Here is a 72089-nt window from a genome sequence, read left to right as displayed (position 1 = left end):
ATCACAACATGACCAAAAACCAGACTAATAAAATAATAATAGTGTTAATAGGTACAGTAGCTGACATGTGATGACGTTTAACAACAATATGGTCCAGTATGGTATAATTGTCACATCGCTCTAATAGTAAAAGAAACGGGAAGATGGGCAATAGGAGGCAAGGAGGTTAGAGAAAGAAAAAATACAGGAGAGTAAATCCTTGGATAAAGACGAGGAGAGTTTAAAAAAGGGGAAGCAGGTGTATGAAGACAGGATCAGATGAGAGTTTCCTCATGTTGACGAAAGCCACTTAGATCCAAATGTCAAATGATGTTACTACCCAGATCTTATTCCATACCTCAAACACACCCACAGGTTTGTAGGCTTCAGGACCCAGTGAGGACATAATGCATCACTTTGCCCCTAACCATAACTTAAACCCCCAGATCTACAGTACTGATGTTGTGTTAGACCACCAAATACCAAGGCTATTCCCAAATAAAATATACAATGACTTCTGACATGTTCAGCACTGAATTGGTGAAGAAACTGCAACAGATTTGATTTAAAATTTTGGAGATGCCCTGCAGTTTCTCAGTTGCTGTTATAAGCATAAATATGTAGGCTATGCATACAACAACAATATACACCAATTTCTTTCACATCTTAAACGGCACTTTAAAACAGTAATGGACCCATTGGAGTGCCCTTTGCATCGCTCATCACAACAAATAACTAAGTTGCCCTTCACACATCCTGATTATTGCTCTTATAACCAGCTGATCACAGTAATACTGATTTAAAGGCCTGGGGTCAGGTAGGTGTTTCTGGATGGTGCCATGCCATTGGTCCCACAGTCCATTATTCTAAAACCCCAATAGTTCATGAACATGTTGATGATTGTTTACCATTTTCCTCTTAGTTTAGCATGTTAGCAAGCTTACATTTGCTAATAGCACTTAACACAAAGTATATCTAACAAATAGTATAGGCTGATGGAAATTAGTTTAGCAGAGATTCCTGTCAAAAATCAAACCAACCTTAACTAAGCACTTATTTTAACCAAGCGGCAACCTCCTGTGCTGAAAAATAAAGCCAACATGGAAGTGGTACTTGAATGATTACTTGAGGCTGGCTCCGGTCAATCCCCATGGACCCCTAAGTTAACTTGTCCAAACTTACAGCAGAATTAAACATGTTTACAGCCTTGTACAAAAAACTATTTTGGTTTCTATAGCTAATTTCCTTCTTCATGACAACTGTTTGAGGGGGTGAATGTTTTTTACAACTCAGCCGTTTAAATTATGGCTTAAAGGAGATGCATAATTAAGGGCGTGCCACTTTGAGTGACAGATGGCTGACCTCACAGGAGACTGTAGACTTCATTCGGCCCGCCTCAGCTCCATTCACACTCACCATTTTTGGATTAGCTGGGAGTTAGCTTCTGTGCTACTTTGAGCTTCATTTTGGCTCTTCAGAAACCTATGGGTGCCTAACAAAACCAAACCGTCACAAGATTTATTTCCCAACGGTGATTTGTAATGGTTTAGGAGGGCACAGACAAATGATGTTGTGCTGCCGATGTGGCATCAGATCAGAAAACACAAATGTGTGTCATTCTAGAGGACTTGTTTTCTAGAAACCATTAATGTCTATCCAAACATTGTGGCAATCCATCAAGCAGATGTTGAGATATATTTTACAGCTTAAGTAAAAACCTTGACTTTCTGGTGGCGCGAGAGGAAAAGTTATGGGTCTCACCAAAGTTATTACTCTTTATCCTCTGGGGACCATAAAAGTTTGTACCGAATTTCATGGCATTCCATCACATAGTTGTTAAGATATTTCAGTCCAGACTAAAGTTGTGGACTGACATTTCCATCCCCAGGAGCCATGCCAATAGGGTGGCAAAAAAAAGAAGCCAAGCAATCTGAGGGATCAAATATGTAAAGTATAAAGCATTGCTAGTTATTTTTCACAATTTCTTCCAATTTTTGTTTTGAGTTTATAAACACATTTTACTCTGACTTATTAGTTTGTATACATGCATTAAAAACTGTTGTAAAAAAAGGCCATAATGTGTAGAAGGCTTGTCTGTACTGTGAATATGGATTTGATGCGTCAAGTGGCGGTGAAGCATAACCAAAATGTTACAGCTGTAATCAAACATGTAGCAAGTCTGGAAATGATGGGACTTTTAATTTCTCAGCATCTGCAAAGAAAACTACTCCCACATCTTAGCAGAGTTATATGAAACACGATATACCGTAAGATATATAGATTTCACTTATTTTTTGTAAGTAATCTTACAAAGTGATCATCAGAGAAGGAGATGCAGGTCAGTTCACCCCATTAGAAAGATTTATTTGATAAAAGTGTCTGATATCACACAGATGTGGTTCTACTAAGGCTGTATGTTTTCATATATTACATCTATTGTTACAAATGATAATTTGTGGAAGACCAGAATGATAATGCAAAGAAGAAACACACAGAAGGTAAAGAAGAAAGGCTGTGTCTTTTGATAATTGCTTTAGGTGTTTAATCCTTTGAAAAAAGTTTCCTACAAACTCTGGCTGCCTTCGCCCTACTGTGGCACGCTCTGTGATTACACACAAAACATTAGTGGAGAGAAGGTGAGCGAGGAGAAGTGAGAACAGAATTTAACACAACAGAAGAGCAATAGAAAAATACGAAATATGAATAGGTCCTTGATAATATTCCCACTCTATCTGCCTGTCAGTGGGACATCATTGATATTCTGGGGAGAGCTCCCCTTCTAGCAGCACATATCAAAAGGCAGTGTTATGATCAATAAATATGCCATGGGAATCAAAGCTTTTTTTTTTTGATAGCATTGGTCATTTGCCCAGAAATGTTTGGAAGTGGGAGCCAGCTTTGAACGCAGTCTGGTATGAGTCACTGGTTACATTTACAAGAGAGCAGAAAATCAGATTTTTAACCTTTTGTGGGTCAGCTGATCCTCTTGACACTGTCTCAACGGGGGATATTAAGAGGCTAGGCGGCTCGTCCCAGCTTAGACAGCCTTGAAAAGAACAGTCGTAAAAAAGAAAGTTGGGATTGATTGTAAAAAATGTCTATAAACAGCTTGAACCTTTCGACATTTTGATTGATAATACTGCAGTAATAACAGATTGTGTGACATTTCTGAGTTAACCTGTGGGTTTAGGATTGATTGAATTTTTGGAGCAGCATGAAAATGGTGTATATAAAATCTCTGAGGAAAGACTGAGCGGTGGAAATATTTGCTGGACCAGTGATGTAAAGACCATATATCAGCAAAAATAACCTACTAAGTATTTTTAACAATGCAGTTGTGCACACAGACTGCTTTGAATTATATTATTTGGTAGAGCATTTAAGGAAGAAGCTGACATCACCATTTAAGAGTTGACAGCCAAATAGCATTAATCAATAATTGCATTCACCAAGTTTGTCGTCAAAAAATCTAATCTGGGAGTCAGAAATGGAAAACTCCATCTGCTGAGGAAGATTGCATGATACGATTCAAAGCTCTACCCAAACTAACAAAAGTCAAACAAACCAAATTGGGAATGTATACACACTGATGTTTTAGAGTTCTACTGAAATGATTGAAAGCAAATGGCTACCTCCAAGTTCAACACGTGTGCTTTGGGATTTTTTTTGTTTTTCTTGTAGCTTATACATGATTCATAGTTAATGGGCTAAAAGATACAAAATCACAGGAATCATCCTCCATTCCATCTTTTCGTCTTTTAACCTGATCTGACTCAATGTGGCAGCAGGCCAAGCAAAGTAGCTCAGATGTCCCTCTACCCAGCCACATCCTGCAGCTCCTCCAGAGGCATCCTGAGAGGTTCCCAGGGGTCCCATGGGATACATAATCCTGCAGGGTACTTTTGGTCGAGCCCAGAATTTTCTTGCCAGACACAATAGGGGCCATCCTGCTTAGATGCCCAATCTACAGGATATAAACTGTGTCTTTTCAGTTGTTCTACCCTTAGTCCCTCACCGTGTCTGGTGACCCCAGCCTACGGGCGAAGCTCATTTGGGCAGTATGGTCCTTTAAAACCAAAAAATAGAATAGCAAAAGTGAAATAGCTGTTGAACAGTGTTGTTTGCAACTTCATGGGTGATTCATTTTGAGATTATACACTCTTCCTAAATCAGCTTTTGATTCTATCTTAAAGAAATACTCTTATGCATTAGACATAGACCCTCTCCCTTTATACATTATTATGTCTTCTTGGAAGCCCCTTGCCCTCTTCCACCTTTTCCTTACAGATGAGCTTTCATCGCAAATAAGATCAAAACTGCATTTACTTGTTTTTTTTGTTTGTTTTTAAACGCACTGCTGAGTCGTATTAAAGGTCTGCTGATGTCCATTTCTGAAGAGGCGATCAGTCCCAACGGCTGCCCGGCTGCTCATCACACTTCTATTAGCACTGGAGCCAATTGCGCCTGCAATTACTATCACTGTCATAGCGGACACAAGTGGCACAATCCTGGTGATTAGAGACAAGCTTTGGCACACTTTCATGGAAATGCAGACAGAAACACACACACACACACACACACACACACACACACACACACACACACACACACACACACACACACACACACACACACACACACACACACACACACACACACACACACACACATAGTGCGTGTCACTATCTTTGTGGGGACCCGTCATTGACATAATGCATTCCCTAGCCCCTTACCCTAACCTTAACTATCACAACTAAATGCCTAACCTTAACCATTACCCTAACCATAACCTAATTCTAACCCTAATCCTAAAACCGAGTCTTAACCCTCAAACAACCTTTAAAGTTGTGGGGTCCAGCATTTTGGCCCCACAAAGCTGTCCGGACCCCACAAGTATACTGTATTCCCGGTTTTTGGACCCCACGAATATAGTTAAACAAGAATACACACACACACACACACACACACACACACACACACACACACACACACGCACACACATTTGGTAGTTGTAACTTGGCTAAGTGGATGCTCCATCGCTGTGCTAAACTCAGCCACCTGCTGCCGTCTCCGTACCTTCGCTTCAGGCAGGAACATAACAGTGCCTGAGACATTAGACATTAGTCATTAATTGAGCTTAATCTTCTCATTGTTTAATTGTCTGAGACCAACCCAATGATTATGCCAAACTCAAGTGCACTAAACACCTGGCTGCAATAAACTTGAAGCAATGAGTTTCTTAAGCTAAGGGTGAGGACTGGAAATGGGTCAAGGGCTCTCCTCTGCTCGGTCCAGGTGTGACGAGATCAGGTAACTTTTAATGAGCCCGGTACAAGGCTGAACTTGAATCCACGGCTTAAAACTTTATAAACACATATTCAGAGCTTATGGAAAGTCAGTGTTTATCACTATCCTATAAAACTATATATTATTTAACATAAACAACTCAAATTTTACACAGTTGATATTTCTGCAAATTCAAGTCTATTTTAGGTCCAATGTATGGTTAAAATAATCAGTATTGGCTTTTAGGAATAAAGACAGACACCGTTATTGTCCTCACATCCATAGTAAAACAAAAGTGTGTGTTTGTGCCTAGAGCAAAACTGCAATTACCACAACTATGACATAGTTGTTTGGCCGGACAGTGACTGTTGGCTAAAATCTCCAGGATTTATTGGATAAGTGTGTGCACTCACACACATACATTCACACATAACATGTAACTGAAGCAGCCATTGATGGTCAGATCGAATAGAGGGCCATTCGGATGGAGGGATGGAGTGTGGAGCGATAAGAGGAGGGATGCATGTGGTAGGGTGGTGGGGGTTTTCAGGGTTATTGGGTGGACGACTGCCCACCCTTTGTGCTCCAAATCCCGGGGGAATCTGCTGGCTATTGTGGTTCCCTGCTTGTTCACCAGCCAGAGAGCTGAGAGAGGGGATTTCAGCCCCACAGAGCCGATGACTAGAAGGTTTTTTTCAAAATCGTTCTCTCTGGGTTTCTCTCTTGCTCTTTTATCCTCTCTGTCTTTTCTCGCTGTCTCTCCGCTTTGTTCTGGATGCAGTGCACAGTCAGCCCCGGCCAGCTATAGTACAGTAATCTGTGGGTGACCGAGGTTAGTGATCCAGTTCTGGGGTCTGATTCAGGTTTCAGGGGTAGCACCAGTGTCTACTGAGAAACACGTGCTGCAGCTTATGATGAGTTTATGTGAAGCAGTTCAGTGATACGTTTTGTCTAGATCAACAAGTGAGGCAGAAATAGCTTTGGATTCATTCAGCCGAGTCTATTTTTGTTGAGTCAAAAGCTTATCCTGTTATTACCTGCACAGCACTGTTTCCCCCCAAATCATCAGCGTGGAGAAGCCTCTGAAACAGAGTCACACATCAAACAACTCTTAGCTGAAACCAATACTAATGAGATTATTTCAGGTGGGTTGGCTGTGTCTCAAGGAGGAGTGATGCACTGATGCCAGTGGACAAACCTATTTAATATCAGATTCAAATCTCCCAGAGATTCTGCAGTTTACAGTGATATTAATTTTCAAGAAAACATGGCTTTACTGTTTTGAGCCTCCTGTAGTTGCTATTGAATGGACTTGTTCTTGTTTCTGCTGTACTGTAGCAACACATGCAGACCTTTATGTATATATTACTAATGCAGGATACCACTGTAGTTTACATTATATAAGATATTAAGGAGACAACAACAATCTCTGGTGGCCACATTATACATTTTCAATGATAAGGAAACAGACAATGTAACACAAAGTTGGAAGCAAATGCTGAAAAAATATTGGAACAGCTAATCAGGGTATCCACCGCAGACTTAGAGGTTAAAATATTTCATGACATGGGAACCAAAGCATTTATTTAACTATATTTGAGCATGTTGGACATTTGTGAGCGAAGCAGAAAAGCATCTCTGTTGGCGACAAGTTAGAAAACAAATGGGGCTTCCTGGTGGTTTTGGTGTATCGGTGCAGTTGTGTTTGCGTGTGGATTTGGTTCCAGTCTCGTGCTGGGCTGTCGCGTCTCTCTGCTCCATTTCCTGTCTCTCTGCTCTGTGGGCTGTTGCAGGGCCTGGAGAAAGGGATAAAGAGGGAGGTGGGATGCCCGCTCTCCTTTAAAATGACAGAGACGTAACATGAATCAGTTGTTCATGATGAGGGGAGGGAGGGGTTAAATCACTCCAGTAATCGCAGGGACGACGGTCCAACAGCGTGTAGTTTTTCATTGGGGTTGTAACCTGTTGGCAAAATAAAATATAACCCTGAGAAGAACTGGCATTACATTATGAGTCTTTTGAAGTTTTCAGAGAGCAATGACAATATTTTGTTGGTGAAAGTAAGGCTAACGTCATCCTCTGAAGACCTCCTCGAAGCTGGGATTCATGCAGAGACTGCAAAAACACAGTAAAAACAAACTTGGTCAAATCAGATGTCTTTGATGAGAAGGACTACTGAAAGGAAAGAGGAGAGAAAGATGAAAAGAGAGACGGGAGAAGAAGGGAGGGGAGGAAAGAGGGAGCAAGAATGTAAAAGCAAATTGAGGGAAATAAAAAGTATAAAAAAAGAGCACTGTGTTGACATGTCGTGACGGATGGAGACAAAGAAAAAGAAAGGAAGTAGGTTGCAACCCAACAGTGGTAATACATTTAAGAGTGTCTTCGCAGTTATACTGCAGATAGGAGAGACGGAGGGGAGAAAAGTGACAATATAAACAATCTATCCAAGGAAAGAAGGAGGGGTGCTCCTGAAATCATGGGAAAAGTGTGAGAATAGTAGAGTAAAAAAAAGGCATTAATACAATAATAATAACTAACATAACACTAATAGTAATAATAACATACAATAATCGAAGCATACCGAGAAAGACTGAAACAATGAAATTCTATGAGCACGACAGGAAAGCGGGCTGAACTGAAAGCCTCAAACATCGAATCTGACAACAAAGTGAGATTAAGAATGAATTTAAAGAAAGAAACTGTGAACCAGCATGTGAAGTGGAACGAAAAAACGCATTGGAACAGCAAGATGAACCTGCAGGAGGAGAGACTGAGACAACAAGCAGTGATACATTAAACAGAGAACTTTTAACTGGAAACTGAAGGAACTGAAACAGCGCAATGTAAAGAAAAAACAAAAGAATGAAAGACACGAAACAGGAGAGGAGTAGCGTGCATGTATGTGTGTATGTATAAGTGTGTGTGTGTGTGTGTGTGTGTGTGTGTGTGTGTGTGTGTGTGTGTGTGTGTGTATGTGTTTGAGAGAGATCCTGTATGAGCCGTGTGGAGAGTGGACTGCATGGCTGAGCAATTCCTGTCCAGTTGGCTGGTTGGCTGTGAGTGTGTACGGTAGGGGGTCCCAGGAAGAGCTTTGATCATTACAGAGTGTGACAGAAGAGTTCTGACAGAGAGGTAACCCCCCAACCCAACACACACGTACCACTAACAACATCACCATGACCACTAATGTTACTCCTATACCCGGAGATGTAGCAGAAAGTGAACCTAAAGTCAGTTTACCTGCTTTTTAGGTTAGGACTATTTTTGCTTCATCTGACTTATTTCTCAAAGTAAATTTTTGCTTCATCTGACTTATTTCTCAAAGTAAATTAGGGCTCAAACTAACAAATGTTGCCACTGTAATTTACCTGCTAGTTACTTGTAATTAACTTATTTTGTCCAATTGGTTAAAAACCTCATCGATTTTCAATTTACAATGGGAGAAAGGGAGAAGGGCTAGCAAATGTTCACATCTAACAAGCCATTACAAGACCTTATCATTGACATCGCTGAACAAACTAACAAGTATTGCCATGTTCATTGTAATGAAATGAAGTCAAAATCAAAGTTATGAAGCTGCACAACAAGAGAATGCTGTGTAAACACACAGACTCTTTCTCACACATATACTTATGTCACACACATGTGATTCTACACAAAAACTCACACTCAGACATAAATACATTACATCCACAACTATTTATGTTGCAGACTTATGCACAATTTCTAATTTAAGTGCAAACACACGCACATCTACGGAGAAAACCACATTCAAGAACACAACTGTGGTCAGAAAAAAGGCATAATTATCTTTTAACATTAATAAAATCCTGAACAAATAAAGAATACGGGGACAAAAATTAACCTGAACAGCCTGAAGCAGCAGAAAATTCATTTACTTGTTGCCGTTTACATGCTAATTTAAAATTAAAGAAATCTTAGCCTCACAAACTCAGTCTGTATTTGACAATATGCAGTGCAATTGTATTATTATTCATAGATCAATATAACTGCCCCTGAAAAGGACCAAAAGTCACCTTAAAGGCGATCAAATCATCAGACCCTTTGAAAATAACAGCCCACACACATTCTCTGTCCAATAATAGAACATTAATTTCCCAATTTATTTTGTCTCTAGTTGCCAGCCTGCCAGTCCTTCAGGTGTTTTCATTGAGGTTCAGGTTTCTCAGACACTCCGTGAACTGGTAATTAGTTTCCCCTGGCTTTCTGTCTCATAGCCTCTGTGTGTGTGTGTGTGTGTGTGTGTGTGTGTGTGTGTGTGTGTGTGTGTGTGTGTGTGTGTGTGTGTGTGTGTGTGGGTGTCACATCCAGACAGAAATCAATTTCAGGCGGAGATCTATCAGCTTTTGTAGCCAGCGATCCAATCATCAAATAATGCATCTGATATCACGCTGTCGAGGTGGTCTGTTCAGGGAATGATTCACTCTCTCTCTTGTTCACTTTCTCATTCTCTCTCTCTCTGTCCAATTCTTGTCTCCACCACCCACACACCTGCAGTATCTCACACGTCAAACACACACACACACACACACACACACACACACACACACACACACACGCACACACACGCACACACACACACACACACACACACACACACACACACACACACACACACACACACACACAGACATGATGGATAGTATTTGGAAACACGTCTTTACCTCAATATCATCAGAGGAAAAACCCTCCTTCAGATTCTTTTACACTGTTAGATATCATCTGTCTAGGAGGTTCACAGCACGCCAGGAGACATTTTCAGATGAAGTGTTTATTTTTCACCTCTAATTCAGTTCCTACATTTTCTAAATTGCATTGACATTGCATCCAACTGCTTTAACAACAGGTGGAAAGAGCAACAGTGAGAGCGATAGTATAGTCTCCTCTCACTTCAAACACCCATGTGTTGCTGCTGCATTGGTTGCTGGTTCATTAAAGGAGCAATATGTAATATATTTACTGTATTAAATCAAAATATGACCACAATATCTCATTAGATATTAAGGAAACATGCTAGGTTGAAATACTATCTTCTCTGACAACAATGCTAAAGCCAGTATTTTTCTCCTTTGAAATTTCGGGACGGAATGTCTGTTCTTGTTTTGGCCTGTGTTTTTTGTCAACTGCCCATTTTGACACCTGGGTTGCCAGACATGAAAGTAAACAAGCAAAAACAATGTGCTGCAGTCATGATAGCAGCAACCAAACGAACTGGATTAACAGAGATAGATTCATTCTACCCAACCTTAATAAGAACTCTACATCTTTCTAAACATTTGCATGACCAGAGACATGGTAAAACACGAGTAAATATTGGAGATGCATTTAAATGATGCTTTGAGGCAAAAAAGGGTTGCAGAGTTGGCTAATTTCTTCCTGAACAGGTAAGCATCGAGCTTTATGCTAATTTATCATGACTACTAATAGGGATGGGCATTTTCAGTCATTTCAACATTCGTGTATTTGCATAATTTTTTTTATTAGTACTCAAGTTAGTTACTGGCAAATACAATTGAGACACAGCCGGTGAAGTGATCCCGACTGGTCCTGGCTAATGCCGCCATGCTAACACACACTAACTGCTAACGTTACCGGAGGACCGGACAAGCAAAACAACTGTGTAGCCTGAATTGTTGAATTGGGACACAGCTTATGTTCTCTACAGGTTGCTCTGCAATGTATGGTATGTTACGTTATGGAATATTCTTGTGGCTAACATTACCATCGCCAGCTTTAAGGTTATGAAAAATTCTTCCCCCGCTTCTGTTCAGCGGCCGTAGCTGACAAATGGTGACTGTGCCCTGGGTACAGACGACCATGAGGTCGCGGTCCTTTTAGCGGTTGTTAAAGAAGCGGCTTTTATGATTGTCAACATAGCCAGCATAGCTACTCCGCTGCGCTGTGGAGTAATGTCTGGAAATGCAAGACTAGCATCTAGCTAACATTGACATTGTGGGACATTGGGTTCAGCGTTCTCAACCTGGCAACCCCCGTGAACTTCGAGTCTCGGGAGGAGGGGCCGGGGGAGATGACTCTCTCCAGTATTTTCAATTTGTTCTGCAGTAACCATTTTAAATGCTAGCTGTCGGTATTACATATCGCACCTTTAAAGCAACACCACAGATTCTTTTGAACCTTAAAATAATGTTTCCAAAATCGTTTCAGTGGTTCATCAACTCGTAACAGTGTGAACGGCACTTCTGCATTCGCTTTGTGGCCCTCTATCGTCTATAACCGCACTATTCAAGTTTGCCAGATCAGGTAGCGGATCTGTAGTTTGAATGAGACTAATGGACACAATTCCGCTTCCAACCTGTAGAGGGACTGAAGAGAGAAAGTGCTGCTTGGTGTTGCTTTAATGGCCCTGACACACCAACCCGATAATCGGCCGTCAGACAGTCAGTGACTTGAGTCTGTTCGGTGTGTTCTGTGCCGTTATCCCTCGGAGGAGCTGTCAGCCTTTATTTTGGCTGACCTGACTTGCTGGGTCGGAGGGCGGGCAGTCAGACTCACTCCACCAATCGGATTGGTGCTAACCCGGAAATAACGAGCGGGATGAGTGACGAACGCCTCTCAAAATCTGATGAAAATCTGACCTTTGTCAGTCTGAAATGAAGACAGATTCAGCAACTGTATAGCCTATTTTTTGCTTAAAATGTTTTCAGAAACACGTTTCAGTGAACTATTTTTGTAAAATACGAGATCGTATTTCGAACAAACCGCCATTACTATCAGCTGGAGAAGCCAGACCCACGTGATGTGTTATCATTTCCGGGTTTTAATTTTTTGTATGATGTCTCGTGCATACGCAGAACGTACGCTCAAGACGGCGTCGCTTCGGTGTGTTCCTTTTTGGACCTCGGGGAGCCGACTGATCAGTCCGACTGCCTTTTCTGCCGACAGTCAGCCGTCGGGTTAGTGTGTCAGGGGCTTAAGGCAACTACTGGTGCAGAAAGTGTACATTTACCTCTTGCGGTGGATTTCTCATCCCCCTCATTCAGCATGTGATTGATGAGTGTTGTAGAGCTGCTAAAATCAATGGATTAATCGATTAGTTGTCATCTATTAAATTAATAGGCAACTATTTTGATAATCAATTAATCGGTTTGAATAATTTTTTTATGAAAAAAGTAAAAATTCTCTGATTCCAGCTTATTAAATGTGAATATTTTCTAGTTTCTTTACTCCTCTATGACAGTAAACTGAATATATTTGAGTTGTGGACAAACCAAGACATTTGAGGACGTCATATTGGGCTTTGGAAAAAACTGATTGACATTTTTCACAATTTTCTGACATTTTAAAGACCAAAAAACTAATTGATTAATCGACAATGGAAATAGTCGTTAGTTGCAGCCTTAGAGTGTTCCTACTGATCTAGAATGAAAACCTCACTGTTTGATTCTGTCGAACTGACATTAAAGGATCATTTCAGGTTATTGCAACTTGGATCTTATTTTCATAGTTTTGGTCATTATTTCTATCTAACAGAGACATGATCGCAAAGACAATAAGACAGGACGTAAACCAGCCCCCTGCCTGTTGCAGAGAATAGAAAATGATTATCTGAACTGTCTGGTCCAACTTTGACCGTCTACACTTTCTGTAGTTGTGCACAGCTTTCATTGATTGTTACCAACATTTTATATATTATATGTATAAAAGCCACATGATGGCTTGCCATGAAATTTATTATAGCGTTTTTCAACACTTTTGTCCATATAACAAGATCACCTAAAAACAGCCTGAATCCTCGTCAGCTGTACTTTGAGCTTAATACTTCTTACTTAACACATGCACTCACTCACTCACACACACACACACACACACACACACACACACACACACACGTCACCATCCATCCTAACAGACCATATATATGTACGCATCTCTGACAACACACAGACAATTATCTTTCTATCCTAGTAAATTATCATTCACTCATTTATGCACATCACTACCTCTCTTGTTTTGCTGCCCCCCTCTCTCTCTCCTTCAGAAAGGTCAGCTCTCACCAGGAGACCCCTGTCAGAGAGAGAAGGGGGAGGAATGATCATCTATACTGACATTTGAAATGAATGATCACAGAATGGGCTAGAGGTGGGTCTCCATAACTTTACAAGTACACAGGATAATGTCCCAAACGCTCTATTTTCCTTGTCCACACCAAAGCACATGGCTGTTGTATATTCACTCAGGAGACTCAGTTTTGGGTTGTAAAAACTGCCAGCTTAGTGTGGACGAAAGGTCAAATTTAGCTGGTGTGGTTGTGCTTACACAAAGTGTTGGCATGGCAACCAAACCAAGACTAGTTTCATCAGAAGCTGATTGTTGTTTTACAGTGATTATTTGTGAATTTCTTGTTGTTATTATACTTATACTGTAGATGGTACTGTGATGATTATTTTTCTGGATTATTTGTTGATAAAATTTGAGTTGGTGGTACTAACCTCTTTGTCTCTAGCCCACCGTGGCCATCACTGCTCAGACTAAACATCTTTATTCAAACAAATTTAAACTGAAAACATATAACACAATGCATCACTTCCTGTGCGCAACCTTATTGAAATCACAGCCTGTTAAAACTTCATGAAGACAAACAATTTACAGAAAAAATCTGCCATACTGATAAATGTGATTTTACCACACTGCTTCTGTAATTACCAATTGTAAAGGTTTGATGCATATTCATCCTCACTGCTGTGCTGATTCACTGGTGATTCATACATACAGTACACAGCTATTCTACTGCTCTTTAAAGGATATTTTGGCATTTTTCAACCTAGAACTAACCCCTTTTTCCCAATGCATTTGTGTCTAAGTGACTAACCCTATACAAATAAAGCTGCCTTTCCTTGCCTAATGTGAACAAAAATCTTTTAAATTAGTCCTTTATTGAGCAAGAATGCTGTAACCAGTGCTGCAATGTAACCCTATGGGGCAAATGCACACAGTCAATGTACGTCCACTTACAGTGCTTGTTTTTGCCAGTGCCAGGCTCCGATTTTTATTATATTTGTCTGACTACATTATTAGAAGATGGAGAAGTTGTTGTTATCCTTTCATGTGTAACTTATTGATGCCAGGTCAACACAGTAACTTTAGCTAATAGAATAAGCTTACCTCTGCTCTGTCTGCAGCTCTCCACTCTTGAAACAGCCTTTTTCTTTAGGAAAATGCTTTGGTATAGGATTTCTTCTTCTCTTTGGCTGGCAGTAGTCATCCTTGCTAAAAATGGTCACTGCAGACCCAATGGTCTGCAAGGTGCAGTGTATGGACCAGAGTGTTAGGATCCAATTGTTATCTGTAGCACAACTAGCCTCAACTTAGGCTACGCTTTCTCTACTCCAAAGCAACAAACTCTTCATACACGGTTCCACACCGCAGTCTTCCGGCAAGTCACTTTGGAAGATTTCAGAACAAGACTTCATCATCTTCCCACAATGTAGTCAGACACTTATAATGATCTGAGCCTGTCAGTGGCAAAAACAAGCACTTTTAGTAGATGTGCATTGACGGTGCACATTTGCATGATTACATTGCATCCCATTCCACGGCTGCCGGTTACAGTATTTTTGCTCAATACTGGACCAATTTCAAAAATGATATCGCTGTCATTTGTCACTTAGACACAAATGTGTGAGAAAATAGGGTCCAGGTAAAAAATTATTTTGAGAAGTAGGAAGAACTAACAGAATGGGAAACTGTAGAGGGAGTGATGTACACACTGAATTAATGCAAAACGAGTGAAAGCAAGATAGCCTATGTGAGACTCCTCTTACTGCTTGACAAAACAATTTGAGGGAGGGATGCCATCCCTTTTGCTAGCAAAATGGTCAAAATGTACAAACCCTAGCAAACCCTAGCACCAGGAGTCACAGAGGGCTGGGTCTAACCTATGTAACAGAAAGTTCAACTGAATTTGAGTTGCTTCAAGTTGCTACAGCGGCTAACTGAAGGCTGTTAGTACAATTAAACGCACAGCAAGTCATATTATTTGTTTGATATTTGCATGAAAAATTCCCCAAAATGGACCAACACATGCACCAACATCACACAGACGGCAGAGAGGTCAAGTGCAGTGACTTAAGTTAGCCTTAGCCAGGGTGATGATGATGCCTAGCAGAGCAGACAGCTAGCGGCTAGCCTCCTGTAACGGCACCCACCTGTCAGTCAAAGCAGCCACACCCTAATTATGCCCTAACTTTAAGCCTTAATAAAATGTAAACGGGTGAGTTTAAACTTTTTTTGGCCCTGTACAGTTCATGAATAACAAAATTAGCTATAGAAACAAAAATGTTTTTGGTTTTTGTACCAGGCAGTGAACATGTTTAATTCTGCTGTAAAGTTGGCCATTTTAACATTGGAGTCTATGGGGATTGACTACCTTTTGGTGCCAGCCTCAATTGGCCATTTCAAGGAACTGTTTAGAGGAACTGCAGTGTTTTTGGCACTTTCGCATTGGCTTCATTCCTCAGACCTGGAAGTTGCCGCTTGGTGCAAACAAGCATAAAAAATTCTACTGGTTTGAGCGTGGAAATCAATTCTTCATCTCAGAAAATAATCTTGGCTCCATTAATGAGCTTTTGGAGATTTCAACCACATCTCACACAATCTTTATTGAGTGATCAGAGCCGGCTCAGGTTTCATCACTTGACCTGAATGAGGAACTTTGGTGACGTGGTGAGAGACAGTGGTTATCCTGTACAACCACCTGTTGTGAGCTATCTTTACTTGCTGATGAAGACTGTGAAATGTGGTTGAAAGCTGTAAAAGCTCATTAGTGGACCTTGGCTCTTAGATTATTTTATTACATTTTTCCATTGCCCTTTCAAAAATCATATCACATTGAAAAGCCAAGACTATTCAAGGTTAGAAGGCTACCTCTCACTCCACTTTGAGGGTTGTTTAGCCTTTTTACTGGCAACAGAAGTGTGTAACAGTACTTCCTAATGGAAAAAAATAAAATAATCAAATAACACTGGTGATACTCTTTAAAGCTGCAAGCATCCTTGACTGTCCTCTACAGAGAGACTAGACAGGATTCTCCTCTTTATTTCATCCTGTTTTTTTTCTTTTTTCCCCCTTACATTTCAACTTGTCCTTGTCTGTTTTATCTTCTGCTTTTAATGAGATGTATTCAGGATGAATTCAGACAATGCAATTTTATGTAAATGTATGTATGTATGTAATGTACCTCTACCGATTGTGCTTTATAAACAGTATTTATGTGAGTATTTTTTCCATATTTTTGCGTCAGTGTAAACAACAAAATCTCAAGTGAATCTACACCGACCATTACCGTACTTACTAACCCAAACACACAACACAGAGAAGAATAGAGAAAAGAATAAGACCTTGAGTCGGAGAGGGAATAAGAAGAATAAAACGATGAATTTGAAGGTGGATTTGATTCCCTCAGACAACTTCAAGGAGACTGACACAGGTGGAATATGAATGAGGAAAGAGAGAGAGAGAGAGAGAGAGAGAGTGTGTGTGTGATGGGGAGCAAGGAAAGCGAGTGGTGGTAGAGAGATCCAGAGAATGAAAGAAAGAGCCGTTGAGAGAGCGAAATGTCAATGAGGAGGGAGCAAGGAGAAAAGGAACAGAGTGTGAGAGAAAAGAGGGTCAAAGAGCCTTAAAGAAAAACTGGCAGAAGAGTGGAGAGAAAGACTGGTAAGCTAATGACAGGAGACAATGAGAGAGAGACAAAGGAAATGATAGATGAGAGGTAAAGAAATAGTGCTGGCATTAAAAAGAAGGGAGAGAGTGAGGGAGAGAATTTCAAGCTATCAGGCAAAAATGGTGGGAAGGTCGTATAAAAAAAGTCAGACAATGGGGACTTGAAGATGTACACAACAACGCAGATTCATTTTAACAACATTTTCCACCAGCGATAATATTCATAGGTGGTTAAATATGACAATACTGGTTATACTTTGGGCAGGAAAAACAGAGCATTTGGAAAATTCTGACATATGACTGTCATGTGATAAACTCTCATGGCCTTTGTGTTTTCTTTCCGCCAGCAATGTTTAGAAGCCACATTTCTGTTGCCTCTGATGAGAGACAGAGAAGTTCAACGTAGTGGAGAATGTCAGATGGAAATGCAGAAGATGAAGAGGATGAGAGACAGAAAAATGGAAGGGCCGAAGAAGGGAAAAAAGAGAGACTGGTAATGTTACAGAAAAGCAATGGGCGAGAAATGGAGAAAAGGTGGGAATGGACAATAGGGAAATAGAGGTTAGAAGACATGTAAGGTGACAAAAGAACAGTAAAAAAAAAAAAAGAGAAAGACACTGAGAAAGACTGAGAAAAAGGTAGCCTGCAGATCAGCATAAGAATGAGAGAGAGTGAGAAAAAAGGAAGACATTGAGGAATAGAGCAAGACTGAAAGATCAACGGGAGGGATGGAGGAGGGACTTGGTCTGGGGATCAAACCGGTCTCAGAGATCATTTGACAGGAGATGAATAAAGGAGGTGATGAGGAGCGAAAGGGTTCAGATGAACAGACAGGGAAGATGAATGTAGACGGGGAGTGGAGGTGATGAGATGAAATAGAAATACAGGGGGAAGAAAAAGAAAAAAACAGCAATGGAAGACTTAAGTACCTGTGGTGTCACCTTTGTTGTTGCATGACGCCACCGCTCTGCAATAATATGAATGGAGACAGTGTGGGCTGCCTCAAATTTCACCTGTACTATATAAAGATATTTGACGTTTTGTTTTTTTATGGTGTTTCTGCTTTATTAAAGACTCAGTTTAAGTGAGACAGGATGAGGAAGAAATCTAACACGTTCAGACAAAAGCAGAGGCGAAATGTCACCTCACGTCACAAATGAGTTTAATTGTTTGGCCTACAAATGAGCAATTTTGATTACAGGTTGTGGTTGATATCTCCTTCGACTTTTGTTTTTCAGTGGTACATCTTATCATCAATAAATCATTACCCTATTTATTTTGTAATTACCCTATGAATTCATCAACAACAACATCAGTTACAAAATGTCAAGCTTCTAACATCTACACTGCATTTTCTGTGATACAGGGTCAGATTTGGATAATAATGTGATTGTATTTTGAAACTAAAGAAAGTAGAGTAAAAAAATAATCATACACTACAAATAACCTTGACAAGAGCCATGAGAGTTGGATAGTTACAAGAAGCAACCACAGATTTGAAGAGAACGTAGCATTGGTAAAGTAAACCCATTTGTTTTTGATGATGGGACATTTTTTAAGCCTGGAGTCTGGGTTTACCACATCAAACGTTAGGAGACTGAAAATCTATCATTTGGGCAATGGAGCGGAGCCACAAGCAAGCACCAACTTCCAAGGCTGAGTGTGATAGGCTGAAACACCTGTCAATCCCCAAACATTCACAGTCTTGTTTTTGTAAACAAAAAATGAAAACTGTCCACTGAGACACACATCAAAGACATATATTTGAGTTAAAAATGTATTCAGAGAGTTAGAGAGATTATGAATAGTATAAGAGTCAGAAAAAGAAGCAGACAAACCAGATGAGACAAAAGAAGTGGGCTGAAATCACACTTGTGGTGTTGTTACAACATGGTACTGGCCTTGAACTACTGACCCTCGCTGATACTTCCCAGGCTTATTAGCTTTTTGACACATTCAGTGTCATATCCACATCATGCCATAATAAAGGTGTGAAGGAGGTGTCAATGTGAGCAGATATCAACTCAGCGTGTCGGTAAAAGCTAAACACCACACTGTCCAAATGGATTTACGTCTACGTTTTTATTAGACACAATAAATCCTCTATGACTGTGAACTCACTGTTGACATATGTTATTGACGTATGTTAATAGCTGCAACATTAATTGCAAAGTAACAATAACAATAAGGTAAACAGCAGGTTTAATAAAGAGCTGTTGAGTCTGCCTTTAGCAGGTGAAAAAAAGGTCGCTGCTCACATTTCACATTTGCAGGGTTTTCTTCGATCTGGAGTTTTTTTTTTATGTGCTGTTTTATTGGTAGTGCAAGTTTTCTGACCCCGAGGCCTACCAAATCCATTCAGTATCCTTAATAAGATTTCAAAGATTCATCGTCATCAATCTTAAAATGAGCCTGCCTTTCTAAATTTAAAAAAAAATTGACTTTTTGAAAGCACAGCAAACAGCAGGTAGAGGAGAGGCTGGTCACCTCTGCAGACACACAAAGAAGCAGCTCATCACTCTTCTTACCAATTCAATTCAGAGTACAGCTGAGGAAAGACTTCTCTTACTCCCCATTAATATAACATTTGCTAAGGATGAATTCTGCAGATAACTACTGTATATGATTATGAGCCACCCTCAACAGTCTGCCCTGTCTGCGTTATAACGTACCTCCAGGACATCCTGTCTGAAACGTCACTGAGTAAAGGTCAGACATTACCGCCCACAAAAATCAGATCAGTCACATTAATGTGTAGAGGCCAGGAAGTAGTGATTCAAGATGTAGTGACAGCTAAGTGTGGGTGGACTGGTTGTGTACATGTGCAGGCAAAGTAGTAACAGAAGAAATACACAAAATGCCCTTTAGCAATGTGCCTGATACTTGCCTCTGTCACGGAGGCAATGCTTATAGTGTCGTTTGTCAGTTATGAGGCCATCTCATAAACTCATAGATTTTTGTTGGAAACTTGGGCCATGTGTCACAGGAAAAGCAATCAGTTCAGATCCAGAGACAGCTAGCGTTTATCTCACCTACAGCAATTCAGCAACCAGCCAACGTCTTCAAGCATTCAGCCCCCACCTATTTTGTGTGGATGAGTAAATGTCACTTGGTGGTGTGACTGCAGCTTAATAAAAAGCGAACACATGATTCATGATCATCTAACATCTCCAAAACAGACAAATCTCACGACCGAAATCATGAATTGGGCCTACATCATGAACAACAGCAACACACACTGTTTAAGAAGCTGGAGATTCACCCTATAAATGTCAGCTGTGATCACTGATGGAAAAACCTGTTGACTCACTCTGCTGAACAAAAATAAGAAAGCTGGACTCGCCAGTGTCAGATCTTTTTATTTTGTCTGTGGTAAAAGGTAAAAGAGAAGAAAAGGTTTTATGGAACCAATAATATCTTTGAACTGGATTAAACCCAGGTTATTGAGAAGTTTGGTTAGTATGTAAACCATTTAAACACCTGAAAGAATAAGGCTAGCATTAGTCTACACTCCTTTCCTTTTATTGTCAACAAATCACCCAACCCTTTCCAATGTCCCTACCCTCTCTGTGCATTCAGCTCCAAGCCTATTAACTACTAAAACATAAATCTTTGAAAATAGGTCACAAATATACACTGTAGTGAAAGTCTTTTAAAAAAGGTTGAACTATTTCCTCAAACACACATTACTCAAACAGGATTAAAAATTGCATTTGTTGGGGACTATTTTCGACGGCGGATTAATACACATTTTAGTGTGTATGCAGCAAGAGGAGGTGTACGTGAGATCAACTCAATATAAACTACAGTGTGTGTGTGTTCATGTTAATGAAGGAACATGTCACCCAATGCAACAGTGAGGCGCATTGATGTGTTTCTAATCGTAACAATGGGGATCAGAGAAATAAGTTAGATCAGGCTTCAGCTACAGACAATACTTGTTAGTACAGTAGGATCAATTCATTGTTAGTTTTTGTCTTTTCGTTGGATTTGATGACATAAGAACAATATATAATATCGCCAGTCTTATCCTTTAATCAAACATTTTTTGTAATCTTAGTGGTCAAAGTTATTGTGATGTATTTGTGTGCATAAAACACACTGAATCAAGAGGAGAGGAAACGAAAATAGAAATACATGAGGGGGAGACAAGGAGAGCAACAGAGTGATGGAGGGTACACCTGGCTGGTGTTTTTAGGGTCAACTGATGTAATTGGTGAACGGAGGGACACCAAGGGAGGAGAACAGGGAACAGTGTGGGGAGCAAGAGAGGAGGAGGAGGGCGAGTAAAAGGGAGTAACGGTCGTCTCCATGGTGAAGCAGTGGTCGTCATGGTTACCCACAGAGCCCGGGTCAGTGGCTCCAGGAATGTGCATGCTGTTTGCACACACGCGCTCACACACACTCTCTCTCTCTCTCTCTCTCTCTCTCTCTCACACACACACACACACACACACACACACACACACACACACACACACACACACACGCGCGCTGGTCATTATTTTCTCCCCCTCTGTTGTATGTGTGTATGTGTGTGTGCCTGATGACAGATGAGCCCTGTTGTCAGAGTCGCCGAGGGGTGTGAATGTCTACACTTCTTTAGGAGGTAAGAAAAGAGGTGTGTGTTTTTGGTGTGTGTCAAAAAATGAAAAAGAAGCATTGACTGTGTTATTTCATCTTTTTTTACTTCCTTTTGGGGATACAAATATATGCTTGCATCTGGTGTGTGTTGTGTTTTGTTTGTGTAGGTGTGTGTGGCCGGGTCAAATAGGTTCATAGCAAGGAGGGGTGACAAGACAACTGTGACTCAACTGAAGCTACCTCATGCAGGCAGCTGGTATGTTTGTGTGTGTGTTTAACACAGCAAGGAGAGTAAGTTAACCAACATGCACTGCTGTGCTGCCATTTCTGCATCAAAAAACATCCAAATCTTTTTGCAAGTGGTGGTTTAGCACAGACACACACACACACACACACACACACACACACACACACACACACACACACACACACACAGACATCTCCGCCTTCAGACATGCTCACCCGAGCACAAAATCAGAAGTTCAAGCAAGAAATTCACTCACTATTTTCCCAGCATCTTTCAACTACATTTAGGTTTCAACTGCGATTCACATGGTTACCATGACATGCAGACACGCCACAAACTTGCCACACCACACTGCACTTGTGTTTGGATGCCTGTGACTGTTGTTTCTTTTTAATGTGCTTCTCATTGTAACCAGCGCACCACTGGTTCTACGTAAGGGGTAATGTAGAGCGAGCGGAGGCGGAGGGGTCTTGAATCACCCTGAACACAACTACTTACTAAAGAAATCAATAATTTGACGCAAAGATTGATTTAAAAATGATGGTCCTCCATAGTCAATGATCAGAAGCAGTCTGTTATTCAAAAATAACAGACAGTAGAATGCCGTTCTTGACCAATCAGAATTAAGTATTCAACAAAGCTGTGTAATAATTACCAGTACACCTGCTCTAAAGCCCCTGGATCCACTGAACATAGCCTGTTACATTAGAAAACTGTAATATGAACAAATCTCACACTGGACTGGAGTAACTGAAGGATAAGTGTATGAAAAATGTGCTCTCGCCTAATTGGGTTTTTACATGCTTTTGTAGCACAGGATGCTAACAATAATAATAATTTATTTGATATAGCACCTTTTACAGACAGAGTCACAAAGTGCTTCACACAAACATTTGTTAAAATACAGTAGGATCTAAAACAGAAAATAAACAAGCAAAAACAAATACAATACCAATGAAGGTAAAAGATTAAAAAACTAAAAACCCCAAATTACAAACATGAGACAAAAGCAAGTTGAAACAAGTGTGTCTTCAGCTGCTTTTTAAAAGCGTCAACCGAGACTGCAGAACATAAGTTACAGTTTTTCTTGATTGCTTTGACCTGCTTAAAGAAACTGGGATCCACTCGGTTTTCATCATCACTGTCTCAGCAGAGCAGAAGACTCTTGCAAATGTGTTAACCCTTTCTCATTGGATTGACACATGTTCCCCACCCTTTTGCAGAACAGTTAACACGGATGTCATTCAAGCAGTCCAAACTCCATTGTTTTAGCTATGGTAACCAAACAGAAACCATCTGTACCTAACTATCAGAAACTACCTACATCAGTACAAAATCACTGAAGCACCTGTTTGACACTCCTTCACACAAATCTTCAATTAGCAATCAGTCTGCAGGCCTTAAAGGTGCAGTGCCTGTGTTGTTCTTTGCCAACATGGATGGAAGAGGTCTAAGACAGAAGAGACTGAGTTTCAATAGTGGCTATTTCTTACACTGTGTTTATACTTTACTGTAATAGATTTTATTTTGGTTTACATGTATTTTGTGTAATATTTACAGTATTTTAGTTTTCAGCCACAGTTTCACAATAAGGATCAATGGAATCAATAAAATTTGCATCAAAGCATTTCTGATTCTGGATCCAATTCTTTACAAGAAGGCAAATTTGTCAACAAATGTCACTGGCATGAAAGCTGCGTACAGTAATAGGCTACAATGACAAGCAATGGTGCACTGATTCACACTGAGTGCTGTATTTTGTTGTCCACTGTGTAATGGTTGATTGGAAGAGCTCATACACTTGTTTGCAAGTTCTGTTGTTTGATGGCAAAATTTGCTTTTGTTGCATATTTTAAATGTTTTGGCACGGTTACAGCCTTTTGCAAACAAAATGTGTCGGATAAAACAGGAGATAATAGGCATGGTAGCTTCCTAACATTAGCATGTCACCATGGTACTGTTACCACCAACACATTTACATTACTGTGTTCATTTGATAACAGCCTGATAAAAGCTGAGCCAAGTTTGACAATGTAGAGATAAGCCTGACAAGCTAAGTCTAACATAGCCTAAAATAGCTATCGTACAGAGGGTAAACTTTTTGGAAACTTTTTCTATATTTGTTTCTATAACAAGGTAATTTCTCCATTTCCCACTCATCCTGTTAGTTGATTTGTGGTGTGTAATGATCACTACAGCTTTCATGGGGCTGCTAGCATGGACATGTATACACATTTAGTGTCTATAGAACTAGGAAGTCACAGTGACAACAGCAGCTGACCTGCTCAAAAACATGGAGAACATTGGCCCTTTCTTCCATACTGCAGCCATTACTGTACATCTAATCTGAAAAATAAGTTTGTCCACACTGACAGGTGTCATGACCTGGGGGAAAAGCAGACCTATTAAAAAGGCTTTGTGAAAAGTCATACATGCACATAAACAGGGGGAGTGGAGCAGGTTCCCCAGAGTCTCATGTAGGTCTGAGGTATTTTGAAGGTCACTGACAATACCCAGCATGCCTGGTTAAGCCAGCCAGAGTACTACTAGTACTCAACCTGCAGCCCTTTACAGCGCTGACTGAACATTCAGGAGGCATTTCTACTCCAGTAAGTGTTGCATTGTTCACTCACTTCCACCTCATTTTCACACATCAGACCCTGAGACTTATTTGAGCACCAAGTGAGCAATTTAACTGTTGCCTGCTTTAGTGAGTGCTAGAAATTAGTTTTTTTCTCCCCCAATTTCTTGATGAAATTTCTTTCAGTGCAGAAATCATCATTGCTTTATATAATGGCTATTTCTTGTTAACCTATTAAAAGTCACAATTTTCAATGCAATAAGAAAGATATAGCTCAATTTGCATCAAAGCATGCTCACATTGGTTTGGGTCTGGGACTTTACTGGAACACTAGTATGACCATGTTAAAAGGCATTGACAATGAAAACAACAAAACCTTAAAGAGCAACAAATTGAGGATCCATTTGTACTGTGTGGTGAATCCTAACCCCTAAAGCCCAAATTATACTTTCCTTACTTTTCCTTATCTTTCTGCCACGTACAAAAAGTCTTAAAGAAGACTCTTTCTAATTAATGTTTTTATTCTCTAAACCTTCACCAACAACAAAGTTACATATAAACTTGAACACTCTTGATCATGACATTGACCCCGCTCTGACACGCGCCTATGTGGCCCTACCTACAACCTTTGACCTTTGTGACAGCATTCATCATCAAACTCAAACCCTTGTGTGTGTGTGTGTGTGTGTGTGTGTGTATGTTTGTGTGTTGTGTGTTGTGAATCCTTTGAATAGAACTGAATGGACCTGAATGGACCTCCCACTTCACTTTTATTGTCACTCTATTCAGTCTTGATCTGGTCTCAATGGCACGTCAGGCCCCATCTGTGAATACCTCGGGCACACTGCATGATAAACACTGAAAGGTTTTAACATAGACATCAACAGTCTTTCTGAACGACTCAATGTCCCAGTTGGCATGTAATGCCACTCCTTCAATTACATTTTGAACAAGGAACTCAAATCTAATGTCTCTTGTGGCGCCGAGATTGGCCCCTCTGCCAGCTTTTTTGTTTTTGTAGGGTCAAACCGCCTGTCGTCTGTGACACATATTGTAAAGCGGTAAACACGTGAAGATGGATGTCCACATTCTTTGAAATAAAAGGCAAATCAGAAATTTTAGTCAAATGTTATTTGTGGCGCCAAGATGACTCCTCCAGGGCCCTTTTCTGTCCTCAAAGAAACAGAAAAACAAGAAAATACTTCAATGTTACAACAGAGGACAGTGATTTATGTCAATAAAAAAATGTTCATGTCACTTAAGGGCGCCAAGCACATTCCCTTTTCAGCAGTACACACATGGTACAAAAAAGAAGTAAATATACATCAGTGCAGATTTCTTAATGATCCTGTTCAGATTTTGCAGCGCCAAAACTACTCCACTGTTGGCTGTGTTCATTTAATGGGATTTTCATTCTCAGAATGTTTGGCTAAGTCGTTGATGACACCAACACCAACACTGTGTGCCCAGAGTTAGATTTGTATCTATTATCAAGCTGTCACACTTGGTTTACGTTTGATTCGTCTGTAAAAAATCCAATAAATGACATTTTATCTGAAGGTATCAATGGGATGGGTTTACCTCAGCATGTCTCTCGATTTTAGAAAATCTGTCTATTTGGCTCTTTTTCCTTGTGCGGCGGCCTGGTGTGTTTGAGGTAAACAAAATTCCAGTCCATTTTCAGCCCTGGGAGGGTGCATGAACCATTAGCTTTCAGAAGCAGAGCCCATTCCTCCAGTGTCTGTCGGCCTGAGAGGAGAGAGCTGGCAGGCGGGATAGCTGGCTTCCTGGTTCATTGGCTGGATGGCTGGCTGTTACACTCTGGTGCACAGAGATGCCAAAAAAGTGGGCATGGGAAAGCCTCGGGGGGGCCAGAGAATAACAAATGATACAAAAAGCGACCTTGTAATTTAAATGCAATTGTGAGTTTTTCTGTTGTGTCTGAAATATACTGCTGCACATAATAACAACAGCACAAAGTGAAGTTTGTCTTAAGGAGGTAATGACTCGTGTGTTATGCATTTGAGCTCCATGAATCACTCAAAAAAGTAAAGATCTCACTCAAAAATCTGAAAGCTGTGCCTTGCTTTGAAAAACAGCATTATAATAATACATTTTTATCAAAACTTTAGCCAAACTAAAGTAGTATTATCACTTTTGTCACACACAACTTATCCTCAGCTGCATTATGAGAGATAAAATGGATTTTTTTTAACCAACTGGTGGAGAAAGTGTAAGATATTCAGGTAATGTGCTGGAGAGAGACAGAGGTGAGCAGGATTTAAACAAGGATTTTAACTCTGTGAATCGCAGATATGAACATTTAATTGTTGTGTGATCAGGGAACAGTCTGACACTGTGTGGATTGTCTGATGGTGAGTCAGAAAGCTTTAAAAACAGATTGGTGCAAACTCTTGATCCTAATCCTGAGTACAATCTTGATAATTGGTCATTCATTTCGAGGCCAGGATTGACATAACCAGGTAGAAGAGTTAAATTGTATGGGACATGAGTGTTTGTTTTACTCTTGATAACTTTTAAAATTTCCAATACAGCTACAAGAGCTGTAGCTAGGATTTTCCACTGCCGTTTTAACTAATGTACAGGGAGAAATCTATTTTAGAGGAAGCACAGAGACCAATTTGCCCCTGTAAAACACTGCTGGACTCAGCCAGGTCTGGTGCATTGTGCTCTCTGGACTCAACAAGCTTTGGCTGCAGACACACTGCAGTTTCCTCCTTAACATCTCCATGGTTAGATATGTGGCTTTTCAGCCAGCCAGCTGGCACAGAGACACAAGTTACTGAGCAACACCCACAAAGCAGGACTTTGGAGCTAAGATGGCTGCCGCGTAATACTACAAAGACCAAAGTGTGGGCACTTACACTGACTGGCATGGTGAGTGCTAATCCACATTCTGGCACCAAACCAGACTGTTGTAATTACAGAATTGGGCTAAACAGTAAAGAGCAACAATGCATTTGAGCGTTGCCAAAGTCTCAGACAACATTTGCTGCTTCTACACAAGGATGAAAATGACTCCTCTTAATGTTTGAATCTTTTTTGTTTACTCACAAACAAGTGGGTTCAATCTATTTTTTTATCTTCATATCTGTCCAAACTGTCTCACTTTTCTTTCAGAGACAGAATAGGTTGGCTGTAGCCTGTAATTACTCACTAACACACAGCAGGAAACAGATCAGGACCAAATAGCCGAAATTTGGTCCAACCAAAAGAGGTAGTCCTGAGTCCGGATCAAGCCGAATCATGGTCTGCTTCGTTTCTAGTGCGAAAGCATTTGTGGATGGTTCAGACTTTCGGACCAAATACAGGAAGCTCTGGCAGGCTATCTTTGTGTTAAAAGAGTGGGGAAGTTCCTTTAAGGAATAGCTCAGTGCTTAGTGTGTAGGCCTACGTGAGAGTGTGACGTGAATGTGCTCAAAGCAGACAGCTTTTGGGTGCTTTAAACCACATATAAGACTGTTGTATTGTTCACAGATAAGTGGTTTCGGTCTGACAACAGAGAAGGGCCAAAACTGCAAATAGCGGCAGAGGAAGAGAGACTGGCCAAACAGGCATTTTGGTGCTGAGCACTGGCCAGGCTTCATTCATACTGTGAGTGGAGCTTAAAATTGTTTATTTCACTGTGTAGGAAACCACTTTGTACTTAATATTGCTACCTGCTAAAAAGAACATGAGAATGTGGCTAATGTTAATGAAAAACGTCCCTGTAAGTTAGTTAGGGAGACAGACACAAACTGTCCCATGGTCCCCTTCTTAAATTTGTCATCCACTCAGCATACGTCAATATAAGAACACTTCAACAAATTGCATTAAAGTGCTGCCAGCAAGCAGCATCTGTCAGACAGTTGTGTCGTGTCTGGTTTCTGTCTGCTGCTGCTGAGCCTCTCCATGAAACACACAGATGGGGTATCTCTCGCCTCCATATTTAAGTGCTTGTTTCTTAAAAGCCGAACCGCCTCTCACAAATCTCACGCATCGGCTGCTGTCGGAACTAGTATTTCTTTCTTCAGCTTGTCTCTTATTCTCTCTCCGAAACAGCTTTTTTTGTGTTTGGTGTTATTGAATTTGTTAAGTTCATTTCAGACACCTCATCTCATCATAAAGTGTCTCAGATCCGTGTTGTTTACACGGTAAAGGCCATGCAGCAGCCAATTAACAATTCTTCAGAATGGTTAAGATTTTCAAATAATGATCCAAGTGGTAACTTCTTTTTATATGACGCCTCGCTGGGTGTCATCTTGGTGCAATCACTACCACGTTTGTCGTCTTTGGTCACAATCCCTGTGGATCAGTTCACGTTATTGAATGTGTGTATTTATTTTGTGTAGGCCTGGTTACACAAATACAAGCAGGTGTTTTCAACATGAAAATATTTTTTTGTATTTTTTATATACATAACATTTTGCAACAGCCTGTTTGCTGCCTATCAGCGGGAGTAAAAAAACAATACAGTACATCGTCTGTGAAACCCACATCCCTGTGAAGTGATGTATGGAAACACTACAATGCTCCCACAGCAAATATGCATGAAGCACATTTTACAACAGTAGGGTGAACATTTGAAACTTTCATGGTTCTCTGAGAAGATGTTGAACACAACTGCATACATCTGCAGGTATATCAACAGTTTACAACAGCACATTTGATGTTTTGTTTTCTATCATCATCATCACTCACTGTTCTGGTGTTGTCTCTTATAGTTTACAGTTAACCTTACAGCATTTTTCTATTTTTGCAAATTTGATGAAAGCACCAGGCCAAGTATCATGTAGGCCAGTGGTTTCCAACCTTTTTTCCTTGGCGCCCCCCCTACTTATGTCTAAGAAAAGCTGAGCCCCCCCTGAAACCGAAGTTGAGGTAACTCTCGAGATAGAGCTTTACTTTCTTTTTTGATACAGAGGAGTTATCAGCACTTTTACGTTTCTCCGCTATGTTTCGTTCATAAAATAGTGATGCCATGGCGGCAGGAAAAACCAAGGGGGTAAGCTTATCCTCGGACCGCGAACCTCCTATGGTGCCATTTTGATGCTAATAAGCCATCACCTCCCGTTAGCATCCCATTGACTGCCATTCATTTTGACGTCACTTTGACAGCGAATAACTTTACATCTGAAGCGTTTAAAGACTCTATTTGTCCATTGTTTATTTCTAATGAAACACGACAATGTATAAAAGGCTCCATTACCTTGTACCTCACGTTATGGCTCCGTAGCAGACGTTTTTGTAAAAATAGGCTAACGATTGTGTCATAACCACGCGACTTACTGTCGCATAGTAGAGGAATTACCGTATAGTACAGGAGAAGCGCGCAGGCAGTTTCGTCTCACATTAGCTGTTTAAGTGTAATTACTAATGTTAACTAGCATTTTAGTTAGCAATAATTAGCCTGTGTCCATGTTATCTACTTACATATACCTACGCTCTCCGTCTTTGCAATATTAAGAATGATTGAGATTTCTCTTGGCACAGCTACCAGAAGACTTACAACTTTCAGACAGGTTGCTCACGGCACATTTACGTCATCTCTCTCAGTTGGAGGCTGCTCAGTAACGCTCAGCCATCACCGGAAAAGTGCTTCTAAAGGCCTTCACTGGTCTTCGTCCAGAGTAACGGGATCTGTTGGTCCATTCTTATATACTGTCTATGGGAAAAACAAGGATGATAGCAGCTAGCAACTGACCTGATGACAGCAAGAGTCCCAGGTTAAGAGGTCCCGGAGGGTTGGCCTACTAAATAGCCTGCCTACAATTTTAAGCGAGAACAAAAAAAATAGTTTTCATACAGACTTTTGTATATATTATATATTCTAGTGTATTATCCTAATTTGTTTAACATGTGCAAATATTTTTTTTTACCTCAACCTCAAACCAGATAAAGACTTGCGCACCCCCTGTGATCTTTGCCGCCCCCCTATGGGGAACTACTGCTGTAGGCTAAATAAGTGTTTAACTTTAATTTCTACTGTATACAACAGTAGGCACACACAAGGTCATAATACTTTAAAATGACGTTGTTTTGTTGATGTGTACTGACCAACAGAGGGCTTAAACAGTATTAGTGGTGGTGTTTAAATGGTCACATCACATTAACATAATGTTATGGTGTTGCATGTGTGAATGACAGAAGCTGCTGCCTTTACTGAAACATTCCACAAGTTGTAGGATATTTTTGGTAATTGTCGAGGATATATCCATGAAAGAGCTTAAAAACTGACGTTTTATTCTGATGGTAATGGATAATGTTGTTAAATACACTGATGGATGTGTGTAGTTTAGTCATGTTAGTTAGTTGGTCGGTTGGTCTTTAGTCCAAACGGAAATATGTCAGTAACTTTTCATTACATATTGTACAGCTATATTCATGATCCCCAGAGGATGAATCCTACTGATGTTGGTGATCTCCTGACTTTTCTTCTATCGCCACCATAAGGCTGACATTTTTGGTTTTGATTAAAATATCTCAACAACTATTGAATAGATTACCATGAAATGTGGTACAAATATTCATGTCCCCCCCAGGAAGAATTGTAATCACTTTGGTGATCCTCTGACTTTTCATCATCAGGTCAAAGATTTCATTTGTCTAGTAATTTGGTTTTTGTCAAAATACCTTCAAATCTAGTGAGACTCCCGTCAACCTCAGCTGTATGTTTGGTGGTTGCTAGCTAGCTGTAGTATTAAAGATCAGAGTGGAAACATGTCAGAAAAGGTATTTGTTATCCTTGACATCAAAGCTAAAGTGTAACTGTGACAGTGTCACTTTTCTGACTATTTCAAATAAACTAAACCAAAGGAAATTCCTCAAGTTGAAATTGCATTGTCCTCGCCCGGTTTAATGATGATGTAAACAGTCTAAAGTTGAAATAAACCCCTTCACATTTTACCCTAAATATGCTTGGCCTATCCAGCGTTAATCCTTTTGCATTTTTTCCTCTCCGTCTGTCACTTTCTCAATTTAATTACTCAGCTTGAATCGCTGCACTGGCACGACTGTTAACCAGAGTGGCAAAGTGGTTTACGAAATGTAGAATTTCTGCCAGCCTTCCGTTCTCTCCCTCCTGTTTACCCCCTGCCAGCTCCCTTCCCCCTCCTCCTCACCCCCCGCCACCCAGTCTTGAAGACAGCGTTGCGTTGCGGCTCTGTGCTCCTAAAGAGCTGAAACTGTCGGCCGGGGAAGCGGTGAAATGGAAAAATTTAATCGCATTAAGAGAAAAACCTTCTCTTTTCATTTGTAAATTCCTGGGACACGTTTTTTTTTTCTACCCTCTTTTTCCCTTTTACACCTACCCCCTCTCTCTCTCTCTCTCTCTCTCTCTCTCTCTCTCTCTCTCTCTCTGTCCTTACCCCGACACGGCTGCTGAGCTCAGAAAACATCCGCCTAGGCCTCAACACACATACACACACTAAGTATACACACATACATTACATGTAAGAACACACACACTCAACTTCTCACTTTACTTCCGTCAAGGATTTGACAAACCAGGATGGAGGCCTGTTGGATGGGCGCGCACCCACACCCACACACATTGTAATTCCTTTCCTTTTTCCCCTTAAACGAGACAGGGATCAAAGAACGTTTCACAGACTCCTCCTCTGTTCCCTCTCTCCATCTTGCTTTCCCTCCTCCAACTGAGTCAATGTACCTCAACGGCTTTTTCTTTCCTCCATTCTCTTCCTCCTTTCTTCGTCTTTTTTTTCTTTCACTTCTACTTCTTTTCTCCTTCCTCCTTCTTGCTTTAACACAACAATCTCCTTCCTCAATTGCAATCTTTCCCTCATTTTCTTTATTCCTCTTTCCTTCCTTTCTTTCGGTTCCTTCTTTCTTGTTGAAGAGCCGTGTTCCAGTTTCCTGTCGTGTCCACATCCGCCTCCATTGTCATTCAGCTCCACAGCAGCCATACCTCTGTGACACACACACACACACACACACACACACACACACACACACACACACACACACACACACACACACACACACACACACACACAATCCAACACTAACTACCATCCCCACTTCTCTGTGGTTATTAACCTCTTTCCCCTAAATACACACACACACACACACACACACACACACACACACACACACACACACTGCTTCCATGGGGACGAACCACCTGAAGAGCTGAGGATTAACAGACCAGTTCAAACAGTGTCAAGAGCTTTTTCTCTCTAACTCTGTTGTAGAAACCCACTACACACACACGCACACACGCACGCACGCACGCACGCACATGCATGCACGCATGCACAGATTGCATCTTGTCTCAAATGAGACATAACAAGAGTAAGATGTTTCCTCACAAAATTATCTGCAACTGATTTTTTGTTGCCATTTAACTGTTGTCGGTACAAGTTGGGAGTTTTTTCTTGCTAGTTTGAGACTACAACACACAAGCTGCAGTTTTTTTTCTTGTTTTTTTTGTACGTCAGCTCTAAACTCTGCGGCTGATGTCCCCGCTGAACTCGATGGTATCTATTGTGTATAAAAAAAGACCAGTTAGCTTCACATTCCTACTGGATACTGTCACACTAAAAAGCACAATAGAGGTGCTTTCACAGTGCAAATCTTTTAGTTCAGAGCCGCAACGTCAGCCAAACTGTAATACCACTCACTCTGGTGTGTGTGTGTATGTGTATGTGTCCCTAATCTTTCATTTACTCCCTCTGTCTCTCTCTCTCTCTCTCTCTCTCTCTCTCTCTCTGGCCATCAGAGGGAGCTCTCATGCAACCGGATCACTCCATATGACGATGTGATTTGATATTGACAGAAATCACATTTAGGTGGAGTTGTGGCATGTGTGTCTTTACTGTTAGTTCTGCATAATAATGTGTGTATAATAAAATGGTCAAGAGTGAGATTTATTGAAAGAAAGCACATTTTTATAGACTGAACTGCCATAAGAAGAATGTCCTCTACTACATGCAGTCTGTGTCTTATTTAAATACTGTAGGAAGGAAAGTGCTGAGCCAACATCCAATAATGGCCGAGCCAAGAACTGAGGTCCGTCATTGAACACACTCAGACTGTGGTTGCACTGATAAGCTCGCCAATTTCGAAGTGAGAAACTGTAATGAATGTGTGAAAATCATTCAAAATGATGACATATTACACAATGCTTGAGGGTTGCCTCCTGCCCTCCTGTAAGTAATCCAATTTCCAAAGGCTGAGGTTTTCTCAAGATACTGTACAATTTACTTTATGCCAATATATAGGATTTCACCAACTACTACAACTCACCAGAAGAACTTTGACGAGAATATAGGGGAGGGTCAACAATCTCTCCATATTTTATGAATGCCTAATTGACTGAAATGTTCAGGTTCCCCCCGACAGTCATCCACAATGGTAATACACTTTATACTTAATAAATAAAGAGATGGCTGCATTTTCAAAACATGGAAAATGTGTAAAAAGGGTAAATAATGTGTACAAAATACAAATTAGTTAGCAAGCTAGCAGTTTTTTTTGTATGTGTGGTTCTTGATGTCCGTAAACTGTGGCAGACAACACTGTTTAGGAAGCAGGTCACAGTCAACGAGCGTGTTTCCATGACGCTGGATGTTGTTCACTCTGGGATGGGCTGGGAAGTAAACGGTATGACATAATTTCCATTTTCTCAATCTACATGCACGAGTCCAGCTTCAGGAGTGTCCAAATGCCAGATACTGTAGGTCTTGGTGAGCAGGTTGTAGGTCAGCTGCATTAACTGAGGCATCTGTTACTATTAAACAGTAATAACTGGAATTAAACATCAGGATATGATCCCAAACGCTGATGTGTCATCATCCGGCAATATGTGAATTGAGTTATATGTTACTAAAACCTGCAAATCCTTCTTCCTAGCTCCTTATCTTCCTCCTCCTTTCTTATCTGCTTCCCGCCTCCTTATCTGCTCTCAGTGTGTCCTATTTATATCCGTATACACCGGCTTTTGAGATCAACATCATTATCATTATCATCCCCTTACTGATCTTCCTTACAGGGAAACACGGCCTATGAAAAAAAAAAAATCGCTCCCTCGCAATTTTTACCTGCCCCCTTAGTCATTTAACCCTGGTGCCGGGCCTGGCCTAACGTGCACCTCTCAAAAAGTGTAACTAAACGTCGTGGTGATGCAGACCATAACAACTGTGATTGGTCCGTTTGGCCGTGACTTGGTAGTGTCGCATTTCCCTAGTCTATATCCTTGATGTTCCACTTCCGGGATTGCTCCGTTGCCGCTGGAAAATCCACTGGATTTCACTCATTTAGGCCGGATAGCACTTCTCTTGGGTTTCCTTTGTGTTAGCATTTTAAACTCCGGGTCAGTTTATGAGGACTATGGTTTATCTTTTCTCAGATCTCTGCAAGGAAATCCAGACAGCTAGCTAGACCATCTGTCCAATATGAGTTTTTTGTTGCACGACTAAAACAACTTTTAAACTTAGACACAAACAAGTTCCTTCCGAGGCTATTTTGCAGCGGCACCGCGGCTTTTCTCCGGTGCTTAGCACCGCCCAAGACAATTGTGATTGGTTTAAAGAAATACCAATAAACTAGAGCACGTTTTCCTTCCATCCCGAATTCTACTGTATGTGGAGTAGCCAGACTCTCCTCTAGCGTGCTTTGGAGGAGGGTCTGGCAAAGCGAGACTACATTTCCCCCTACTCATTTACGGGTTCTCCTTCTCCATTAACAACATGTAACCAAGTAGAGGGCTAACTTTTCATGCTACAGCTTTCAAACCATGGTCAGAAAACACAGGGGAGACACACTATGCCTCTAGTCAGTATTTGCTCCGAAGCTAATCCCCGTCACTCTCTTACTTTCTCTACTACACGCTCCATACGCGTACACACATGCCGGCTCTGCCCAGTGCTGAAAAAATCCCAGAGGAGACACCGACATGTGAAATATTGTGATATTGTGGTTTTAGTTGCTGGCTAATGTTAGCTTGCTTGCTCGCTAACCATCAGCTACCACCACAAATATAACCTAAGTAATTATGTGGGAAACACTGCAGCTATTTCATTAGAATGAAATTACATGAATAAACGTTACTAAACCTAACATGAATAAAACTTCAATACATGAACTCGTCCGTGAACAGATACATTTTCATCGGCAATGGTGGTTTACAATGAAGATTACAACTCCCAACTAAACAACGTCATCAACAGTCTGTGTTTCGATTGGGAGACCCCTATGGAGAGAATCACGTATTGTACGGTTATATATACAAATTTCAAATGTGCCTTTTTAATGTAAGGACTGACAGGATGAATGTGCCTCCCTAGTTACTGTTGCTAACCTCCAACTGCTCTAGTGGAGCTACTTGGTGGGCAAAAGACCAGACTGTAGTTTGACTGGGCAGCTTCCAGATGTGGGAATATGTAGCAGGGTGTTTACACTTACACTCATCTAATGTTGTTATTATACATAGAAACAGATATAACTGCAAATAAACCAGACGCACAATGATAAGCAAAGAGATTAATGCAATATATATGGAGTGCAGTGCAACAAATAAAAAAGCACTGATGCATACAGAGGAGACCCACTGTACACAATGACTGAAGAACTGGAAAACATGCAAGCACACGGGCACAACAGATATGCTGACATAAAGATATGCAGAATGCATGTACAGTCTGCAGCTTGGCATGTGTTGGATGCTTTTATCCAGAATTCCCTGTGGTGCAATGCATGTATTTTGAGTGCAGGAAACCTCAGTGTGAATAAAATAAAAGGTTAGAAAATGAACACAATGCACTGAACTCCACACACATCAATACACACAGTCGAGACGCACAGGGAACATATAAACAATGCTTATATATAAAAGATTGTATATGCAACATTTTACGTGTAATAAATCATTGCCATATTCATGTTGATCTGTATGTTGATATAAACAAGTGAGTCCATCACAAAGAGAACTGCCAGCCTTTATATTGCATTTTGAATTGTATGAACTACATTTTAATGAATGTGCTACAGAAAAGAATGGTCTTACTTTTTAACAAACAAAGAAAATAATGCTAGATGCAGCACCAAGAGACTCAGAAACTGTGACAGGTAGCAGGGTAAAAATCGAAAGAAAAGACCAGCAGCGAGGCAAGGGAGAAAAAAGGGGAATTTATAGAAAGAACATGAGAGCACAGGTGTGATTCTTCGACCAGGTTATTAGCTATTGTGTGCAGTGACAGCTCTAATGGAAAAAATGACAGGCAACTTAGAAGAGAGAGATGGAATGTGAACAGTATGGAGCCTAAATAAAGCACTGAAAAAAGACAAAAACAATGAAGGTAAAGATGATGTAGTGAGGAATAGAATATAGGCAGAAATGAGGCTGGTAGAGGGAGAATATCAATATGTGATTTGTTGCACAAAAGCCAGACATGGTGGAGCTGCAGTTTTTACATTTTGTGTAGGTTTACTTCTCCAACACAAATATAGCTCATGTAAAATATGTAAGATCAGCCCAGTCCTCCATTAACACTGCCACATTCGTTATCCTGAGTAATACTAAGATACGTGCATGACAGAAGTAACAAAAGAACAACAATAATGTCAGCTTAACCTAACTTTACAAATGGCAAAAAAAACATTCCAAATTCCAATCCTGTGCCCCTGTTTCAATTATTCCGTTTGTCTTTAAATACCAATTATATGTCAACAAAAAATATTTTTGGGTAGTTTCACAACAAAATCCCTCTCTTCTCTTTTCCTGTAAAACATTAAACTATTTTGATGGCTTATCATGCACTTGGGGGTCTATACATAAATGTATTCAGTCAAATGTGATTTGGGCTAACCATCATATAAAACAGCACTTGACCGTTTGTGGATAGTACCATGTCCTTGGCATGTACACTACTTTTTGCCAACAGTTACATTACAAGTCACTTTTATCCAAAGCGACTTACAATTGCTATATATGTCAGAGGTCACACACCTCTGGAGCAGCTAGGGGTTAAGTGTCTAGCTTAGGGACACCTTGGTTGATGTATCACAGTGGGCATTGAACCAAGGTCTCCCACACCAAAGGTATGCATCATATCCACTGCACCATCACCATCACAGACCTGCACACCGCGACACTCCCACAATGCAATGTGTATTGCATTGTACACATATTTATTTGTAAGTGGTAATGATTGACTTCTGGTTTCACATGGGACACGAACCCTGGTCTTTGTTTGACTATCCACCACTCCAACCTGAACTTTGTCACCTCGCTTCCTCGTTTGCTCTCACGATAATTACTACAGCCACAAGAGGTCACTGCCTGACAAAAAACGTCATTGTCGGTCGTCATGAACTGCTTGCATAATCGACCTATGGTCGTTTTTTGGGTGAGGACGAGCTGAACGTGTTAGGCAACAGAGTAAAGATAATAATGCAAGAGGACAGGAAACTAGGAAGAAAAAAAAGATAGTGTAAGTGATTCAAGGTGAAAAAGGAAGAATATGAGAGTAAAAGTGGAGGAAAAGAGTAAAAGTGGGGAGAGGTTTATTGCTGTGTCACACCAACCCAGATGTTGCTTGTGTTTTTTGTGGATGCTGAATCCTTGAAAGAAAAGTTCATTATAAAAACGACAGAGAGTCAAGTGTGGGAGGAAAGGGGCTGAAGGGGGAGGAGAATGAAGAAGAGGAGGAGAAAAGTTAAGGACGAAACTAAAAACGATACAGGTAATTGAAAAAGAACAGAGGTGAGAGAAGGAAGGAGAAGAAGATGAGAAGAGACAAGACGAGGGAAGGGAGTTAGGGGTAGGAAGAAGAGGAGGAGGACAGGTGCAATCCCAGCTCAGGTATTTGTTTAGCCAAGAGTGGTAGCGGTAGAGCAGAGGATTATGGGATTACAATCAGTGTCGTTGGTCATGTGAGTTGGCGTGGTCGACACTGACCCTGCTTACCTTCTGTCAGTAAGGAAGCTTAGCCTGGCTGTGAAGGTGAGGTCACACACACACACACACACACACACACACACACACACACACACACACACACACACACACACACACCTGCCCACCCATCATTCTATCTCCTGGTCAGACTTTCAACTCCTCCTTTATCTCTTTTTTGTTTTTTACCTATTTTCTGTCTTTTCCTTCTTCATTTCCCTCCCCTCTTCCCCTCCTGACACTCTCTTTTTAATTCTCTTGTCTATTCCTGTCTCTTTATCTCCCTCCCTCCCCTCTCTTTCTCTATCTCTGTCTTTCAGATGTCAGGCTTCTTTTTGCTCCATGTTATACATGTACAGCTTATCCATGCCCTCACATATCCAGCAGGATTCCTTGTTTTTTCTATCTGGAAGCGCAACAAATAAAACAGAAGAAAGAGGAATAAAATATTGCGGTGTCAGGAGCAGTAACTCAGAGTATGTCCAGACTGTGAGGAGTAAATGCAGGAACAACCCTGGCCTTGGTAAGTTTGTCTTGACTTGATATGGCAGTAGACATTATAGCATTTATCTCATTTTAGTATTCTGTTTAATCAGTTGAAATTGCATCGCGATAAAGAATTTAAGTAAAGTAAAATAGTCAGTGGTTTAGAAAACCCTAAATAAAAAACAAGTGATAAAGAAATGACAAATAAAATGCCAATTTAAAACATAAATACATTCACAATTGAATTAGATGTTGGGCTATACAGACAACACACCAGCACAGATCTTTTCAATTATATCAAATGCAATCTTATAGTTTTATTCATGACAGCTGGTCAGGGACAAGCCTCATAATTAAACTGAATTACTATTTTGTTTTAAGTCCTTATTCTGTTTGACTCACTGAATACAAGTGTCTGAGGTGTGGGCAGCCATTCAGAGGTCTGGAGCCAGGCTTGTGAGGGAAGTAAACATGATTTTGGTTTGTATTTTTGGGGAGGCACAAATGTTCTGTTTTTTAATCAGCGGCATTAAGAAATGATTGTGTGTCTATCAAAAAGAAAAACAAAAGCGTTCTTAAATTCTGAATAGAAGCTTTATACTATTTAAAACGGAATGAAAATCCTAAATGAATAGCTGGATTAGTTGTTACATCTTCAGAACAAAAGTTAAGTAAAAAGGTAAGTAGAATGTTTTCTCTATTTTTAATGTTCAGTACAAAAATGATAACTATTGACTGTGAGCTCATTATTCAATGCTTGGAACATCCCCTCCAAACATTCCATTGACCTCTATTGGATTGGAGTGGACACAACTGCTACAATTTATTTTCAGGGGTCAGTGCACATTATAAATAAATAAGTAAATAAATTTAACGACATCAATGTAAATGTGCCGGGGTTAGCTCAACAGCTAAATTGCACTTATAGTTCCAAACAATCGGCATGGCTATAAATTAACGGACAATTCCGGCGCAAAACAAACCTAGGGGTTAATAACAGATGTGTACCCACTCGATCACTCTCTGGGACATGTTTTCATGCTAATCAAATGTGTTTGTAGCTTGAAACAAGCTAGCGTGGACCGCTGATTAGCTTACAACGCTAGTATTCGGGGCACAGGGAGAGTAAAAACGAATATCTATTTATACCACCAAAAAGGCTCAAAATATCACCACACTTCAACGGTAGCATAATTCTGGTCCCTAAATGTTAACCAAAGCATTGAGAACATTGTAAATGTACAGACAGTTTATCAAAAAGATAGTTTAGAAAGACAGTAGCTCCCAAGACGGCGGCCGCCTGTATACGAGAACGCGACTGTCTTTATAATCTATCTTTTTAATAAACTGTCTGTACACTTACAAAGTTCTCAATGTTTCGGTTAACATTTAGGAACCCTCATTATGCTACCGTTGAAGTTTGGTGATATTTTAAGCCTTTTTAGTGGTATAAATAGCGATTTGTTTTTACTTTCCCTGTGCCCTGAAAACTAGCGTTGTAAGCTAATCAGCAGTCCGCACTAGCTTGTTTCAAGCTACAAACACATTCAATTAGCATGAAAACATGTCCCAGAGAGCGATCGAGTGGGTACACATCTGTTATTAACCCCTAGGTTCGTTTTGCGTCCTTTAAATTAAACTAGGGTTAAGCAAATGAAGATTTTTAAACACTTCCCCTCACATATAAAGGCAAGAAGTATACTGTACATCATTGGATTGACTTGCTACATTAATTCACTGCCTGTGTTGCTATAGTTGTTGTTATAGTTTACGGTTTTGAAATAACAAATCATAAAATAATTAACATAAAATTGGTTGTCCTAAAAGAACAAGATGTTAATGTCTTAAAAATCAAGAACTAAAGATTGCTACAATTAAAAAAATGTCATATAATATTATAATAATTGTCATTAAATAGTTACTGATAAGGTGGTTCATATTTAAGAAATATTTTAAGCGTGTTAAAGTGTAACTAACATGCTCTCACCTCAGTAGTGTCAGTGTATAAACTGCTGAACATTTCTGACATGAAAACTTTGAACACATTTCATCATTAATACAAAGACTATGTACATGACTATGTCAACACATCTTATTCAACATATTTTTCTGGAGTTATGTACTTCTGAAACTGTTGGAAACTTGGAGACATGAGTGGCATATCTGATTTATCACAGGTGTGAATGAATGGGTGTACAGTATATGTTGGCTGATATGCAAAAGACATTATAATATGTGACAGAGTAAAAAGCCAGAAGAAATTTAGAAACAGTGACACTATTACAGCAATCAATACCTTTTGAGATGTATTCAGTATTAGGACTTTCATAGCATTATAATATGCCATTAAAATCAAGACCATGGCTGGGAGTTTACAGTTGGGAAAATATGGTTGGAGCTAATCCCAGCTGACATTGGCCATGATTTTATCCCTGGGGTCCCACGAAGATTCAAAGAAAAATTGGTGGAAATCTGACTCTCACTGTTTATGATACCATGCTAAGAACCAAAGTGCTGGACAAGGATGAATTAAGACCTGACAGCTATGTGACAAGTACTTCACTGACATCGTCATCCTTAGACTCATCTGTGTGAGCAAACAGAAGCAACAATAACCTTCCTAACTACGTCCAACAATGCAGTTAACGTGAACACACACTAAAATATAGTCTGCACACACTGCTCAGGAAGACTGCTGCGTCAAATAAATAGCTCTGTCAGACAACATAAATGATAGAAAAGATACAAAAGCATGAGGCTGTGAGGACTACTTGTCTATTACTTGTCAAATACTACTATACTGTACTATAACTCTTAAACACTTAAACTGATGCACTGTATGTTGACTGGTTCTTTTCTGGGCATTAGATTGGAGTGACGCAAATATCGTCCTAATCTCAGCTGATTTCACGTCCTGATCGGATCCTACCGGCGTTTCCTCTCGGTTCATTGAGCCAGAGAACATGGCGAAGTAGAATACCAGTAATTTACCACCAATACGGAGAATCTGCTCCTTTCTTTAAAGGCTCCATATTTTAAAGAGAAAACATGACACTGTTCCCCTATTATTTTTCCTGAAAGGTTTAAAATAACACACAGCATTGTATTGTGTTATACAGCATAAGAGTTCCACTAAATACATAACAGAAAAAGAACCTGTTGGTCTGCACTGTGGCCAACATTTGGAAGTTAATATCAGAGATAGAAAGCAGCAGCCAGTGCGGCAGGAAGCTTGCAGCTTCTGGCTGACAAGTTTTTGACCAAGATCTTAATGTCTACATTTAACATAATGAGCAGGGTTTTATTGTTGTAAAAGATATTTTTCTCAAAATCAGATTATTGATGATTGACAGAATCAAATCAGAGTACCATATAAATAAACAGATTTTCCTTTTCGTGTGTTATTGGCACAGCGTGGGGACTTTCATGGGAGAGGAGCAGACAAATGAACTGTGAGATAAAAATGCAAAACACATTAGAAAATGAAATACCGTACCTAAACATTTAAAATGCTGGATTCATATGCTCATTAATTTCTTCTTGGCAGGACATACCATAATGACATGAACTATTGATATGTTTAATATGTTTAAAGATTCACAATGTATCATTTAATGAATTCATTTTTAAAAGTGAACTTCTGAACTAATGTGTAGCCTAATATATAAACTGATACACTCCAGAGAGTATAATTATTAAGGTTGAAGGTGTTTGCTTTGAGCTGCGGAGGCGGTGGGCTCAGGATCAGCCTCGGCCCAGACAGATGAGTAAACACAGACCAGAAGCTTTGTCTGAACAGATTAGCCAGCTATCACGTTTACCATTCATCACTACCAGCACTGACTGAGGGATTACTTATGATAAGATTGCAGCTATTTTAATTAAAAAAAGGTAGCAGTTCGAGGTGATGACCGTAAAAACTTGAAATAATAATCTTAATTAAGTGGACAATAAAAGTGAGTCTCTAAATCTCCTTTAGGACAATGACAAATATAGAAATACAATTATAAAGCCTTACTAAATCGTCTTTCTTCATATTCTACAGATTTGGAATGATTAAAACAATTGTGAATGCATTCTCCCCTCGTTTTGTTTTTACGTGATCGATTTAGAAATGCCGGGATGCTAGCAGGACGCTGCGTTCTGTGAACTTTGACCTCCTTAGTATTATAGGCTTATATAATGTTGGTGATCTGGGAGCTTATTCATCTGTTCTTCACAAGTCTGTGTGGATAAGAACTTAAGTTAAATGCTCGAACTGGACTCAGGTGGAGAGCTGATGGATTACAGTAACCTTCAATTTACAATTTTGAACATTTACAAAAAAGGGTTACTTAAATAACAAGGTATGAATGTTTATGTTGAAAAAGTTATTTTCTTCTTTGAAAATGTTTGTATTTCCGTTAAAGTTGTTGAATGCTAAAATTAAATCTAACATGTGTTTAAACCTAAAGTTGATCGGCTCTGCACACCCACACAGGTGTTTTAACTTTAGCCTGATTAAACCTCTTCTCAGGACTGTGTGGGCGAGTACAGACAGCACTTGACTGACAAATCCCTCACTCTCTTGCGGGACACCCTCACGTTTCTTATTGGTCCATGGAGTTTGGTGACATCACATCATTTCTGCCACCGGACTAGAGGTCTAATCAGACAGGCTAATAGAAAACACCTGTGAGGGTGTGCCAAGACTTTAAGGGGTGCTGATATATTATCTTCTTCCCCCTCCTTGTGTATTTGTTTGCACGTAGTATATTTATTGTTACAAGAATCCCATGGCATTTTGAGTTGCACTTTGTCTCCAACAGACATTTGTCACAGTGTTACATTTGCCTTTTTAATGGCTTGTTAGAGAGCATGCAGCTATCTGCGCTGTAGAGAAGGCTTGCCAGACCTTTTTCACCAAAATGTGACAAATTCCTGGTAAAGAAAAAAAAGCTGGAGAACATGGAAATGCTACAGCCCTTTGTCACCTCCACGGGAATGGGACACAATATGATACAGTGGTGTTCAGTATGACTGTAATCAAACCAAAAACCCTAAAAACATAAAGTTGACAAAATGCATGCAAAAAGGAAAACCTGAATAAATGAGTGGAGAGGCATAACAAGCTGCTTCCAAACAGGGCACTAGGGTTAACTGAATAGTGTGATCGATTTAAAAAACAATGTGAATCATATGCTATGGCCTTTGCAGCCAATTAAACACCAAATGAGGGAATATCTTTAAGTATAATAGTGTTCATTCAGAGTCTCGGAGAATCTAAACCAGAGGTTTTCAAACTGGAAGGCACAGAAGAGCTGTAGGGAGACGCAGAGGGAGAGACATGGGGCAAAGATACTGTGTCAGATGAAAGGGACAGGTGCATGCCGGTGGTCTTAAAACCATGGCAACATTACAGTATACTTCTTGTTTAAATCTCCAGCCTGCAAATTTTGGAAACTGTAGTTCCAAAACTAAGTTGTCTCAATTGTATCACTTACCTGTAGATGTCAGTAGATTTGTGTCTCTGTATGTGTGAAACAGGTACAGCAGGATTAGTTACAGTACATATGTTGCATAAAGTTACAAGATTTGGCCCCAAATAGCTTTGGGAGACTGGTCTGTTAAATTGCCATATGCTTTCAACATATTTTTTGAGCATACAGTACCTTTGAGGTTGGCCTAGAGAATATTGTAGACAGTATTTGTTATTGTTGCAATAATAATGAACATTTGCATAAAGCAAGCATATTTGTCCGCTCCCATGTTGATAAGAGCATTAAAAACTTGAAAATATCCCTTTTAAAGTACATTTTAAAAAATGTGTGATTAATTTGCAATTAATCGCGAGTTAACTATGGACAATCATGCGATTAATTGCGATTAAATACTTTAAACGATTGAGAGACCTAGTTTATAACAATATCCTGCATCTGGTGGACACCGAGATGTTTAATCTCAAGTTTTTCTTCAAAATGAAGATTTTCAAATTCGTGATCCAGAAGATTCTCCACACTCTGGGCACTTGACATTGTGAGCATGGGGCTATCCCCACATAGCAGCCTCTTGAGCAAAGCGCAATTAATTAAAAACACCATTTTAATACCTGGACCCTGACTGAGTGTCTACTGTATCCTTTGTGTATAAAAAAATATGTATATCAACTACACCAGCTTTCTTCATGACATGTGTGACTGAGGGATCCCATGAGAAATCTATAATCTGTCACATATTTGACTACACCCACTTAAAAAGGGGGAGATGACAGTTGGTAGAGAAGATAAGAAACATTTCATGGAGAATTTAAAGCCATTCAAATAAGACTGAATTAACAAAATAGAGTGCAGCTCAATGAAGACTAGATAGAAGCAAATATCAGATCTTTCTTGTAGGTAAGAAAAAAACAGACAAAATCATGAGGCTTTTGTTTGTGTCAATCTTTCAAGATATCATGGTTAGTCAGGATAAAATATGTAATTTTGTGATTTGTAGGTGCCAATCACTTAATGTTAATTTTGTTAAATGTCATCAGCAGCAACAAATGATGCAGGGGAATAATTCTGCTGACCTTCATTGCTTGGTGCTCATTATTTGACCATGAACACATCACAGTACAGACTGAAGAAGGTTAGACTTCTGCTGTGTGTTTTACAGGAACATGATTGGCTGTGAGAGCCTCAAGGGGTGACAGCCTGAAAGGTGGCCGCTCCAATGGCGTGGACCGAGCCACGGTCGAGTCCAGACCCAAAGCCAGAACCAAAACCAAAACCTTACACTCTCAGGACTCACACTTTTTCATCAGCCATCCTTCAAGTCCAGCCTCCAGTTTTACTGCCCTTCTTTCTCCTGCTTGCTGCATTTGCTGACCTAGGTATTGCTGGTCCACTCCAGCCAGCTTGTCCCCCTCTCCTGTCTGGACAGCCTTTTATAATCTTCTGGGGCATCCCTGACTCTTCCTGCTCCGGTCGGCCAGATCCAAGAACCTTTGGGATGGAACGGGAGGGCCGTGTGGCCGTCTTTTATGAGGACACACTGGGGAATTACCCTTATTTTATAGACAAGGACACACCGGTCAATGGGGGTCTACCCCAGCACACACGGCTGGACAACCACCTCCAAAAGACACAGCAGGACTTGGAGACAGTTTTACCTGCCCCAAGGTACCTTGGGCTGGGGGTGCTGCGCTATGCAGAGTGGGTCCCCCAGTGGTCAAGGAACAGAGAAAGGCAGGCGATGTATCTGGAGGCATCGAGAAACCTGCTGAAGACTTTCTTTCCTCACTGGACCCCTGAGGAGGTGGAGAAGTGGTCACAGGTAAGGAAAGTTCAGGGAAAGAGGTAATAAAAAAGGTAGGTGATAGAAAGAGCGGACAGCTATGGAAGAAAGGAACTAGGCAGAAAACAGGTTTGCAAGAAAGATGGAAGATAAGGGAACATGAAAAGAAAAGAGTGACGGAGAGGTTGAGGGACCATGGGTGGAAGTGGAAAGGACATTTTCAAAGTTGTTGCGGATGGTGGAGAGTGCAAAATGCCAATGGGAAAAAAACTGTTCCAAAAATGTTTCTTCTTTAGTAAAGAGAAATCTTTGATGCAAATATCCAGTGCGACTTGGTATATCACTATCGATATTATGTTGACAATGATATTTCATTCTGAAGTAATGATGTGAGAACCTTTTAAAGAGGTACCAAAAGAAGAAATGGGAGGAGGGAAAATGGGGCAGGCAAGTAGGGGACAGCAGGAAGAAGAGTTGCAGTATGAATTGATGACTCACCCTGATAAAGTGGGTCTTTGATTACTCAGCAGAAACATGGTGTCATAACACAAAGGGTAAAAACTATTTTACTTTAATTCTGTCCAGTAAATTCCATCCATTTGGAAAGGTTTAGTAAACATGAAGTTTTGTTAACAGGGTAAGTGACTGTGATCTCCTGCATGCAAACAAAAAGCTCATAGTCAATGTAAATAAAGCTCAATTGGAAAATGTGTGATAAGAAAGCCAGATAGACAAATGCTGTTGATTTGTGGTTTGACAAGACCATTTTATGCTAAATTATGAGTAACAGTATCACAATAGATATAACATATCATTTTATATAATTTGCGGGAAATTTAGACAGGAAAGGGGATAACAAGGAGCAGTGTGGCGCACACTCTACCAGGTTAGCTAGAGGTCGCACTGCTTCTTTGTATTCTTGCAAATATTTTGAGATAAGACCAACACCACTCCAATGCCTGTACACTAGATATGAAGCTACTGCCAGCAGCTGATTAGCTTAGCTTAGCTTAGTTTAGCATAAAGACTGGAAGCTCTGTCTAAAGGTAACCAAAATTACAAATTAGCATGTTATATGTTTGTTTAATCCATACAAAGGAGTCTTGTATTCACCCTGATGTTGCCAGGCAACTGACGGAGAGTCTAGAAACTGACTGCGCCTGGTCATGAAAGTCTGCAACATAACCATAGCGTTGCTTTTACACAAATGAGATGTGGCGTGTTAATTAGTGAGCTTCAGAGATGCTAATCTAAGATAACAGTCCCGTCTCCAGCTTCATATTTAATGAAAAGACATGAGAGTGGTATGGATCTTCTAATCTAACTCTTTACAAGTAAACAATTAAGAATTAAGTGCATTTCCCAAAGTGTCGAACTATCCCTTTTCATAAAGCCGTACTGCTCACTGATTTGCAACATTGTACAGAGCTATTAAATTACTAAATGATAGCTACGTCAGTACAAACTGTGTGGCAAGATCTTCAACAAACAATTGATACATTTCTATCATCTCACTGTAAATACTGTTATATCCCCTAAACCTTTGGTTAAGTTTGATGATTTGGCCATTTCATTTTCACGATTCACAAAAACTTTAAAAAACTGCAAGTTTTTAGATCACAAAAGAGGAAATGTCTGGAGGGGACTGAAAGAGGATTCATTGATCTTGTCACAGGTGGACTTCGAGGCAACAGCCCAGTCAGTAATGGTGGAAACTCTACGAGAGGTCAAAAGGTTAAGGCCCAAAGCATTATGGGGCGTCTCCCCTTACCCCAGCTGCTACAACGGCGATCCCGCCCAAACCATATTAGCCAATTTCACCGGCCAGTGCCCTGCTACGGAGATGGCCCTTAATGACGAGCTTCTGTGGCTATGGAAACGATGCTCAGCCCTCTACCCTCTCCTCACCCTGGAGAAGCTGCAGGTGGGTAACAACACTGTGTTGTTCTTTTGTGTATCTTTTTACATTTTGTTTTGGGTTAAGACAGTTTAAACTCCTGCTGGCAGTTGAACTAAACATGCTATAATAATTAAGAGAAATAAACTATATAGTGAGCAAAGAAAACCTAATCGTAAGTTAAACAGGAATAATCTTTTTAAAGCCTACTTCCACATAAGTTCTTACACTTGGCTGGATACAAGGAGGAACAAAACAGTAGGAAGGAAAGACAGATCAAAGCCACAAAAAGCTGTTAAAAAATAAACTGAAACACCAAAAACTGAGTGGTTTATAGGTACAAATCTGTCAATCTGTCCCCTTTTATAGAGTGGGACCTCTGGAGCCAGGCTTTATTTGTCCAGTCAAATCAGAGAATCACTACGAGTATCATCTCTGACTGGGACTGCATTTGATCTTCCTGTATTCCCACTGGTCAAGAGTGTCTATGCGTCAACAAACACTTTCCTGTCACAGGTGAGATATTAACGTCTGGTATTAGATCCAAGCACCCTGCAAACGGATCAATGATAAAGCAGAACAAATGGAAAGGAAGGACAGGAGTAGATTCATGTTGTTTCATAGCACTTGTTGTTCCCTGGTTCTAAAGTCACACAGTTTTGCTTGGAAAAGAGAATAATAAGAAAGCTGAAAGGAGTTTTTGGATTTAGGATGAAATAAACAGAGGCCTCATTATAAAGTGTAATGGTGTGTATACTGTATCATACTAATAAGTACAAAGAGAGCAGTTGAAAAAGAGTGTTCTGTAACTTGTATAGCTTCTTTATATAATTTCTTGTTCACAGGCAGACCTGGTCAGCACCATAGGAGAAAGTGCTGCCATGGGAACAGCCGGAGTTGTCATCTGGGAGAGAAGTGAGACTAAGACAGAGGTAAACAACTATACATTTACATAAAGTGCATACACCCACGTGAACATTTATCCACTGATATTTATAAACGTGAGATTTTCCCCCCAGGATTTCAGTTTATAAAAACACACTTTTACAAAGATGCCTTGTGCTGGCAAATATTTTCCTTAACATAAGAAGTGCATCTTGATATGTCTTTAAGGTCCCATATTATGCTCATTTTCAGGTTCATACCCTTCTTTTGGGTTTCTACTAGAACATGTTTACATGCTTTAATGTTAAAAAAAAACACATTATGTTTATCATACTGTCTTTTTGAACATACCTGTATTCACCTTCATGAACATACCTGTATTCACCTTCATTCACTTTCTGAAGCACTCACACACAGTCTCTTTAAGACCCTCTACCGAAAAAGCCCACTCTGCTCCGATGTAACAGCTCTTTCTACCTTTATACAGTATAGTTGTCACAAATTTACAAAAGTCCTGACGGCTCATTTAAAGATGGGATGTGTGTATTCCTGTCTGGACTGAGTGTTTTGATACTTTCACAGTATTTATATAGCACCTTGACCTGCTTTGTAATTTAAAAAAGACATACATACAACCTGTCTATTTCCCAGAGAGAGTGTCAGGACCTAGCAGAGTTCGTCCGTAAGGTCCTCGGACCCTACTCCATCAACGTAACCACGGCAACTCGACTCTGCTCAGCCTCTTTGTGCCAGGGAAAGGGCAGATGCGTTCGTCAAAATTCAGAAAGCTCTGCATACCTCCACCTCCCACCCCCATCCGAAGTGGTGGAGAAGGTGACTGAAAAGGTGAGATAATGTCATTTTAAGTAGATTTCAAGATTGCGCCGTGCTAGATTTATAAGCCCTGCCTATGTATTGTATTGCAGTTATCTTTAATCCTGTGCACGAGCTTGACACCCACTCCTACAGTAAGCCATAAATAGATGTTGACAGAGACTTGTTGTTCAGATATAACCCAGACTCTTTCTGTGCTTTTGTGATGAGTCTTGGGCTGATTTTTCAGTTTCCAGTTAATTAGCTACACCAAGCTAAAACTACTGCAGTCTAACACAACTGCTCTGTAATAAATCTCAAATTCTTGAAGAATATAATGCTTTAGAGAGGTGGTGATTCAAGGTTATGGTCATTTTAGAGGCTGATTTTAGCTAGGTGTATGCAATAAACAGTGTATCATGTTCCCAGGTTCCTATGTACCCCATCTTAATATCCTCTTAATATGATACATTAACGAGACCTTACAAAAGGTTTTATGTTCTCTGGGCCAAATACAGAAATTACCCCCCAAAGCTTTTAGCATTCTGATGGTATACAGTACTTCTTGAAACCTACACCCTCAAAATTACAAAGGTAGTTTTCTTTTCTTTTTTATTTAGACATTGATATCTCCACTGTGGCTGAACAGATTTTTAACATCCACACTGCATTTGAAACGTCTCCCTTTTGCGCTTGCAAAATCTTCGCACTCACGTCTTGTATTATTTTATTAGAACTACACTTATGTCAACAACCAGTCAAGAAACCAAGATGTTAACAAGTAAAAAGTTCCAGTTCTCCTCCATTGAACAAAGGTTACTGTAATGTTAGCTGACACATCAAAGCTGCATGGGGGAATTTAGTTAAGCCAGACTGTGCTCCCAATGAGTTCTTCTGTAGGCTATGACTTCAATGCTATCCATCTGCTCATGCAACTATGTACCATATCTAGTTCCTCTCTCTATAAGATAAGTTGCAGGTCAAAATAAGACTATTTAATTACACAAATTACTGTGACTGCACTGTAGACTGGTTCAATCAGTGTCATGCCAACATCCAAAATGTCATATAGCAGTACAATAGAAAACATAAAATAATAAATAGGTATTGTTGCATACGCAGCTGTTGATAGGATCCTATTTAAAGTGGCTACTGTATGACTTTAATAACCTGATGGTGGAAGCCAATGTTAGTTTATATCAAGAACATAGGACCCTGGGAACATAGGGCACTGGGAATATAGAGATGGCCCCCAATAAACAATTGGGTGTATAGTACACCCAAACACACACACAATGGTGATATGAGATGCTAGCACAATGTGCTGAGAAGATGAAAGCTTCTTAAGAAAATCTTTGATTGTCTCTTTGACTTCCTCCCTTTTCTGCTACTGAAGAGTTGATTCACAAAAGCCTGGGTACACATGGTGAACAGCACCTGTAAAAAGAGACACAAAGTTCTCAACTTATGTTCTTTCTGTGTGGAAAGTTGGAAACAGAGCAACTTGTTTTGAGTCACGACTGATAAAGATAACCAAGACAACAGCAGGGAGTCTGAGATTTGTCTGTGTTTAGACAGGAAGAAAGCATAGAGGGAAACAGTAGCTGTGAGTAGAGAAAGACCCGCTGGAGCACTGAACACAGGAACATTGTGTTGTCTGGTAACACTCGTCACTTTTTGGAAATCTCTGCATGGGGTTTCATTAATATTCAGTTGTCAAAATAAGTACAATACAATATAAAGTATGAATATGTTTCTATAACGCTATGCAACGTTTGTTGTTATTTCCTTTTGAATTTGAAATGTTTTCAAGACCGATGTTATAAAATGTTTCACTGTTCCCTATGAAAATTATAGCAGCAATGTGTGCCAATGTTAACAGCATTTTCTATCTAACATCTCAGGCAGAGGCAGCAAAAGCCACAGATCAGCCAGACACAAACACTAAACCCGCTGAACCAGACCCAGCTGAGATCTGGAAGAAGGACTTCCAGTGCCAGTGGTACAAGACTGCAGACGGGGACGTCTCGGACCAGCAGTCCCCCCAAGACGGAGCGTCTGTTGGGGGTACAGTAAAAGAGAATGTTGAAGATGTAATGGGGACTACAACCACTTCAACAATAGCTTCTACGACAGCTTTTAGAACAAAAGGTGCCTCTGTGATTGAGTTAAGAGGAAGCAGTTCACCTGGTACTGGAAGTCCAACGCCTTCTCTGGAAGTAACTACAGACAGTGGAACGAAGCCACTGAGTGCCCCAAACCTGACTGTTCTGCTGTTGCTGGTGGCTGGAAGTTTATGCTTGGAACCTTAAAATGTGAACAAACCAGCCTCTTCACCTGGAAGGTCTGGGCTATAACTGCAATATGAGCCCTCCTGAAGTGCCCTTGAGCAAGACACTGAATCCATGCTAGCTGCAGGTGTGCTGCTTTGTAGAGAAAAAAAGGACAGCTCTCAGAGCTCGAAACTCCAAACCTATCACTGAATGTGCCAAGAGACAGTAGTGGTACACACACGTCATTTTTTTCAGATTCTACAGGCTGTATTTAAACCTTTTAAGAGAAAGGAGATGTGACAAACTAGACAGACTAGACTTATTGTCATGTCAAATCAGCCAGGTTATACCAGGACCACAGATACATGTGAAACCTGCACTGAGGTTTTTTTGTCTTTGCACATTATGTTTTTACATTTACTTCATCAGTCTTTTGTTATATGGGAATTATTTTGTAAATTTAAGGCCTGTTGTACTTAGGAGTTTTTCTTTCTGTTAAGTAGATGTGTTGGGTTAAAGGGCCAGTTTACCAAAAAAAAGAAGAAAAAAGGAAACAAACAAACATAAAACATGCTGTCAACAGATTTCACAAAGACTATTTTTTTAGTAGTAAGTAGATCCAATGAAAAATGTTGACAGTGAGGTGTGTACATTATCCAAGGTAACTGGAACATGGTTTTTGGAAAGATATGTTGCTGTCATTTTTCAATTCTGTCAGCACCACTGATAAAATTACATTCACCTTTTTTCTATTGGGGTGGCAGGAGAAAGGTCTGAGATATATGTATTTTGTACATTTTTTGAGTATATAGTTGAGAATCATATCTAAATGAAATTTCAGACAAAGGGAATATATGTCAACTTTGGCCTTCAAATGTTAGATATTGTCAAAAACATCCGGGCTTTACATTATGGCTTCCATCACAAATGATACTATTGTCTTCAGTTCAAAAGGCCTATCTGCTGAACTTCAGCTCTCTAGCATCCTCTGTCTGAGTTCTGGTAAAACCATGCAATAGTCAACAGAAAGAAAAGCACAGGTGTAAATAATAAAATGAATGATGGCTAAACTCCATTTAGTTTCTTCAGTTTCAGGGTCCTGGTATTGTGCATGTTGGCTCACTGTCACAGCTTACTAGGACAGAGCCATGGCTAATGTTATTAGTAACACCGGTGCTTTTCCTGCTGTGAAAAAAGGCCCATTAGTCTCAACAATATGCAAGTAAAGCTCCTTCAACTATTATTGTGGTTAAAGGTCCAGTGTGTAACGTGTTTAGTTCTTCATTATCAAAATCTGTGTTGCCCGTTCAAACTTTTTCATGAATATTTACCACCACCATCAATTCCAAGTATTCCTATTGGCTTGAAATTTTACATTTGCATTGGCATGAACTGGGGTAGACGCTCCATATTCATGCGCCATCTTAAATCCGTTAGCCGAGGGAGGACATACAGGACATACTGCTCTGCCTTTTGCGTTTTCACCGTCACATGATAAACTCACAGGTGCTGCTAATGCTGCTAATGGGTACCATAGCTTCCCAGCCCCGGCAAGTTTGAAGAAGGAAACAAACCCAAATTTCAGCAACTGGAGTCTTCTTCTTCGCCCAGAAAAAGAAAAAGGATATTGAAAAGAGCAAGAGACCGGCGTCATCTGAAAAAAAGCGTGAAGTCTACCGTAGCTGCAATACGTACTTTGAACTGCGTGGCAGGAGAGAGTTGATTGCGATATATGATCTCAACGCTAGACGGGAGAAATTCCCACACATTGGACCTTTAAAATGTAAATAAATAAATGCAGTATCTGTTCATTCAAAGGACATACCTTTAAATTCAGAAATCACAGAACTTCAGTCCATAACAGGCAACCTGCTTATATGTATATATTTTTTGTTAAGTCATTGTTTATATCTGCTTCTTTCCCATCTACAACCTTCAGTGCTCCTTGAGGCAGTACGCTGCAAAACCAAAAAGACAAACTTTGTTTTTGCAGCTCATGTAAATTTATTTTTCATTAAAATATACATTCAAGACGAAGGGTATCTAAATCATTTTTTGTTGTTACAGAAAGAGATCATATCTACACAGGTGCATCTGATTGTACAACAGAAAATGAATTCAATACATTTATATTAACAGTGACATTTCCTACCATCTCAAGGATACTTTTGCACCTCGAAAATCTACCCAGACACCTAAAGGTCCTCTGTGGACATTGACCTTCATCTGCAAAAGAGCATTTATATCTTTATAGCCACGGACATGTTTGAGTAAACATCAGCAAACTCAAGATAACCAGTATAATTATATCCTTTAATGTAAGCTTTTTAAAGATGCTCCCCTTCCTCTTTAATGTTAATGTTTCAATTTTCACAAACTTTTGCCAACAAGGTTGAAATGTGACAAGGAGACAAAGAGCAGATTTTACACAGAATGCTATCTGAGCTTTTTGTGAAACCAATAACATGATCTTTTCCCATAGAGGTGAAAACACATTAACAGGTGCTGACCCGCATTTAGAGACAGTTCAACAATGCAGAGCCAAGATTAAAATGTGTAATTATTTGCTTGCAGTATTGCTCTGATAACGTTTTGTAGGTGAAATATCCCAAAATCCACCAAAATGACACACTGGCTGCCATCAGTAATAGGTAAACGTACAAGTTGGTAAATCTAGTACGCGTACAATAATTTACAACAAGGCTACCCACCAGTGCAATGACAGACGTACCAGTATCTTCACTAAATCAAGTATAATGCTCCATGAGAGCAAATGGCTTTAGGTTGGTAAAGTAACTAAGCCCAGCCACACTAAGTCTTTCGGTGTTTCCTAGATTTAATCCTCCAAACTTTGTGTCCGATCTTTTCAATGTTGAAGAAAACAAAAGCTCGGAAATGCTGCACAGACATTTAACTGTTGTTTCTTTGTGTACAATCAGAAGCATGCCATAACAGATTTGAATTTAATTTACAGGATCCCCCCCCAAGAATCAAATGCGAATGAAGTCAATGCAGAATAAATGCAGAGTCATGATCCAAATAAAAGGTATCCACTATTTCACAGGACATTGGCTGCTATTACTGTAAATTGATTCAAAATGTGTTTGCAACTGAGCTATTCTAATACATACATCATTTCTTTAAATTGGCTGAATCAAAACAGAATTTACACAACCCAATTAATGACATTGAGCAGTCGGTTAGCTACTTGGATGCCTGGAAATTAAATTAGATTTTCAATGACTTCAGAAAATGTTTTAGGTTGGCTTAGTCTTGCATGGAGTGTTTTTACTTTTGATGACATTTAAAAGTCAAATCAATACCTAAAGCTTTTCAAATATTTAAAGCCACTGTGAAGGCTGCACAAGATTTTCTTTTTTATAATTATGTGTTCCAAAACATCTTGGATTGCATTGACACAAGGAGGAAGGTGAGGTTTTAGGACACGTGGCTAGTAGTAGCTTTAAATTAGAGAAGCAGACCTGTGATTTAAATGTTGCCAGTTGTTAAGTGATAAACAGTCTGAGAGAATCTGAGTAGAAAAGGTAAAACACTTCCATTACCTCTGACAGTGCCTCTTGAGTGTAGACTCAAGCAACATTTGAGCTTAATCTCCCAATGCTCCAGTGGGGCTGTTTAGTGGCCACCAGTGGAAAACAAATTCTGGCTGTACTGGTCAGTTTCCACTGACACAGAGTAGCAGTGTTGAAAAAGCAAGCATGATGAGAAAACTAAATAAATAAACATAAAAAAAAAGACAGACAGGCAGACACGCTGCTCCCCTCCCCTCATTTTGCCTGCAGTGAAAGAATCTGATCTTTGTTGCATAAGATTAAAAAATAGACTTTCTGTTCCTGTGCAAAAGTCACTTTCTTCTGAGCAGTTCATACTGGCCTCTTCATCAGCAAAAAGAGAGCCAGAGAGAGAGAGAGAGAGACATCGCCCCCATGTGGGCAGGAAAGGTTAGTGCAATCTGAACAAAGCAGGCTAGACGGATGACGACACACTATGCCTCCGCAGACTGTTAAGTTGAAAAAGACGGCATCTTCCCACACATCATCAAGGATCTGTTTCCATGTGTGTGCGCATGTGTTTGTGTGTGTTACAGGCACTTGACCAAGTGTCTCCAAAACGGGTTAATTTGTGAGATTTTGTTTCACGACAACTTCATTGTAGGAAGTTAGGTTGCTTTAAAAAAAAAAAAAAAAAATCTGAAAAAAGAAGAGAAAGGTCAGTCCCGAGAGCAAATCAAGCGCAATTCAGTTGAAATCTCACAACACAAACATGGTCATCTTCAAATGATGAACAAGCGGAGGGACTATGAGCGCCAATCATCCAGCATGCCTAGTAGCAATGGTTCCAGGAATTCAGAGGTGCACTTAATCTTCGCTGCAGTGTGTGCGCGTGTGACCTGCAGAAAGGTGGGTTTACTTGCAGACGGCCTCGTTCAGGATGTGCTTGATGTTGGAGGTGGGGTTACTTGCAGATCGTCTCCAGAGCGTCCAGGGTGCGTTTGATGTCACGGATCTGTGCAGCCAGGGTGTGTATGGGCTGCATGGAACGATCTAACTCCTCGCAGCGAGCCATCAGTGTGTACATGCCCTGTGGGAGCAAATATACAATGCTTTTATACACACCTCAGCCAAATCTTGGGTGGATAAAACGATGGAAACATGACAAAAATAAAAAACTATGATAAGGTGGCTTGTGACTTGTTTTTATAAAAAAAAACTGAATGGCTTTGGTCACCATTTTTTTTGTTGTAAAATACATTATTCATGAAAAATCAAATTATTATGATAGGTTATCCAACAAATGAAGGTCATATGTGTCCAAGAAGATGTTGAAAAGACAGCACAATTCAATGGGACAGGCTGAAAGTAAAGGGTCAGCTATGATCAATCTGTAACCCATTTTGTAGTGAAAGTTTATAACTCGTGTTCTGGTGGACCCTCAACTTGATCTTCATGTTTTTGATTTCCTACATTTCACAAAATTACCAACAAAACACAGGCACACACCTTTATACTCATGTCCACAGACTCTCCCAAGCTGTCCACTGAGTCTCTGTAGGTCTGGATGTAGCCAACACTCAGAGCTGTCATCTGAAAGAATAGAAAGATGGACAGAGAGATCGATCAATTACACAAACAGGTATATGTACCATGAACTGACAAGAGTTTCAGACTCACATTCTGGATGGTTCCATTGAGGCTCCGCATCATCATCTCCACACTATGCGCCACGTCCTGGGTGTGTCTCTGAAGATCCAACAGAACAGCAGGATCAATGGGAGGGATGTCCGCTGGTCTCCGTGACAACCCCCGACTTCTGTAGATGGGACCTGAACAGTCCGCTGGTAAGAAATAATTATAAAATTAGATGGATAATATACACAGGTAGGGCTGCAACTAATGTTTATTTTCCATTGATTATTACTATAGATAGTATAATCTATAAAACCTTTTAAAAAGTTGTATTCAAAACACCCAAATAATGATTTATAAAAGATAAAAACAGCAAATCCTCATTTGAGAAGCTGGAACCAGCAAACGTTTACATTTTTGCTTCATTTCAATTGTCAAAATTGTTGAGGATTACTTTTATGTCTGACTAAAAAATTATTTATACCACAAACAGGCACATGTGTGCAAGCTAAAAATGACTACCTCAAAGAAATTGTGTTAAACAAATTTGAAACAAAAAACGACACACAAATTATACACAAGAGCAACTGAAAAACAATTCCCCATTTGAAAAAACTCTTACAAAAAGACAGCCAGCACAAATGTAAACAAATTATGGCACTTAATCAAAAGAACACAATTCAAAAAAGACGTGTGGCTAGTGGACCAAAGAAAACAAAAGCAGGTTTCCATCTCTGAAAAGGATTCCTGTCAGGCTGCAGCAGGACCTCAGTTATAAATCCCTCCAGTCCAAATAACGTCTGAGTCATTCATCCTAATTGAATCAGCAGGTAGAAGGAATGAGCTGCCACAGAGGCCATATTGACTGTATCCCTGTTTAAATTGAATGGCCAGTTTAGCTGACGCTCAAATCCAGAGGGGTTTTTCACGGAGAGGAGTGCAGCGGTTCAGTGTCTTTCTCCTGGAAAATTTGACAAGACAGATGGCTGCTAATGGATAGGCTGTCCTAGGTCAACCTGCTGAACTGAACTTATATACAGTGGGGAGAACAAGTATTTGATACACTGCCGATTTTATGTAAACTTATGTAATTTTTATCATAGGTAAACTTCCACTGTGAGAGACGGAATCTAAAACAAAAATCCAGAAAATCACATTGTATGATTTTTAAATAATTCATTTGCGTTTTATTGCATGACATAAGTATTTGATCACCTACCAACCAGTAAGAATTCCGGCTCTCACAGACCTGTTAGTTTTTCTTTAAGAAGCCCTCCTGTTCTCCACTCATTACCTGTATTAACTGCACCTGTTTGAACTCGTTACCTGTATAAAAGACACCTGTCCACACACTCAAATCAAACAGACTCCAACCTCTCCACAATGGCCAAGACCAGAGAGCTGTGTAAAAACATCAGGGATAAAATTGTAGACCTGCACAAGGCTGGGATGGGCTACAGGACAATAGCAGCTTGGTGAGAAGGCAACAACTGTTGGCGCAATTATTAGAAAAAGGAAGAAGTTCAAGATGACGGTCAATCTCCCTTGGTCTGGGGCTCCATGCAAGATCTCATCTCGTGGGGCATCAATGATCATGAGGAAGGTGAGGGATCAGCCCAGAACTACACGGCAGGACCTGGTCAATGACCTGAAGAGAGCTGGGACCACAGTCTCAAAGAAAACCATTAGTAACACACTACGCCGTCATGGATTAAAATCCTGCAGCGCACGCAAGGTCCCCCTGCTCAAGCCAGCGCATGTCCAGGCCCGTCTGACGTTTGCCAATGACCATCTGGATGATCCAGAGGAGGAATGGGAGAAGGTCATGTGGTCTAACAGTTGTTGCCTTCTCACCAAGCTGCTTGCCTATTGTCCTGTAGCCCATCCCAGCCTTGTGCAGGTCTACAATTTTATCCCTGATGTCCTTACACAGCTCTCTGTTTTTGGCAATTGTGGAGAGGTTGGAGTCTGTTTGAATGTGTGGACAGGTGTCTTTTATACAGGTAACAAGTTCAAACAGGTGCAGTTAATACAGGTAATGAGTGGAGAACAGGAGGGCTTCTTAAAGAAAAACTAACAGGTCTGTGAGAGCCGGAATTCTTACTGGTTGGTAGGTGATCAAATGTCATGCAATAAAATGCAAATTAGTTATTTAAAAATCATACAATGTGATTTTTCTGGATTTATGTTTTAGATTCTGTCTCTCACAGTTGAAGTGTACCTATGATAAAAAATTACAGCCCTCTACATGCTTTGTAAGTAGGAAAACCTGCAAAATCGGCAGTGTATCAAATACTTGTTCTCCCCACTGTAGAAGATATAATTTCTGAAATTGCTGTAAAGAAAGTGTGCCCGTTTCCATTTCTGTGGGATTGAATCTCTGTCGCTCGTTAAAACACACACTGAGGCTAATTTAACCAGCAAGGAACAAGTAGGAAGATGGTGAGAGCAATCTAAAAAAATCCCCAAGAGAGGACTCTAAAAACGATAAAGCTGGTTGGGATTCAATGAACAAACCTGAGATTTAAGTGTCTGACAGAAGGATTCTCTAACCAAGAGTCCACCTTTTTACGTCCTTCAAATTGTACCGCACTATACAGAACAAAGAGCTGCTTTTAAAAACTATCATTATAATGTAGCATTACTCAAACAGTGGTTCTCAACCCAGTCCAGTTTAAAACTAAAACCTGTAGAACAGGAGAAAGACTCAAAGACTGTTTGAGTACAAACATGGCACCAGATAACCTGTCAAGTTGCAACATTTGTTTTTCATGCCAATATATCTTATATATTAGTTTCACATTTGCCTCTCCCTTATTCTTCAATCTATTCAGCCAGCACATCAAATAATAATGATGAACTGAAGCCTTAATGAGACACTTGACTTGTTCCAAACTTACATATACTGTATTAAATGTAATCATGTTTTCAGAGCTCTCGCATGCTACCATGAGCCAAGAAAGGGGTTGGTGCAAAAACTCCTGCAAATATCCACATTAATCAAGTTAAAATATACTACAAATAAAGGTCGATGATGATACTCTATGATCAAGAATACAAGTTGTGAAATGGAGTGAAAAAATGAGACATGAGCCTTCAATCACAAAATTAAGTACAATTTGCCCAGACCAGGGTAACTTAACAAAGCTGCTGCATTGTGACCAGCAGGACAACAGACACAGCAATTCATTTGCTTAAGATAGTGCATCCATTCTCCATTCATACATTACTACTTGACCAAAGTTATGCATAAATGATGAGCAGTGGCTGACTGGGCCCGTTAGCCTCTGCAGGGAAGATAAATCTGACTGCAACTCAGACACCCTGCACTGCAGTTTCAGCACCACTGCCTGTAAAAATGCTATTAACCTGCAGAAATGCCATGTCTGACACCTCCCTCTGCAGAGGAAAATACAAACAGTTCATCAGTTAGAGCTTCCTGACCCTCAAATATAACGCAGTTATGAATCATAACTGCGATGATGAAAGCAACCTACATGGATGCACTACGCACAATCCTCTGCATCAGTACATATACTACATGCACACATTTCTTCTGCACAAGTCAAATGCAACACAACAAAACACAAATACGTAAACGCATTTATATACTGTACATAAAATACATTCCCACTCTGATGCAAACAAAAACACAAAAATACTTCTCTGTGCACACAGATTTCTGAATCCTCTCCACTTAAGGACTACATTTAGAGATAGTCCGATACCATTTTTTGCTTCCCGATACTGAGTACCAATCCGATACCAGTGTGTCATATATTTTATTATGTTTTAACAACTGTATACTACTATCCCTGTATGGATGTGATATGATTTCTATATCTTTGTTGTCGGCCTGGCTCAGGTTAAACTCTTTGTGAAACATGAACAAACACAAACGATGAACGCCCCAGAACTTTCTTTTATTCTACAGTTTGACAGTCAGTTATAACGGAAAAAGAACATAAATAAACTACTTTAACGTAGATTTTCTTTAGGGCTTTATTACGTGGTATCGGATCGGTGCATAAACTCCAGTACTTCCCGATACCAGCATTTTAGGGAGTATCGGTAACGTGTGAACATCTCTAACTACATTTATGTTCACTGTTAAAATCTGAAGTGGCACTTCTCCTAATTGGGTTATGAATTACAATAATAAAAAGAAGAAAATTCACTTTATTTGTTTAAATAAAATCTTGTGAAGTTTGCTTCAGCTCCATACTCACAGTCACTGCAGTCCAGACTGGGCTTGGAGCTCATCTTAATTTTCTGCTCCAGGTTCTTGGTGATGAAGTGAGTCAGGTCACCTTCTTGGCTGACCGTCCCCTCTAGCTCCAGAGCCGAGGAGATCGTGGCCCGTCTGCCCTCTGACTGGCCACCTCTGCCCCCTCCCCGGGCCCCTGAACCACCTGTGAACAATACGCAAACATCAGCTGAATAAAGTTGAAAATGATTCCCAGTAATTCCTGACTTATTTAAAGATCGAAGCCTAACCTAAGTTAGAATTGTCACTATTTTTCTGTTCATGTATTGCTTTACTAAAATACATTGTATGTGTTCTTATTAGTAGAAGTAAAGAGATGAGGATTGAGCCAAACTGCAGTAAACATAAAATCAAAACCTGTTTGACAGATATCTACCTCCACACGCTTGGCTGAGTTCATCCAGGCTCTTGCTGTCCTGCATCCCCCGGACGTTGCGTACCCAGACCTGGGCCATGACATGGGGGGGGCAGGGGATGTCCTCGGAGGGAAGAAGTGGAGGTGGAGGAGAGGAAGAGGACGAGGTGCTGGGACCAGGAGCTGAGGAGGAGTAGTGTCGTGAAGACTAAAAAGTATGTGAGGAGGTGAACAGAGAATGGAGTAGAAGAGGAAATGAAGAAGAGAAGTTAAATGACTGCTTATTAATTCACGCTGACAAATCATTATGAAACCAGCCCAAGAGCTACACATTCTTCTTGCCGTTTACAATCCATCAGATCGCTTCTCTTTAATGGACAGCTTCTTGTCTCAGTCTCAAATTCAGCCATTTGAAGAAAAAAAAAAAGAAAGATTTTTCAACTTTGCTGTTACAGTACTGCTGTAGTTGGTCAACATGTTCATTTGAAGCACACTGGAGTCTCAGCATTTAGTCCTGATGGCTCAACAACATTTACTTGCATTTACCTTAGTTCAGATTGTGCTCATCTGTTGACTGGTATTCTTTCTTAATCCCACAATGCCCTCCACTCTCTCTGGTACACATAGTTTAATAAAGATGAATATAATCCTACAGTCCACTCACCTCTGTTCTCCCTCCTGCACGCTGTTTAATCCACTTTTTTTCATTTTTCTCATCATCCTGTTTCTCCTTCTCTCCATCTTCCTCCTCGTCTCGGCTGTCAGTGTCTCCATCTGCAGTCTCTGTATCTGTCTGCTGCCTGTCTGTAATGGCGGGGCCTCCTCGCTGAGATGACTCTTTGGAGTGTGCTTGCTGTGCTGGGTCCCACAGCAGAGCTGCACCAGGAGGCTCAACCGTGTTAGAGGCCTCATGAATGTCTGTGTCTCTGGAGTATGATTCTGTGTCTTCTGAGTCTCCGGTGCATGTGGCAGCAGGAAGGGAGGGGTCTGTCACATGAGAGGTGTGAAACGATAAACTAGATGGTCTCCCACTATTGCACGTCTCTGTGTCCAAGCGGCCTTCGCCATCGTAAACTCTGTTTTCCACATCTACGTGGTTCTCTGTGTATCCAAGGGCTCTCTCCTCTGATGTCTCCTTATGACAGGGCACTCTGCTCCCCCCATATTTCACAGAGGCCGGAATGTGAGGGCCATTCTCGGAAGAGATGGGTGTCACAACCCCGTTAGCTGTTTCTGGCACTTCTGTGCCAATCACAGGGGAGAGACTCATCCCTCCACCTGCTGCTGGAGAAAGAGAGAATGTAAGAGGTTTTTAAATCCATATTTAATCTATAATTCAATTTGAGTGTTCTATCATATGTCAAAAGGGTTTTACAATGTACCACTGCTCTCTAGGGCTGGGCATTAAGCATAGCAGACCAGTGTCAATACGATATCTGATATCCGATCTGCAACCAATACCTTTCTTTGGGGGATATAAACATGTTTAACCCCTTTTTACTCACTGGATGCATCAGCATGAAAAGAAAGGACTTCACTATAATAAAATATAGTCTGATCAGGAAATATCTGACAGCTTTCATCATTCATTACTTATTAATTTTGAGTTTCAGTACCCAGCCATTGTGTTTATGTTTGGTCAAGTAAATTACATGTATGCAAAATAAAGGTTAAAAAAAAAAAATCACATTGAAGTAAAAATTCTGTAAATTCATATGTGCCATAAAGCAGTCCTGCTCACTGGTTTACAACATTGCCACTGGTTTATTCTCAGCCTTCAGATATCCAGAGAGCTCAACCTTATGTGTGTCAAAGTGAAGACTGTGACTCATTATACACCTTTGTATCCTAATATTTTCATCGTGGACAAGACTATTGAATCATAACAGCAGCTGTTGTATGGGACAGCTGTGCCACTTATGCGGCAATTTTCAGTTAAGTGTAAATGACGTCATATTAGGTTGCTTAGCTTAGTATTAGCTTATACACTAAACTAACTGTTAACACTAGCTTGCATTGCATTCCCTAAGACAAACAACGCCCGTGGAGGTTGAACGAAGTCCAGACTACGTCGCATAACAGACAAACAGGAACAAAGAAATGAGAAGTTATAAATGACTGCCTGTCAGCATTGAGGAAGTTGATGTACTGCTGCCATTAGCCGCCTAGTTAGCTCGCTGTTAACGATAATGTTGTTGAATAATGTTAGCGCAGCACGGCTTACGTTAGCTGTCCAGGCCTTTAAATCACAATGCTTTCACAGCTCGTCTTTTATTGTCTCACACTGTTACTCGACAAAGGACAATTGATTGTAAAATCAATTTATCTATTGATAAGGTCATACCACAGTGCTACAAAGCTTAATTTAATGAAGAAAACACTCACCACTGTAGTTCCTGTTCAGAAAAATGTAAGCAACAACCGAGTCCGATAAGAAAACCCTTCCCCACGAATCTCAACAGAATAGTTCCGCCTTGCTAAAATAAAATCGTTTCAAGCCAAGACAGTAATAGTCTTCTTTTTTTATTGTTATGATGGCAGCTCTTTTCTATTGACACAGTTGTATATCGTGGAGTACGATATTTATTGAAATAAGTTGTAAATTCGTATTTAAAACAGATCTGAATATTTCCAGAGCAGTGCTTTGTGTCAGTGTGAGTTTATTTGTCTCTATCAACGCCATCACGGTTCATCTTGCACGTATCTCTGTTCTCCCACAGATGGAGACAAACACCATGCACAGCAGCCCCTAAGACAATAACTTCCCCAGAAATACAAGTTGCATATTGGTGATTTCATTATGAAAATGTATAGCAGCAGAGCATCCTGATGGCCTGACCTCTCACCTCCTGGTGAGGGCAGAAAACAAGCACACATAAAAAAATATATAAAAGAATGCTTGTTAACCTTCAAGAATTAACGTGTCTCTAAACACAGCTATATCTTTTGTATACCCTTTACAGCCATGTCATACAATACAAGAATCAGCATGTGCAGTTTTGACATTGTGCCTATGTAATTTTCTGTTACTGGCCTTCAACCGACACTTTGCATTGTAATACAATGTATATAGTTCATCTTCTCATCAGGCAACCTGTAGATATATACATACAATCCCTTCTTGTGACATCATGCTCACAGTATAGTCTTACAAACAGGTGTCTTATTAATTTCAGTCCATTAAAATTTCCTTTCTGTAAAAGGACAATCAGGGCGAATGTCACACAGTTGTGTCTATTTGAATTACTGTAACTGCAAAACTGCTGTTCTTGCTTTGCCTGATAAACCATTGATGAATTTAAGAAATGTGTTTGAAATTATTTAAATAATGTGACGGCCTAGGTTTAGCATTTTTGCCTCCACAGTGGAAGCCAGGCCAGCGTCCGTCTGTAGCTTTTTAAACCCTTGAATGTGGTCAGAAATGACAAACACTGCTGCAGAGGAGGAGAGAAGATTCAAAACCACACTGTCACCACATCTAAATATCTTGTAAAATTTCTAATCTATCCCATCCTTCCAGGCCAGCTGCTCCCTCTCTCTTGGTGGGGATTTGGCTGTTTTATCCCATTCGTTCCCTCTTCTTTTGGTGCCAAACATCAAAGCTTGAGGAATTTACCTAAAGATAATTAGACTTCTGAAATAAGCCAATGGTTTCCAGAGTGTCCCATAGAACACTCAATAACCACTATGACCTTCACCAGATTTTCTTTGTGAGGAGATTACTGTCTCAGAGAAGCTTTTTTAACAAGTAACTGCCACAAGAAAGGCAACATTTAGGGAAATGAAGCATACAAAGCAAATTGAAAGCATGTGCCTTCAAACATATGTGGTTTTTCCATAATAAAAGCTGGAGACTGCATGTTGCACATTGGTAACCAAAATGACAGTGAGGGCCTGTAAATCATATTCCCATAAATATCAAATATTAATCGTATCCCAGTTCAGGGGCAGGTCGGACCTGAAGTGAACCTGCTCCTTCTCAAATGAGAGTTTATCCTCAGAGACCAAAACTAATGCTGCATTCACATGCTCCTCATCAACTCACATAAGTTGCCCTCAAACAGCTGACAAAGAGGCATATAACAAAAAGAAGGGACACACACACACACACACTGTAAATTGCAATGCAATCTTTTAGATTAGATTAGATTTTAGAATTAGTTTTCTTCTAACAAAGTGACATGTATCAGTGGTAAACTAAGTAAACTCAAGGTTTTATGAAAACATACTTGGTGTAAGCACTATAGGAAGGCTACCACAGGTGTTTTCTAAACCAAGGCAATCTTCAGCATTAATATTTTTTTTATATTTACATTTTATTATCCTAATGTCATGGGGGGAAATGGTGGGCTTTGAAAGGAAATTTCAAGGACTTTTTGAAAGGTTGTAGTTGCTGGTGTAGAAGAAAACGTATTCATCAAGAATGCTCAACTGGAAGATCTAGTGGTTACAAGTCAGACGAAAGGACATCATCAAATAGAGATGTCTAATATGTGCATATTCAGCAACCATGAACTATTTAAATGTCCAGTGGAATTAGTTTGAGATTCACAGAAAACCGTCAGACGCAGTTTGCTGTAAAATTCAATCTTAAGCATGAGCAGACAGCTTCATCAAGCATGAGAACTTCACTGAAAGGGACACGGCGGTGAAGTGCACAAACCTCTTATTACACCTAAAAGGCACTTTTATGAGCAAAATGGTGAAATGAAGCCTTTGTGGTCAAATGGGTAGATGAGTCACTCTGTGTGGCAAATGCCAAAAGCGTCTCCTCTTGACTGCTTGTTTCCTACATCATTTTGTAACAGGAATACATGTCTGGAGATAGCTGTTGAAATTGTGGCTCTGGGTAGCTGTGAAATCGTTACTGACAATGCCAGGCCCCACTGGGTTTTATTCCAAATCTGTCACCGCCTCACCATCTTCACGAGGTGTAAGATTGGTGTAGAAATGTTAAACTAGCTTTGCGGTTCCCAGTCACATTTATGCCAAAACCCACCACAGCTGTCCTCAGACTTTTACCATGCGATATATAACTGGCCCTGCAGGATTAGTAATAATCACTAAAATAATTTATGAGTTCTCTGTTTGTTGTTCACTCTGGTGCTCTGTGATAACTCTGCTTGTGTCAAGTGATACAGCTATGCTAGCAGCTTTGTGAGGCTATCTTAGTTAAGCATATTAGCATGCTTTTGCTAACTTGCACTAAATACAAAGCCACATATTGAGCTGATGATGGTGCTGGATAAAAAGTAAGTGGATTACCAATGTCATTAAAATTCCTCCTCTGGAGACTATGAATGTCTGTACCAAATGACCGACCAACACTGTCATCACTAGAGTCGAGAACACATGTAGCAGCTTCTTTTAGAGCTGGTACTGCTGAGGACTGATACTGCATGTGGTCAGATTGGTGAAGCGAAACAAAACATGACCTTGCGCTTTTGAAGGATTTTGATCATTACTTACTCGGGACTAGGTACAGACAATTATGAAAAGTCAACCTTATTTCTCAATTTCTTCTTTATGAACAGGATGATTTTCTTAATTTTCTCAGTACACACAAGAACATCAACATATTTCTGTGTAAAAGTATCTGTGATGAGCATCTGAAGTTAAATAGCGACTACTCAGCAATTAGAACACATCCACTACTCACTTGCCAAAAGAAAAACTAAAAAATCCCCTCCAGAGAGTATTCATCATGGCCTAAATTGACACAAATTAGTGTTTTTATTGAAATAGGGGTCTAGTTTGCAAGGCTATGTGTTACCCTTTGGCTATATTACAGTATAATAGGAACGTACAGTATACAGTATACAAGATAATTATGGTATCACATTGGTACTTTGTTAGACAGTAGAGGCTTGTAGGATACAATGAAGAAGGAATGTTCTTTGACCTGACCAAATCCGACCCCGAACCCGACCGAACCAGGCCGAACCCTAACAAACCCTAACGAACTCGACCCCGGCCGAACCTGACCAAACCTGGCCGAACCCGACCGAACCCGGCCGAACCCGGCCGAACCCGAACATCAGTTAGAGCTGAAATTCTTTGCCCAAACCTGACCAAATCCGACCCCGAACCCGGCCGAACCCGACCGAACCAGGCCGAACCCTAACGAACCCGGCCGAACCCTAACGAACCCGGCTGAATCTGACCAAACCCGGCCAAACCCGACCGAACCCAGCCGAACCCGAACATCAGTTAGAGCTGAAGTTCTTTTCCCAAACCTGACCAAACCCAACCCCGAACGCGGCCAAACCCTACCGAACCCGACCTTCAGTTAGAGCTGAAATTCTTTGCCCGAACCTGACCAAACTTGACCAAACACGACCAAACACGAACTTCAGTTAGAACTGAAGTTCTTTGCCCGAACATGACCGAACCTGACCAAACCCGACCGAACCTGACCTTCAGTTAGGGCTGAAGTTCTTTGCCCGAAAACTACCAACCCAGGCCGAACCCTGACCGGACCCGGCCGAACCGTGCCCGAACCCGGCCGAACCCTACCTTCTGACCGAACCCGGCCAAAGCCGAACCCGAACCCAGCCGAACCTGAACCCGAACCCGTACCCGAACCCGGCCGAACGCTACCTTCAGTTAGAGCTGAAGTTTGTTGCCTGAACACTACCAAACCCGACTTTCAGTTAGAGCTGAAGTTCGTTGCCCGAACCCGGCCGAATCCAAACCCGGCCGAACCCGGACCGAACCCTGACCGAACCCGGCCGAACCCTGACCAAACCCGGCCGAACCCGAACCCGAACACGGCCGAACCCTGACCGAACCCGGACCCGAACCCGGCCGAACCTGGACCCGAACCCAAACCCGAACCCGGCCGAACCCGAAACTGAACACGGCTGAACCCTGACCGAACCCAGCCGAACCCGAATCCGGCCGAACCCTGGGCCGAACCCGGAGCCGAACCCGAACCTGGCCGAACCCTACCTTCAGTTAGGGCTGAAGTTCTTTGCCCGAACCCGACCAAACCCGACCTTCAATTAGAGCTGAAGTTCGTTGCCCGAAAACTACCAACCCAGGCCGAACCCTGACCGGACCCGGCCGAACCGTGCCCGAACCCGGCCGAACCCTACCTTCTGACCGAACCCGGCCGAACCCGAACCCTGACCGAACACGCCCGAACCCGGCCAAACCCAGACCCGAACCCGCCCGAACCCGGCAGAACCCTGACCGAACCCGGCCGAACCCGACTCCTAACACGGCCGAACCCTGACCGAACCCGGCCGAACCCTACCGAACCTAACCGAACCCGGCCGAACCCGCCCGAACCCGGCCGAACCCGACCGACCCCAACTTCCAGTTAGTGCTGAAGTTCTTTGTCTGAACCTGACCAAACGCAACTGAACCCGAACTTCAGTTATAGCTGAAGTTCTTTGCCCGAACCTGACCAAACCCGACCCCGAACCCTACCGAACCCAGCCGAACCCTACCGAACCCAGCCAAACCCGACCGAACCCAGCCGACAGTTAGTGCTGAAGTTCTTTGCCCGAACCCGACCAAACCCGACCTTCTGTGAGAGCTGATGTTCTTTGCCCGAACCCGACCGAACCCGGCCGAACCCGACTCCTAACACGGCCGAACCCTGACCGAACCCGACCGAACCCGGCCGAACCCTAACCAAACCCGGCCGACCCCGACCTTCAGTTAGAGCTGAAGTTCTTTGCCCGAACCTTACCAAACCCGACCCCGAACCCGGCCGAACCCGGCCGAACCCTACCGAACCCAACCGAACCCGCCCGATCCCGGCTGAACCCTACCGAACCCAACCAAACCCAATCGAACCTGGCCGAACCCGACCGAACCCAACCTTCAGTTAGAGCTGAAGTTCTTTGTCCGAACCTGACCAAACCTGACCAAACCCAACCGAACCCGAACTTCAGTTATAGCTGAAGTTCTTTGCCCAAACCTGACCAAACCCGACCCCGAACCCGGCCGACCCCGACCTTCAGTTAGAGCTGATGTTCTTTGCCCGAACCCGACCGAACCCGACCTTCAGTTAGAGTTGAAGTTCTTTGCCCGAACCCGACCGAACCCGACCTTCAGTTAGAACTGATGTTCTTTGCCCGAACCCGACCGAACCCGACCTTCAGTTAGAGTTGAAGTTCTTTGCCCAAACCCTGACCGAACCCAACCGAACCCAACCAAACCCAACCGAACCCGCCCAAACCCGACCGAACCCGACCTTAAGTTAGAGCTGAAGTTCGTTGCCCGAACCTGACCAAAACCGACCCCGAACCCGGCCGATCCCTACCGAACCCAACCAAACCCGGCCGAACCCTTACCGAACCCGGCCAAACCCGACCGAACCCGTCCGAACCCGGCCGACAGTTAGAGCTGAAGTTCGTTGCCCGAACCCGACCAAACCCAACCTTCAGTTAGAGCTGAAGTTCTTTGCCCGAACCTGACCAAACCCGACCCGAACCCGGCCGACCCCGACCTTCAGTTAGAGTTGAAGTTCTTTGCCCAAACCCTGACCAAACCCGGCCGAACCCGACCCCTAACACGGCCGAAATCTGACCGAACCCGGCCGAACCCTACCGAACCTAACCGAACCTGGCCAAACCCGCCTGAACCCGGCCGAACCCGACCGACCCCAACCTTCAGTTAGAGCTGAAGTTCTTTGCCCAAACCTGACCAAACCCGACCCCGAACCCGGCCGAACCCGGCCGAACCCGACCGAACCCAACCTTCAGTTAGAGCTGAAGTTCTTTGTCCGAACCTGACCAAACCTGACCAAACCCAACCGAACCCGAACTTCAATTAGAGCTGAAGTTCTTTGCCCGAACCTGACCAAACCCGACCCGAACCCGGCAGACCCCGACCTTCAGTTAGAGTTGAAGTTCTTTGCCCGAACCCGACCGAACCCGACCTTCAGTTAGAGTTGAAGTTCTTTGCCCGAACCCGACCGAACCCGACCTTCAGTTAGAACTGATGTTCTTTGCCCGAACCCGACCGAACCCGACCTTCAGTTAGAGTTGAAGTTCTTTGCCCAAACCCTGACCGAACCCGGCCGAACCCGACCCCTAACACGGCCGAACCCTAACCGAACCCGGCCGAACCCTACCGAACCCAACCGAACCCAACCAAACCAACCCGATCCCGGCCGAACCCAACCAAACCCAACCGAACCCGCCCAAACCCGACCGAACCCGACCTTAAGTTAGAGCTGAAGTTCTTTGCCCGAACCTGACCAAACCCGACCCCGAACCCGGCCAATCCCTACCGAACCCAACCGAACCCAGCCGAACCCTACCGAACCCGTCCGAACCCGGCCAACAGTTAGAGCTGAAGTTCGTTGCCCGAACCCGACCAAACCCGACCTTCTGTGAGAGCTGATGTTCTTTGCCCGAACCCGACCGAACCCGATCTTCAATTAGAGTTGAAGTTCTTTGCCCGAACCCGACCGAACCTGACCTTCAGTTAGAACTGATGTTCTTTGCCCGAACCCGACCGAACCCGACCTTCAGTTAGAGTTGAAGTTCTTTGCCCAAACCCTGACCAAACCCGGCCGAACCCGACCCCTAACACGGCCGAAATCTGACCGAACCCGGCCGAACCCTACCGAACCTAACCAAACCCGGCCGAACCCGGCCGAACCCGCCCGAACCCGGCCGAACCCGACCGACCCCAACCTTCAGTTAGAGTTGAAGTTCTTTGCCCAAACCTGACCAAACCCGACCCCGAACCCGGCCGAACCCTACCGAACCCAATCGAACCCGCCCGAACCCGACCGAACCCGACCTTCAGTTAGAGCTGAAGTTCTTTGCCCGAACCTGACCAAACCCGACCCCGAACCCGGCCGAACCCGGCCGAACCGCCGAACCCGGCCCGAACCCGGCCGAACCCTACCGACCCTAACCGAACCCGGCCGAACCCGCCCGAACCCGGCCGAACCCGACCGAACCCGACCTTCAGTTAGAGCTGAAGTTCTTTGTCCGAACCTGACCAAACCCAACCGAACCCGGCCGAACCCTACCGAACCCAATCGAACCCAATCGAACCCGGCCGAACCCGACCGAACCCGACCTTCAGTTAGAGCCGAAGCGTTTGCCCGAACCCTACCGAAACCCGACGAAACCCGGCCGAACACGCTACCGAACCCGGCCGAACCCGACCTTCAGTTAGAGCTGAAGTTCTTTGTCCGAACCTGACCAAACCCAACCGAACCCGAACTTCAGTTAGAGCTGAAGTTCTTTGCCCGAACCTGACCAAACCCGACCCCATACCCGGCCGAGACCCCTGAACCCGACCGAACCCGAACTTCGAAGCCGAACCCTGCCCGAACCCGGCCGAACCTGAACCTGAAAGACCACGGCCGAAGTCCGCTGCCCGAACCTGACCGAACCCGGCCGAACCCTGCCCGAACCCGGCCGAACCCGACCGACCCGGC

The 72089-nt window shown here is 41.3% G+C and overlaps 2 protein-coding genes across 3 annotated transcripts; one reads left to right on the top strand and one right to left on the bottom strand.

Moving 5' to 3' along the window:
• The first annotated feature begins 45474 nt into the window (after positions 1-45474).
• LOC144520185 (hyaluronidase-2) lies at positions 45475-53405 on the top strand. Its single transcript, XM_078253853.1, has 6 exons — positions 45475-46077; positions 47714-47962; positions 48305-48451; positions 48781-48867; positions 49472-49666; positions 51538-53405. Exons 1-6 carry the CDS (start codon positions 45475-45477, stop codon positions 51943-51945), a joined length of 1689 nt encoding a protein of 562 aa, XP_078109979.1. The 3' UTR covers positions 51946-53405.
• A 2690-nt stretch (positions 53406-56095) lies between these two features.
• borcs6 (BLOC-1 related complex subunit 6) lies at positions 56096-64119 on the bottom strand. Of its 2 annotated transcripts, none has more exons than XM_078254543.1 (7): positions 64061-64119; positions 62340-62956; positions 61697-61883; positions 61283-61465; positions 57099-57262; positions 56928-57011; positions 56096-56508 (listed from the first exon to the last, which is right to left on the bottom strand). In XM_078254543.1, exons 2-7 carry the CDS (start codon positions 62943-62945, stop codon positions 56383-56385), a joined length of 1350 nt encoding a protein of 449 aa, XP_078110669.1. In that variant the 5' UTR covers positions 62946-62956; positions 64061-64119; the 3' UTR covers positions 56096-56382. The 2 variants fall into 2 exon arrangements, with proteins under 2 accessions (XP_078110669.1, XP_078110667.1); XM_078254541.1 differs by having other exon boundaries at positions 62340-62959; positions 64061-64117.
• Between the last annotated feature and the right edge of the window lie 7970 nt (positions 64120-72089).

This window comes from Sander vitreus, chromosome 7, assembly GCF_031162955.1.
Source record: "Sander vitreus isolate 19-12246 chromosome 7, sanVit1, whole genome shotgun sequence".
Lineage (NCBI taxonomy): Eukaryota > Metazoa > Chordata > Actinopteri > Perciformes > Percidae > Sander > Sander vitreus.
This window is presented reverse-complemented; position numbering and strand designations above follow the sequence as displayed.

What these genes read in the sequence shown, in the direction of transcription:
- LOC144520185 (XM_078253853.1), top strand. Translation starts at nt 45,475, where the DNA reads ATGGCGTGGACCGAGCCACGGTCGAGTCCAGACCCAAAGCCAGAACCA. An exon ending in AGGTGGAGAAGTGGTCACAG is followed by an intron (nt 46,078 to 47,713) that starts GTAAGGAAAGTT and finishes ATCTTGTCACAG; the next exon opens with GTGGACTTCGAGGCAACAGC. An exon ending in GAAGTGAGACTAAGACAGAG is followed by an intron (nt 48,868 to 49,471) that starts GTAAACAACTAT and finishes TCTATTTCCCAG; the next exon opens with AGAGAGTGTCAGGACCTAGC.
- borcs6 (XM_078254543.1), bottom strand. Translation starts at nt 62,945, where the DNA reads ATGAGTCTCTCCCCTGTGATTGGCACAGAAGTGCCAGAAACAGCTAAC. An exon ending in TCAATGGAACCATCCAGAAT is followed by an intron (nt 57,012 to 57,098) that starts GTGAGTCTGAAA and finishes CTATTCTTTCAG; the next exon opens with ATGACAGCTCTGAGTGTTGG. An exon ending in CTGTGGACATGAGTATAAAG is followed by an intron (nt 56,509 to 56,927) that starts GTGTGTGCCTGT and finishes TTGCTCCCACAG; the next exon opens with GGCATGTACACACTGATGGC.